This window comes from Quercus suber, unplaced genomic scaffold (assembly GCF_002906115.3).
Source record: "Quercus suber isolate HL8 unplaced genomic scaffold, Cork oak 2.0 scaffold_453, whole genome shotgun sequence".
In the NCBI taxonomy this organism is placed as follows: Eukaryota; Viridiplantae; Streptophyta; class Magnoliopsida; order Fagales; family Fagaceae; genus Quercus; species Quercus suber.
The window spans coordinates 86,782-158,870 of NW_027069904.1; the positions used below are offsets into that span (position 1 = coordinate 86,782).

General features: G+C 35.8%; 3 protein-coding genes, 1 long non-coding RNA gene and 1 pseudogene across 4 annotated transcripts in view; all 5 read left to right on the plus strand.

Annotated features, from left to right (window-relative positions):
• LOC136061265 (probable LRR receptor-like protein kinase At1g51890) overlaps positions 1-10,219 on the plus strand; it is a 10,417-nt pseudogene extending 198 nt beyond the window's left edge.
• Positions 10,220-24,188: 13,969 nt separating this feature from the next.
• Positions 24,189-28,018, plus strand: LOC112021087 (uncharacterized). The gene is made up of 3 exons (XR_002883840.2): positions 24,189-24,321; positions 25,901-25,927; positions 27,916-28,018. It is a non-coding gene; the product is annotated as an uncharacterized LOC112021087 (long non-coding RNA).
• Positions 28,019-28,114: 96 nt separating this feature from the next.
• On the plus strand, positions 28,115-38,504 carry LOC136062787 (exocyst complex component SEC6-like). Its single transcript, XM_065762335.1, has 7 exons — positions 28,115-28,149; positions 28,222-28,360; positions 34,608-34,652; positions 35,489-35,544; positions 37,240-37,348; positions 37,998-38,138; positions 38,292-38,504. The coding sequence occupies exons 1-7, from the start codon at positions 28,115-28,117 to the stop codon at positions 38,502-38,504; spliced, it is 738 nt and encodes a 245-aa protein (XP_065618407.1).
• A 523-nt stretch (positions 38,505-39,027) lies between these two features.
• LOC136062789 (ankyrin repeat-containing protein ITN1-like) lies at positions 39,028-41,808 on the plus strand. Its single transcript, XM_065762336.1, has 3 exons — positions 39,028-39,364; positions 40,214-40,788; positions 41,122-41,808. The coding sequence occupies exons 1-3, from the start codon at positions 39,028-39,030 to the stop codon at positions 41,806-41,808; spliced, it is 1,599 nt and encodes a 532-aa protein (XP_065618408.1).
• Positions 41,809-71,413: 29,605 nt separating this feature from the next.
• LOC112013241 (exocyst complex component SEC6) overlaps positions 71,414-72,089 on the plus strand; it is a 38,348-nt gene continuing 37,672 nt past the window's right edge. The window contains 1 exon segment of the mRNA XM_065762333.1: positions 71,414-71,637. Coding sequence (XP_065618405.1) covers positions 71,509-71,637 — 129 coding nt within the window. The 5' untranslated portion in view covers positions 71,414-71,508.

Here is a 72,089-nt window from a genome sequence, read left to right on the forward strand (position 1 = left end):
CTACATATTCCCACACAAGAGTCAAAATTTATTTAATAGATTTTGCATTTTACAATTGTGAAAATCTTCCTTGCAGTAGATATGGTCACCAAATCCAACATCAAATCAAAGAATCAACACTATAGCTGCTCAGAGGTTGTGAGCATAACTAATAACTTCAAAACCATCATTGGAGAAGGAGGATTTGGGAAAGTGTACCATGGCAAACTGAGAGATGAAACTCAAGTTGCTGTTAAGTTGCTCTCTACTTCATCAAACCAAGGCTATAAGGAATTTCGAGCAGAGGTTAGATTGAACATCGCAGCCAATCTTTTTGACTACTTAAAATGTTAATTTAATTTGAAACTAAGATTGCATGAGGCATGCAGCTAAAGTACTTTCATTTGATTAAATTGGAGCATTGGCTTGAAATAGGCACTACTCTTAATGATAGTCCATCATAGAAACTTGGTTTCTCTTGTTGGATATTGTGATGAGGGTGAAAAGAAGGCACTTATATATGAGTAAATGGCTAATGACAATCTGCACCAGCATTTATCAGGTATTTACCATTTACCATTTGTGTCCGAAGGCTCTTCATCATATGACCCACAATAAGTTACCTTTGTGGCTTGGTCAAATTAAAAGCATGATTTAGTTTAGGGCAAGGCTCCATAACTGCACCTATGTGCTAGCTAAGAATATTAGAATCTGTACAGTCTTTTCCGCTATTAGTTACCTTTGTCAAATCAAAAGAATGTTGGCTTCTAGTGAGAGCAGGGCACCTAACATGTGCTGCTCATACCAGATGCGTATCAAGTTTTTTCTAGTGGGCAGTCTCATTTTGCTTGATTTTATCATGAAACACAATGCATACTGCTTATGAAACTGTAACTATGTCCTGCCCGTAGAGAAGCACCTATGGTACTATCTATAAGCATATTAGAATATGGGCATTACAACTATCCAGAAGCCCAGCTAATATTTCATGATACACCAATGAAAAGCATAAGAACAATTGAAACAAACCAAAAAGAGGAAGTGTGAGGTACCAACAAGCCAATCTAAGCTTAATATATAAAAAAGTACAATTTCTATTTCATATAATTAGCATTACGCATATGTAGTTTGACTAAAAACTCACAAATATTACTAATTTTCTCATGATATTGTGAAATCAGAGCTATCTTTTATAACATCCCAGCTTAAAGAGATAAATTGATAATGTTTTGGCTGCAGTGACAAACAGAAATATCTTAACTTGGAATGAGAGACTTCATATTGCAGTGGATGCAGCACATGGTTTGTAATCAAATCAATTACATGATTATTCATCTTCAAGATTGTTGTATTTCAGTTATAAATATATTAAGAATAAGTTACCAATGGTATATTGGTGGAGTTGCAGGGTTGGAGTATCTACATAATGGTTGCAAGCCACCTATAATCCAAAGAGATTTGAAACCTTCCAACATTTTATTAAATGAACAAATGCAAGCCAAGATAGCTGATTTTGGTCTGTCTAGAGCCTTCACAACGGAAAATGACTCTCATGTGTCAACTCGCCCAGCTGGCACATTGGTATACCTTAATCCTGTGTAAGTGTTTAGACCTATTGATTTGAAATTCATATATATAATTGGAGTTAAGAGTGAATTTAAGTATCATGTATATATGCTCTAGTGGAATTTGCAACACACTAAGCCTGTTATCATAAAATTTTCCACTAAAAATATTTTCTGCCTTTAAAGATCAAACATTGATTTCCAAGTACCCAATGCATCCAAACACTATAAAATTCACAAATTTCAATTAATTGAACAAAATTTCAAAACTTTGCAGTTGTTACAAGTACATACTATTATAATTTTGCTGCACAGCTCACTTTCTTCACCGATAGGAGTTATACAAAGCAACAGGGTACTATTATAATTTTGATGCACAACCCCTTTCTTCACCAATGGGAGTGTTATATAGAGCATCAAGATGCTTATTTAAGGTCCAAGCAATCAATCATTTAATCACCAAGTGCAACTAGGATAGGATATAATGAAAGTAATAGCTAGCGGAATTAAATCAACCAATGAGTTTCTTGTATTTATCTAGCCACATGTGTTTTACATGCAGATTTCAAGCATCTGGAAACTTTAATAAGAAAAGCAATGTCTGTAGCGTTGGGATTATTTTGCTTGAGCTAATCACAGGCCGCACTGCAATAGTAAGAGGCCCTGTGAAAAACAATCACATACTTGACTGGGTTAATCCTTTGATTGAAAGGGGTGATGTTCAAAACATTGTTGATCCAAGATTAGAAGGAGAATTCAACACCACTTCTGCCTAGAAAGCTATAGAGATAGCCATGTCATGCATACCATCATATGCCATCCAAAGGCCAAACATGAGTCATGTGTTGGCAGAATTTAAGGAATGTTTGGCTCTAGAGATGGTTCATGAAAGATCTCAAAGGATGGCAATTGAGAGCAATTTAACAACTTCAAACATTCCATTCAAAATGACCCATTTGGAGTATGAATCAGATATTGTGCCTCATAGTAGGTAGATTTTTTTTTTTTTTTTTTTTTTTTGGAGGGGTGGGGGGGGGGGGGGGTGGTGGGGTTGGGGGGTGATATTTGGTAGTTTGGAGAGGGAGCATTAGAACCTAGACATCTTCACCAAAAAACGTCAATCTATAAGACTTATGGCCCCATCTTAGGTAGTTATCAAACAAAAGATTAGTAGTCAAGTGTTCTTTGTATGCGATATGATAAGTTTGTGAATGTAGAGAGAAATATCATAGAGTGAATGTACATTTGTTTTTGGAACTTTTTATCCTCAACAAGCTTAATTTTAAGTTCTCTATTAATATAAAACTAGCATTATTCAAATCAAGTTCTTGTTCAAGTTTCCTATTGTGGATCATTTAGTTCTTAGGTCATACAAATTAGTTGTGAGGTCAGAAACTTGATTCTTTGAGAGTTATCTTTGAGAATCCATCTTTTTGACGCCCACATTAACTATCAATTTATAATTCTTTTTTATATAAAAAAATAGAGACTTGAACAGCGTCTCATTGATTGATCAAGCAAAAATATGCTTTGAATAATGATTTGGGTGAATTCCATGGCTTCTTCCCTTCAAATTCATTGCCCCTATGGGCCTATGCCTTAAGCTGCCTAACAATCTTTTTGCTAAAGTCATTTCTTATAATAATTTTTCAGTTTTTCAGGATTAAAAAATATGGTATTTACCTTCTCTCTACAAAGAATCTAAATTTATGAGGAAAGCTAGTTTTCTATTAATATTTACAATTAAGAGAATGAACCTTTACAGTCTAGGGTATACATGGGTTAGGTCAAATAGGGTTTGGGTAGTGGTGACTCTAGAAATTTTTCTTAGGGTGGTCATTATAAAAATTAAATTAAACAAAATTTAATAAAATAAAATTTGAATATATTGATATCATAAAAAACGCAAATACATAAATCTTAAAATTTTATTCTACTAGTTTTCATATTTTGAAGTTGACGTATGATAGTTTTGTTATCAATTCTATCAATAGCTTCATTTTCAATGTATATAATCAAACAATCATTAAACTACTGATATCCCATTCAATTACGAACATCTTGCCTAATAAGTAACAATATAAACAAAATACATCATCTTTTTTTATGATCTATAATCTATTCCAACCAATTTTTGTATTCTTTAAACTAATTAGTATTAAATCAACACAATGCTCCAGTAATTTATTTTTTAGGGAAATCGTGGCCAAGAAATTGACAAAAACCTCTTTGTAAATATGCTCTTCTTATTTCAACCTAATCATTAGGATGAAAAGGTGAGACATTTTCTCATAGCCTATGATTTGAAAGAAAATTATTTAAGTCAATACAGTTTTGCTTAGAATATTAATCTTGCAATACAAGTGATTTCTCTATAAGAAATTTATTCATGGCGCAAAATAATAAAGGGTAAACTATAAGTTCATTCAATATATTCAATTTAGGCATTCAACTATTATATTAATCATATTCAATAAAGTATTCAGGCATTACTTAATTTAATGCATATGAGTATGTACAAAATATATCACATAAATCCAACAAATTCAATTAAAGACTAAAATAAACACTAAATTGTATTTGTTTGGGCAATTTTTGAGAAGTGTTACATTCGTAACATTTTCCCGACACTTGTACAATAAATCCTAGATGAGTAGTTTTTACTAGTTCTAATTTGAACCTACCACAGAAATCATTTTTTGACAATCAATAACAGCTAATAACAACTTACATAAGATTTATTTGTGAAATTATTATGAAAATATTGTGAAAATTGCATTTTTTGAAATTCTTTGGTTCAACCTTCAACGGACCAAAATTTTGGAGAGATCAAATTTTATTTTTAATGGACTTAAATTTTTATTTAGGGTGTAAGTTTTTTTTTTCAAGGTGGTCAATATTTTTTTCTAGGTCCGTCAATAACCCATATTAATTTAAAATTCAAAATTTTAAGGTATTAACAAAAAAAAAAAAAAAAAAAAAATGGAGGGCCTCTAGTGGGTTTGGGCTCAATCCAGACCCGACCAAATCCCGTTGGGTGGTAGAATGGAGGGCTTGTCATTGACCTAAGAGCATCACCAGTTCGAATCAAATTGGATTCAAACTAGTCAAGTCAGTTTCGATTGAAATCGAGAGAGGCAAAAATCTTCATCGGAGATCTTGAGATCTCCACCAATAGACAACAATGATTTTTTTCATAGACAATAGAGATCTGAACAGAGTTGATAGGGGTCGTTAGATCAATTCGGCCAATTTTTGGAGAGTGAGACCCACCACTCAACCCGTTGGAATTATTGAAGTTGCACATTCGTTGTTGACCACCACTCTCATCGAATCGAGCGGGTTTTGGATCAAGTCACCACTAGTCAGAAAGTTTTGACCGAGTCGAGCAAGTTTAGGATAACTATGGTCCCGTAACCCGTTTATAATATATTACATAATTAGAGTACAACTACAAAAGGATTTAATCTTTGTAGTTGTAGACTGGGGTTATAAACAGTGGACACTAAACACATACAACCAATGTGAGATAAACAATATGGTGTTTATCCTACAACTAATGTGGGATAAACAGCAGACACTAAACACATGTAGCGATAGAAATATATTGATATAAAAAAAAAAAAAAAAAAAAAAAAAGGAAATACAAAAGAAAGTGGTGGGTCCACCACAAGTACAGCCAAACGCAGTGGCTGTGACATTTTTATATTTTGCTTGAATAGTTTTTAATGGAACAGCATCGTTTTGGACTTCCTCATGCACTTGACGGTTGTCTTCTTCAATCAGATTGGTTTGTGGTTTTACACTCTCCAACAATGATAGCTTCCACAAATTTTTAAACGACGGACTTAAATTTTACAAAACGCTATTTTAAATGATTGATGGAGGATTACTTTTTTTTTTTTTTTTTGGGTCACTTTGATGAGGACTCCCAACTGCCAAGACAGGAGAGGAGCCAACTAGGCCTAAATTCAAGATCACCATCACAATCTTAAAAGTAAAATAAAAAATAAAAAATCACCATCAAATTGTTGAGGATGAATATTTAAAATGCAAGGTGTACGTGATATGGGAACTTTCTCCAAGAGTAGGACAAAGTCTTCTTCTTCTTCTTTCTTTTTTTTTTCTTTTTTTTTTTTCTTTGGTAGTGTATTATACTATTATTTGCTTAATGAATCCAAGAGAAGAATAAGCCATACGAAGTAAACATTGTTTATTGTATTAAATTTAGCCCGAGAGAGGGGTTCCGCTCGAAATGAACGTAGTTGACATTACAATGACTGGGGCCTTTATCTTTAAGCCCAAATACAAGGTCATCAATATCACACCTCTTTTTTTTGTGTGGATATAAAGAAAAACCATCAAAATGTGGAGAATATCCAACAAGAGCAATGCTATTTGCATAATAGATTTCATACTTGTTGATTTGATATATTCTTATTGATTCTTATATAAGCTTATTATTAACAATACTTTATTATCTATCATTAACAACTTACTATTTCATACATGTGTAAAATTTGTTATTAATTTTGATGTGTTTTTAGACTTATTATATTGCGGGCAGATTTGGGAACTTTCTCCATACATCAATTTTTTTTATTAAATTTTTTGGACTTATAAAAAAAAAAAAAAAAAAAAAATGAGAGAAACTTTTAACTGAACAAACATCAATTATTGAATTGTCAGTCTCTCTAGAGTGGGGCTTAGCATGCATGTAATTGAATTTGCCATTGTGTCNGAAGAGTAGTTTTTCTTTTTTATATTAAAAAACGGTTTTTTTTTTTTTATTATTCTATTTTAATCTTCCTATACTATATCCGTATTCACAAATTAATGTAATGTCTTTTTTTTTTTTCCTGATAATTCAGTTGGAGGGGGGGTTCGAATACTAGATATCTTTTGCTTAGAAACACTAAGAGATTTCAATTGAAATAAAAAACTCTTGGTGACCGTATTTCTAAATTGGTATTTTTCTTTTGACTCTTTTCTCTTTGAATCGCCTGAATATGATCGTAATTAAACAAGTTTGTAAGCTATAATTATAAGCCAAAATTGTAGCTATGGAATATATATATATATATATATATATATAAACCACAACGGCAGCTATGGAAGCATTGATCTACAACAATTGTAGCTATATATGATTGGTCCATCTGTGAACATGATTGAAAATCCATCCCAGCAGAAAGAACAACAAACAGACCGTAAATCGGTTGTTGATCAGCATTGACCGGTGGTGTTGAGTTTTTCCCAAGTGATATTTTTATTTTTTCTCAAATTAGTTACTTTCTCTGTCAGAGAAGTTCAGAGAAGCAGAAAGACCGGCTGACTAAGAGCCTTATAGCTCAATTAAGAGAAGAAGAAAAACGAGTTAACTAAAAGTCTTATAGCTCAACAAGCAGTTCTTGACGTTTCCAACAAAAACATCCTGTAATTAAATTCTCATTCCTCATTATAACTATTGATTTGATAAAATTAAATTATTAAAAAATAAATAAATAAAACGTACTGGCTGATTACAGAGCATGTAGCTCATAGCAGCCGAACGTAACATAATTAATTGATTACAAATTCCAGATCGTTGCCTAATTGGACACGTTTTTGGGTTTAACTTGTGTCCAGTTCACAGTTCACACACAAAGCCGGATTCCATTACAGTGGGAGAAGTGCAAGAAATGAGCAATTAATCCATAGAACCAATTATTCGTATTTGGCATCTAACATTCTCAATTGGAGCTCCGCTCTTATGGACCAATTATTTTGGGTTACAATATTTGATTTGAGTTTAGGCTTCACTGACGGCAGTTAAAGACTTTCAGCCTGTATTTGAATTTGGGCTGACTCGGCCACGTACAGAAGTGGTACTCAGCCACAGAAATTGTACTTTTGCCCGTACATTAATCTATAGGTATTATTAATTAGGTAATAAGATATAGCTCCCAAAAAGAAAAGAAAATTAAAAGACCAAGTTAAATTTTACTAATTAAGTACAAGAAGTAAATGATGCAAGTTTGCAACTGAGGGCTCATTTGGTAATGTTATTTTAGTAACTTTGTTTGTATTTTTTTGGAACTACATGGTAAAAAAGTGTATGAAAATACTTGTAATGTTTTTTTTTTTTTTTGAGAAGATGTAATGTTGTTTAAACACTGAAAACTGTTGTTTAAAATACACTACCAAACAGCCCCTGAATTTTACCAATTAACACTTTGTAGCTTTGTGCCATATCTTATGATCTTATTTTGATTTGATGTACAAAATCTTAAAACAATTACACTCTGTTTGTTTTGATAGAAAATCTTATGTAAAAATAGTTTTCCATGTTTTTTAGTGTTTGGTAACATAAATAATAATAAAAAGAAAAGAAAAAAGAGTCAATGAAAATCTATCTTTAGTCAACAGAAAAAGTATGGCTTGTTTTTATAAATTGTTTTCCATTAGTTGTTTTGGAAAACAACTCTATCTCATAGCAAGCTAAATATAGGAAGTTTGGAGCTTGTTTTTCAACTTATTTAAGGTTGCTACTAAACATAGGAAAATAATATTATTTTATAGAAAATACTTTTTGAAAAATGACTCATTTTTTAGAAAACATTATATCTGAAACAAACAAAGTGTTAAATTGACGTCAAGTTGTCCCTTATGTTATAAAGGATTTTGTTAACTCACTAAAAGCAATAGTTAAGATGCATTTAATGATTTATTAAATAATGTTTCGAAAATAAAATCAATAAGTTGCATATATTAAAAAAAAAAAACACTATTAACCACAATCAATTAATACGTGTAATTTAATGAATCATTAACACATATATACATCTTATTTTCGAAAAGTGCACATTATAATTAAACATTTATTAATTTTTATCCGATGCCCTTAGAGCACTTAACCCTTTCATAAATAGAATCAAAATCAACTTATATGAGATAATTTTTTTTTAAGTGATTGTATATTTTTCACTTAAATTCAATAATATAATTGTATTGATAAGTCGTTGAGAATTGAGTTGCAGTTAAAGGAAAATAATATTATTATTTGTGCTGCAAGGCGCAATACAGCTATATATAGTTGATTTGTGTATCTCCTTCTATGAAGAATATCAAAGAGAGGTCATCAGCTAAAGACAAGCAGTGGGATGATGTAATAGTTTCTCATTAAAATAAAAGAGATTCTATTTTAAAAAAAATATAATAACAAATGGTAGTGGATTTTAATCTCCATATTTTATTTAGTTAGTAGATAATATAGTAGTTTCTCATTAAAATGAAAGGAGATTTCAATTAAAAACTGAAGATAAGCCAAACCCTTTTTTAACTGGTTTGTAATGAAATAAAACATCATGTTAGTACTTTTTGCTAAGAGATTGATTTTTTTTTTTTTTTTTTGAGAAGATTGCAAATTTTTTTTTTTTTAAATTTTTTACAAAAGAAAAAAAAATTACAACCTAGTGAGAAACTGCCCACGGGTCACATGTTTTGCATGTGACCGATTGTTCTATCCAAGATAACTCCAATTTAGAAGGCATGTTGAATATTGTAGTAATTCCCTCAAAATTAGAGGGGACATTATAAATTGGGTGAAAAATTAGGTTAGAAAGTGTAATTTATTGACCTTTTAATATTCATTTAATTTGTAGCATATTAGTACAAAACAAAGAATATCAATTGTGAATTGGGATGCTATATAAATTAAGTTAATAAAATACAATAGAAGAATCTCTATCAATTGCTCGTCGATAGTGTCTCGGGTGCATCTTGCTATGATGATGCAATCCTAAAATGGAAGGAGAGCAACAAATAAAAAGAGAAAGAAGGCTGGGGTCTCTTCTTAAAAAGTGTGCTTAAACTCTGGAATTAAGATCTCCTCTAATATCATATGGCCCAACGCCAATAGTGACTTATTGCTATAATTTTTGTTTCATTTCGAATCCTACGGTACATATTTGTTTTTTCTAAGAAAATTTCAGTAGCGCTTTGATTGAAGACCAAATGTCTATTACACACGCCATTTCTGCACAAAGTCACAATAAGATAGGTGTTAAATCAGACAACATTTTGTTTTGTTGCTGAAAAACATGGGGTGTTCCAAAACTCATATTGAAACCTTCTTTGAGGTTGCGAAAACCATATTGATTGCTTATGTCTAATTTCCTCTTTCTTTTTGCAAAATTTCAAGGTTTCATTAGCATTGATTGTGGCAGCGATGAAGATTACATTGACGAGGAAACTGGAATTCCTTACAAGCCAGATAAAGACTTGATAGATACTGGAATAGTTAAGACGGTATCGCCTGATTCACCTGAAGATCTTCCACAGTCACAAAAGAACTTGAGAAGTTTTCCCCAAGGAACAAGGAATTGTTACACCTTGAGACCAGAGCAAGGCAAAAACAATAATTATTTGATCAGGGCAAGATTCGTATATGGGAATTACGATGTGAAAACCAGACACCAATATTTGACCTACATCTTGGAGTCAATGAATGGACAACAGTGAATTTAACAAATTCTGGTGCATATGGTTATTATTCTGACATTATTCATGTTCCCTTGACGGATTACATAGACGTGTGTCTGATAAACACTGGTCGTGGGTACCCTTCATTTCAGCATTGGAACTACGGCATTTGGACAATTCCATTTATCAAGCTCAGGGCAGGGCACTTCTGAAAGTATGGGGATATGACGTTGGCAGTAACAGTTCTGAAAATGCATTCTGAACTTAGAATAATTACTTCTTTCTGACATTGTATATTCCACCTCCGTGGCATGGCTTGCATATGAAGAATATTATTGGTTGCCTTTTATTTTAAGATAACTCTTACACCACTCAGGATTATCATATTTACTGTTATATGCTCTCAAACTTGCTGCATTTCATTAATTTTTCCATAACAACAGTATTTTAACTTTGCAGTTACCTTGTTCATGTTCATCAACTATTAAAGCACTTGAATGCATATGCATATAAATAATATATCACGTTGTTCCAGTATCATCTTATTCTGGCACAGTCTGAATTATTTATTTATTTTATTTGAATTAGGTATCCAAATGATGTCTATGATCGCATCTGGGGCCCTTTACTATTTGACAATTGGATTCCAATTGCCACAAACTCAACCGTTTATTCTTCGAGCAATGATAACCCTTATAAGTTACCAGATTTAGTTTTGAGGACTGCTGTCAAAACACATAACGCTAGCACTCCCCTAAGCTTATACTGGAGTCCACCAGATTCTCTTTTCAAAATATTATGTTTATTTTCACTTTGCTGAGAATGAGATTGAGAAGCTTAAAGCTGGCCAGCAGAGGGAATTGAAAATTAATTTGAATGATGAACGCAATCTGATCAAATCTGTCAAACTTGATTATCTGAACCCAAGAACCATAGTCCAAAATGATCCACCAATTAGTGGAAAGCAGATTAGCTTTTCAATACAGGCAGCTAAGGGAACTAAGCTTCCTCCAATCCTCAATGCTCTTGAGTTTTTTCAGTCAATAGAGCTCCCAAATAAAACAAGTTCCATAGATGATGGTATGCTTCTTCTCTCTTTTTTTCTTTTTATTTTTTATTTTTTATCTTTCTTAAGAGGACAGATTACGCTCAGTTTGTTGCTAACTAATATAAAGAAGAGATACTTCAATTGCTGATACAAACAAAATTTAGAAAATTGGGATGGGTGTTTCAATGGTTAAGAAGTGGGGCCTTTTCTAAACGGAACATTCTAGTTTAAGTTGCCATTAGCATATGGTGATACTTCCTAAGCATAGAAGGCTCAATATAGAGCCTTTGCTCCGTCAAGAAGTGTTTGCCAGATGAATCTTTGTTTTTTTCCAAAATAAAAATGAAAGTTTTTTCAGAGCCACCCGCACTTTTAGGCCATGCCAATAGTTTTGCATCTATCAATGAAAATATGTGTTACTCCCTGCCATTTTATCTGTCCAATCCAAATTAGAATAGGATCACGCAAGTTCATTAATTAACTACAAAAGAAATTTTCAAATTATTTCACTGATTTGATGAAATGGCATGGTATTATGACTTGCATTGTTGGACCACCGTAGAATTTGTAACTATTGGTAGTTCACTTTGAACATCATATATGCTACATTTTGACAATTTATTTTCATAGCAAAGGCATAGATGCTCAACTTCTGCAAACGTTGATCTAACTGTCACTTTTCATCTTTCTGTATGATTTTTGTATTTTGAATTCACCTACCTTTCTCTCCCACTCTCTTTTTGGATTTTTTTAAAAAACCCCCCTCCAACTGAATTATCAGGAAAAAAAAAAAAGACATTACATTAATTTGTGAATACGGATATAGTATAGGAAGATTAAAATAGAATAATAAAAAAAAAAAAACCGTTTTTTAATATAAAAAAGAAAAACTACTCTTCCCAAAATTTTTCTTTTTCAAAGTCCATATACTAATACTTTTTCCATCTCTCATAAAAGTTATGTCAAAAATTTCCTAAAATGAATTGTTAACTATTTCCCTAAGGACACCCATTAGCATGACCCAAAGAAAAATTACTCCTCCCAAAATTATCTTTTATAAAGTCCAAATACCATAACTTCTTCTTTAACTAATTTAGACAAATAAGTGAGTTTCAATTAGCTCAACTGATTAAGTTTTTTATGGTTGAATAAAAGATCTAGAGTTCAATACCTGTCTACACCGAAAATCGATTGACGTGTTGTGTCTTGGTCTAATAATAAATAGCTATTGTATGGCACCATGGTGCCCAAATCCATTTGGGCCTTAAGCTCTGACCCAACAGCGTGGCCTATGGCCCCAATCCCTTTCTATCCAAAACCCCAGTCTAAACCCACACAAACTGCAGGCCCAAGTTTCGTCACTTGATCCTTGCTCGGCAAACCAATACCGAACAATAAAGAAAGAATAACGTCCAAACACACCATCATAAGCATACCCGGCAGTGCCCAGGGAAGCATCGCTGCCAGGCATGCCTGCTGGAGTAGGAACCAAGTTCCAAGGCCACTTTCACCACATTCCACTCCCACCTAACCATCCACTTGTGACTGATGATATTGGACCTCCAATTGCACTAACTATGACAGTAATCATAATCTCTCCACTGATTTAGAGCTATAAATATGAGAAGTTAGAAGAGGAGAAGGGGTCTGGAAAAAGAGAGAAAACAGAGAGGGAGAGAGATAGCTTCATTGAGTCTTTATGCCAAGAACAACCCAAAGTAGGAAATCCAAAACCCACTTTACAAGTAAGTTGTGAGCCTAAGGGAGGTTTGGCCCAATAGCCTCACTATTGGCGCGCATAATTGGTGCCATCTGTGGGATTCCTACCTCTTCCTTTTACTTCAGCTTCTTTCTTCGAGTTTCTTCCTCCAATTTTAGACTTTAAGATGGGCTATACTTTTCTTCTGAACACTGCGACGTCTTTAGCCACATTTAGGCAAAAGTTTGATATTCCTGATGATGCGGAGGTCGCATATTACCACGAGAGCGAATTTGCTCTCCACAGAGGGGGACAAACTACTTTCTTTCCCTTAATGGCGATTCTAGATGTCGGAGTTAGGTTTCCCATGGACCCTCTCTTACTCGATACACTTAGGTACTACGAGCTATGCCCCGACCAACTTCCCCCCAATTTTTACTAGGTAGTTAGTTGTGTCAGTAGGTTGAACCATACATTCGATTTACAATTAAACCATCATGATATAAACCACATGTACAGTCTGTGTGGAAAGGTTAGAGATACGCGGCTATGGCTGATCTCATGCCTACCTGACTCTAATAGGAATTTAGTCTGGGAGTTCATTTGGGTGCGCAGCAATTGGTTTGTCGAAGAAATCCCCTGCCCCCTCTCACGTCGTGAAGTGGGTTCGTATTGACTTCTAACTTGACTGCCTTTCCACTTATGGTTGTTTTATTTACCTGAATACTGAAGTAGTTTTTCATATATATATATATATATATATATTTAGACGGCAAAGTGTTTACCCTGGACATCAGGGTAGTCCATGTCAAGGATCTGAACTTTGTACTCAGGTTCGAGATATTTGTTTACTGGGACAGGCAACTCCGAGCGTCCCATTTGATCCTTGGAGTCGAACCGGTCTACGCTACCTAGCAACCTTTCAGGCAATGCTTTTGGTAGACAGCCCCCTTCTATCCTACATCGACGTTCGGCACGTGAATTTTCTTTCGCCGAGATTGACAGTGGGAGAAGCTTAGGAAAGTGGTCTGCAATATACTTGTTTGGACGAGCTTGCCCCGTTGCGGGATGAATCGGCAGAGCGCGTGTCCTAATGTCTTCGAGAACTTGCTCACGCGCCTGTTGAGGAAGAGGCTCCCGCCTAAGAGGAACCCGCCCAACCTGAAGAGCCCGTTGATCCCGAGGCTCTCGCGCTGGTAACCACGCAAGTAGCCGTTGATAATACTAACCTTTCTGATACTGAATCTGATCGTAGTAGAGACATGGTGACCCGGAAGACCATGACCATTGATCGCTTTGTGCCCAATTCGAGGTAGACTGCGCAACAGCAATCACCACAAGGCCAAGGTCAGACGCCTCCCCCCTACCTCCTCCCCAAACTGGACGAACCTGAAAAAGGCAACGTGTTTTCAAGCAGACTTCTACAAGTTCGGGAGACGTTGTAACCCGAATTCCCCCTCAGCCATCTACGGGTATTGTCATACAAGAGCCACAAACTCAAGTCAGGGCAGGGGCAATATCCTCTTCCCGAGCAGTGCTGGCATGGCAACCTAAGTTTCATTTGGACAGCAAGCCACTTCTCGCGAGCACCAGTGTACGGGTGTGGGAGAAAGGTGAAGGGGGTCGCGTTGCCCAAAGTTTGGCTCACGACCTTTTTCTGCCGAGGACGTGCACGCTTACGAGGAGGGGATGGAGGAGTCTATTGAAAGAAGGTTGCAGTGGTTTACAATCAATCATGTCCTCGAGCAACCCATTTTCTCGGCTGGTTGTTAATCAAGTCCAGGGTAGCTTTGAGGCTCGGGATTCTCGGATGAAAGAATATTTGCAGGCGGTAAAGCAAATCATGAACAAGTTCAGCACGACAAAGGTGGCCCAAGTTGGCCGGGCACAGAATAGGCACGTCGACTCCCTAGCTACGTTGGCATCGTCAATGTCTGAGGGTGTGCCTCGGCTAATCAAAGTGGAGCTTATAAGGGAGCCGAGTATTAATGTGGCAGATAACGCTAGTACAGCCGGGGTCGACATTGCTGTGGTTTCAATAACCGGGCCATGTTGGATGGACCCGATCATTGACTTCTTGACCGAAGATCGAGTCCCGAACGACGAAAAAGAGGCTAACAAGATTCGCCGAATGGCCGCTCGGTATTAGTTATCAACAAAGTGCAAGTTATACCAGAGGTCTTTTGGGGGACTGTACCTTTCATGCTTGCACCCCGAGAAAGTAAATAAGCTTCTGGCCGAGTTACATGACGGAGTGTGTGGCAGTCATGTAGGGAGGCGCTCATTAGCACACCGAGAGATGACTCAGGGATTTTGGTGGCCGCAGATGCAGAAGGATGCTGTCGAGTATGTGCGTAAATGTGAATGATGCCAGAAGCATGCTCCCCTGATCCATCAACCAGCAGGACATCTGAATCCCTTCAACAGCCCATGGCCATTCGCACAATGGGGGCTAGATATTCTCGGTCCGTTTCCCCAGGCAACGGGCAATGGGCAATTGCCAGTTCGTGTTAGTGGCAGTTAATTACTTCACGAAATGGGCAGAAGCCGAGGCTTTAGCTAATATCCAGGATGTAGACGTCAAGAAATTCATGTGGAAAAATATAGTTATAAGATTTGGGGTACCAGACTCGCTGATATCGAATAATGGACTGCAATTCGATAGTAAAGCTTTTCGCACTTTTTGTAGTGATCTTGGCATCAAAAACAAATATTCCACTCCAGCGTATTCGCAGAGCAATGGCCAAGCTGAAGCTACCAACAAGGCAATCGTCAACGAGTTGAAGAAAAGATTGGGTGGTGCAAAGGGAAGGTGAGCAGAAGAGTTACCTAACGTCTTGTGGGCTTACCGAACAACTCCTAGGAGGTCCACGGGGGAGACTTTGTTCTCCTTAACGTACGGGGCAGAGGCCGTGATACCGGCCGAGGTGAAGTTATGCATTGCACGAGTTGTAGGATTTGATCCCTCCCAAAACAAAGAACTCATGGTAGGACGTTTGGACTGGTTGGAAGAGTGCCAAGAAGCGACCGTTATACGACTGGCAGAGTACCAACAAAAACTTGCCCGACGTTACAATCGAGACGTGAAGACGAGGGAATTTAGTGTTGGAGACTTGGTGCTGAGGAAAGCCATGGGAAATATGAGAAATACAAATGTCGGAAAGCTAGCCCAAGCTTGGGAAGGACCGTACAGAGTGACTGCAATCGCTGGTGCGGAAGCGTACTATTTGGAAGACCTAGACGAGAGGCCACTTCCCCGGTCGTGGAATGTCCATAATCTTAAGAAGTTTTATCACTAACTTGCCGTGTGTGGGAATGTATATCCAATATGTACGTTTCGTTAACTAATATGATGATGATGCTTCTCATTGCAGTTGTATTCAAGTTTATTATTATTCATTAGTAATGCCAGCCAACAAATATAGAGGAAACTAAAAAGACTAAGGCTTATCCTTAGGACAGAAATATGCTGCCCGATTCAGTTACTATCACCGAGCAGGTGAAAACCTTATGCAAAAAAAAAAATCCTAAGGACGGAAACCTGCTGCTCGGTTCGATTACTATCACCGAACAGGTGGAAACCTTAATGCAAAAAATATCCTAAGAATGGAAACCTGCTGTCTGGTTTGATTCCTATCACCGAGTAGGAGGAAACCTTAATGCAAAAAATATCCTAAGGATGGAAACCTACTGCCCGGTTCGATTATTATCACCGAATAGGTGGAAACATTATGCCAATAAATATCCAGAGGACAAAAACTTGCTGCCCGGTTCAGTTATTATCACTGAATAGGTGAAAATCTTATGCAAAAATTATCCTAAAGGCGGAAACCTGCTGCCCAGTTCGATTACTATCACCGAGCAGGTGGAAACTTTATGCTAAAAAATATCCTAAGGACGAAAACCTGCGGCCCGGTTCAATTATTGTCACCAAGCAGGTGGAAACCTTATGCAAAAAAAAAAAATATATATATATATATATATATATCCTAAGGACAGAAGCCTACTTATCGGTTCGATTATCATCACCAAGCAAGTAGAAACCTTAAAATGAAAAGTATTTTAAGGACAGAAGCATGATTCTCAGGCTGGCAGAAACATTCCACCAAGGTATCACCTAAGGATGGAAACTCACCTTGAAGTTCAATCGAAATCACCAAGCTAAAAATTGTCTAAGGGTGGGGACGTACATCTCTGTTTTCTATACCGCACATATTGCTGATCATTAGAAAAATATGTATGCGTGGAAAATAGGAGAATACAGCGAGGAAGACAACATGATATTAAGCCTTCATGAAAATGATTAAGGCAAGTGTTTAGCAAATAAACCTTACTCAAGTGAAATCAACGCACAAAAATGAAACCAATGTCTTGCCACCAAAGCTCGGTGACATGTAAAAGTTAAACTTGGCAAGGAAATAATTGTTCAGTCACCACAACCCGGTGACGTAGGCAAATTAACTGAAAGAATGTAATTAAGACATAAATAAAAAGAAAACGGTAGGGATCTTGTTCAGTAATTAAATTTCAGGATCTGCAAGTTGTATCTGGGTGGCGGACTCGGGCGGCTGTTGGTCGGCTGTGGGCTGAATTATGTCCTCACAGCGTTGATCAGCAGGACAGGGGACACTGGTGAGTTCCGTATCATCCAACTCCACATGAGCATCTATTTGCTCCACCAGCTCCCTTAAGCTTGCCGTTTCTTCTTCGTCAATGGGCACCAGGGGGTTCTGCGCAACCAGAGTAGAACTTGGGAAGGGTATTTGGCCAAAATCCCTAAGAGGAGAATCTTCGGGAAGCCCCATGGCCTGCAAGGTAGCTAACCAATCGGCTTCGAAACCTAACCTTCGAGCATGATTCACAACTGGCTCCGCAGAATTCTCTACGTCTGTAAACCCTTCATTATACCATTTTTCTTCACAAGACTCCAAAGCCGCTCTTAGCTTGGTAAGTTCCTCAGGTTGAGCAGTATTTAGAATTTCTGCCTCGGCTAATTTTAGATCCGTTTCGTTCTGCTTCTCCAAAAGTTCCGCGAACCTTTTTTTTGCCAACGTCCCAGCCTTCTCCACGGCAGCAGCTTTCTTCTCGATAGTATCAGTAGCCTTTATCTTCTCATTTGATGTCTTAATGGTCGTCTCCCTAGCAGCCTTCTCCCGGTCAGCATCCTCGGAAAGTTCCTTCAAACGCTCATCAAGGATGTAAGCCAGTTGAGCAGCCTAATGAAAACGCAAGGGTTAGTACGGCAAAAAAAAAATATATATATATATATATATATATATAAATTGTGGGGCCTGGGGGCCTGGTAACCTCGGCCCACTTTACATCCGGCCCAGGGCCCATGCCGAGGAAAAAGGTTCGTCTGAGGACGATGTGTGAAGGCCTAAACTTTGGAAATTCCCGCCGAGGATGACCCTATCCTCGGTGGAGCAAGACTAACTCCAGCTGGGGGAACAGGCCCAGGGCAGGTTGTCACGTCCACACTAAATGCGCTCACCTAACCCTCTGACCACACTAATGGAGATGTGACCGCTAGACAGAGCAACGTTGGTCATTGCAAATCACTTAAGTACTGATAAGGCAATTTATGGGATGGACGGTCAGAGGGAAAATGCATGGATGATCAACAGGTGGAAGAAAGAGATGGGAGGAAGAGGACTATATAAGAGAAACCAACAGAGCAGTTAGAGAGGGGAGAAAGAAAAAGGAAAGAGAAAAAGGGGGTAAACGTGAGGTTCCTCGAATCAATGCCGAGGAACAACCTTAAAGGAAAACTTGGCTCCACCATTGGGCTTCGTTCGTCTGTAAGGGCCAAGTTCTTCGACCCACTCTCTAAAAGTGTATTGTTTGGGGCCTTTCCGGTTTGAGCCCTTATAATTGGCACCATCTGTGGGAAGAACTTGTGCACTAACAGGCATAACGGACCATCGTTCCTAAGTAGCTAGTTTAAGGAAGATTAATAACAACACTTTCAAAAAAAAAAATGGCAGAAAAGTAGAAGATTCAAAGGAAAAGAGGAGAAATATTGCAGTATTTTATTAAATGAAAAGAAAGTACAAGGTACAAACAGAGGCTCAGACAGGCTTGTTTTAAAGTCAATTCTACAAACAGAGGCCCAGATGGGCTTATTTTAAAGCTAACTAAAAGGAAGGGGGCTGAGGCAGGCCTGTTTCAAGGCTACCAACAACTCTCGCGCTGGAGTGGTGGTGTTGGCCCGAAGAGAGGAGCAAATGCAAGGGCGGATGACGGCCCTCCCCCATGATGTTCCCTTGATTCTCTTCCAGCCCCACGGTGATTGACCGTTGGAGACGGCAACACTCAGGCACCAGACATGACGTAATCTTGCACACCTCTACTGACAGGGGTGCATCCCGGAGAAGGGCATTATGTGCTTCAAGGACCTCCCTCTTGGCCACTATGCACGGCACCAACAGGATGACGCTCAAACATTGCCGTGTCGGAGATCTAACGCGGGTTCTAGCCACCATGGCTCTCGGTCGGGGGAGGAGGACCTTTGGTTTGTGTGTCCTCACTCCCATCCAAGGTCGTCCCATTTCTCCAAACTCTTATCACAATTCTGGCAGGGTTATTGAGGGGGCTTTGAAAGTTGATGGGACATGTTTCCTGTTTTGTTAGAGGGTTCGTGGAGTGTAGAAGGACATTTCCCTCCATATAGCTTTATATAGAGGCTGGAGATTGATGGGAACTGATCTACGCAGAATTCGGAAGAAGGATTATCGGTGACATTAATCTGACCATATTTCAAGGTGGCTATCTACCGTTGGATCCGCATCAATCCACGAGGATATTAATGAGAGTACGTCTTGCGTGTTGAAATGTCAAGCGCGGAATGCGAGCAGTCAGGAGACGCCTCGTAACTAAAGAGGGTAGAAACTTGAATTGAAGGCGGGGTTAAGGGTCTGGCCCACAGGATGGCCCACTTTCGACAAAGCAGGTCCGACGCCATCATCACGCCAAAAACAATATTCCCAGCGCCGAGGACAAACTACCCTATCCCTTATACAGAAGAATAAAAGTGTTAGACAGAACCAAGGTCTTGCATGGTCCTCGAACCCAAACTTATGGGGAAACTAGCTACTTACAGAAGAACGGAAGTGTTAGACAAAACCAAGGTCTTGCATGGTCCTCGGACTCAAACCTATGGGGAAACTAACCACTCAAATATACCTGGGTACTAGACAAAACCAAGGTCTTGCATGGTCCTCGGACCCAAACCTATGGGGAAACTAGCTACTTACAGAAGAACGGAAGTGTTAGACAGAACCAAGGTCTTGTATGGTCCTCGGACTCAAACCTATGGGGAAACTAACCACTCAAATATACCTGAGTACTAGACAAAACCAAGGTCTTGTATGGTCCTCGAACCCAAACCTATGGGAAAACTAGCTACTTACAGAAAAACAGAAGTGTTAGACAGAACAAAGGTCTTGCACGGTCCTCGGACTCAAACCTATTGGGAAACTAACCATTCAAATATACCTGGGTACTAGACAGAATCAAGGTCTAGCATGGTTCTCAGACCTAAACCTATGGGGAAACTAGCTACTTACAGAAGAACGGAAGTGTTAGATAGAACCAAGGTCTTGCATGGTCCTCAGACTTAAACCTGTGGGGAAACTAACCACTCAAATATACCTGGGTACTAGACAGAACCAAGGTCTTGCATGGTCCTCGGAGCCAAACCTATGGGGAAACTAGCTACTTACAAAAGAACAGAAGTGTTAGACAGAACCAATGTCTTGCATGGTCCTCGGACTCAAACCTATGGGGAAATTAACCACTCAAATATACCTGGGTACTAGACAGAACCAAGGTCTTGCATGGTCCTCGGACCCAAACCTACGGGGAAACTAGCTACTTACAGAAGAACAGAAGTGTTGGACAAAACCAAGATTTTGCATGGTCCTCGGACTCAAACCTATGAGAAAGGTAGCTATTTGCAGAAGAATAAAAGCGTTAGATGGAACCGAGTTGTGGTACGTCCNCATTATTTTTCTTATATTTAAAATTATAATTTTTTTGTATAAAACATTGAAATTTGGTGTAATTAAAGCATAATTTTTATTATATAATAATATATGGCATGATTAATTCTATTTCTCACATTATATTACGTGTGCACTCTAAGGCTTCATTTAGGAGTTCATAAGGAATGGAATGGAATGGAATGATTATAAGGAAATGGAAAGGAATGGAATGGAATGGAATGTATTTAAGTAAGAGAAAAAAATTGAATGAAACGGAATGGAATTAAGCAAACTTGATTGGATGTTTTAAAATAAAAGAATGAAAATAAATGAAAATAAATGGAATGTAAGTAATCTTGTTTGGGAATAGAATGGAATCATTTTATAAAAATATTACTATTAGACCCCTATTTTAAAATAAAAGATTGAACATATAGGGGTATTTTGAGAGTTTTAGTAAAAAAATATTAAATCTAAATCAATTCTCTCCCTTTCTTCCCAATTTCGGGGGGAATGAAAATTTGAGGTTTTAAGAGAATAGAGATGAATGAATGTTCCCTCTTACCCATTCCATTCCATCTCACTTAAACTCCCAAACAAGGAAATGAAATTTCCATTCCCACCATTAAAACTCCCAAACAAGAAAATGGAAGAATATTCTAAAATTATTCTTTTCATTCATTTTCATTCTATTCCATTCTCTCCTCCCAAACGAGGCCTAAGTGAAAACTCTATTTCAAAGTTTTAAAATGTAAAAAAAAATAAAAAAAAAAAATAAAAATAAAAATAAAAAAAAAAAAAAAACGAAAGAAAAGAAGACGTAAATGCACTTTTGGGCTCAACATTTTGGTCCTAAAATTGATTTTGTTCATATTGTCTCCCTATTTTAAAAAAATTGTTTCTATTTTAATCATTGTCGTTAGCCAAGTAACAGAACCATATTACGTGGCAAACGGAGTGCCTAGTTGCTGACCTGGTATTGACGTGGCGCTAACGTGCATTAAAATATTATTTAAAAAATTATTTAGCATTTTTCAATGCCTCGCCAGCATTTTAATTTTTTACTTTCATATTATTATTTTTTTTTTTTTTTTACTTTCGTTATTTTTTTCGGTAAGAACATAACAACCTGTTCTTCATGTTCTTCCTAAATTCAAGAAATAAATCCAGCAACCAATCCAATCTCTGGCAAACCCAAATCCAAATATAGCAACCAAATCTAATCTCCATCAAATCCAGAAAAACAACAAATAAAACCTAGAATGAAGAGCAAACCTAGAACAAGAGCAAACCTAGAACAAATGCAAACCCAAAACAGTGCAAGTGAACCCAGAACTATTCTCCATGTTCTTCAGAAAAGAAGAAGAAAACTTGCCTAGAAAATTAAAATAATCAATATTTTCTTTTCTTTTATTGATTTTCTTTGCAAATAATCAAACCCATGAACCCAGAAAAATCAACAACCCGAAACCAAAAAAATTAAACTTCATGCTCTCACAGTCAAACCCACCGATCAGTCAACAAACTCACGCCCACAAAGTCACCAAACCCACTACCACTATTGTTGATCAAACAAGAGAGAGGAAGAGGGATTTGGGTTTAGAGAGAGAAAAAAAGTCAGAGATTGAACAAAGAAAGAAGCAAAAGAACCATACAAACACAAACAACACAAACAAGCAAAAGTTAGAGATTGCATGCCGTGCCCATGTTGCTGATCTCCTCTGCCTCTTTTTCTTCTTTTTTCTCAGGCCGATCTCCTCTTCTATTTCTTCTGGGCCGATCTCTTCCCTTTTCTTTTTCTTAGCAGTGGTTTAGGATATTTTTCAACCAACCTAATCTGAGAGCAAGTCATCTCAGATCGAGAGACAAATGCCACACAAACACACAAACTAATTTGGGTTTTTTAACACTGTAAATACGCATCTCTGGCTGATGTCGTTTGGGATATTTATTAATTTATTTTAGTTTTGATTTTACTTTTTTGGTTTATCTTAAAAGAAAGAAGAAAATGAAATAGATACAAACACAATCACAAACACGAAAATGCCAACATAGAGCGTGAATAGTGTTAATTTAGTGTTCGTTTCTTAAAAAATTTCAAGAAAAATTGAAATAATTGCTCTAAATTTTTTTTCTCAATCTTTAAAACTGTAAAGTTTTTTTTTTTGTTTTGTTTTTGTTTTTGAATTTTTTAAGTTTAATTTGAAATTTTGTTATTAGAATTAAAAAAAAAAATTAAAATGCTGACGTGGCATTGAAAAATGTCAAATAATTTTTTTAATAATATTTTAATGTTGTGCCATGTCAACAACTAGGGTACTTCATCTGCCATGTAATAGGATTCTGTTACTTGGATGACAGTAGAGACTAAAATAGAAATGATTTTGTAAAATTATGGACAATAATAGAAGCAAAATCAATTTTGAGACCAAAATGCGAATTGACCCAAAATATTGGGACCAAAAGTGTATTTATGCTAAGGTTTGGGGTGATTCTAATAAGAAAACAGTAACATAAAATCAAAAGTTTTAAACCTTGGTGATTTATTTTCATTTGTATTTCCTTCACATGTTAATATTGATAAATACAATTATACGGGATTATATGTCAAGCCAAAGTTGTTTTAACTTGTAGAAGAATAAGAAAGAAACTGCTCCAGCAATCATCATTCGACATCAGCAGACAAAAAGTAAATTATACTTACTGGATCAATGACATTAAATGAAAAAAAAAAAAAAAAAGGAAATATGCTTTAGTATTAAGAATTAACTACTTTTACAAATTTTCTGACTAAAGAATACTCTCTAGCTTCTTCCCTTGTTGCATTTATAGATCTTGTAGTGAGCCCAAAGCTATTAACAATTATACATCAAAAAAGTATAAAAGAGCTGGATGCTAGTTAGCAGATCAGGGGTTAAAAAAGAGCAAAGAAAGAAAATGTTAAGCTACTTCTAAGCTGTCAGTTCTTGCCAGTTTTCAGCAAATCTTTTGGTGTTTTTCAATCCTAATACTATAGCCAATTTATAAGAGTTGGGAAAATTCTTGTGGCAATTGCTATGTCTCTATATCCAAGCCACAAAATTTTTATGATTTTATCAATGAGCTTGACATTAAAGAGGCAATTGAGTGGCTAGCTTAATTTGGCGTTGCTGATGATTGGTGTTTTCTAATTCTTGGTTCAAAGCAGCATTGATGATTTTATTTTAAGTTAATGCTTGAATTATCTACCCTTGATGCATTCAACATTTAATTACTTTGAAAAGGTGAATCGAGATTTTTTTTTGGCTGCAAGAACAACACAAGTGTGGAAAGTAGAAATTGGCTTTTAAGGATGATGATGATGATGATTATGACAATGATGCCTTTTATATTAAATGTTTCACTGTAAAAATATTATTTCCATGATTTTTTTGATTAATGCTACTCTGAAGCTTGGTGACTTCTCTCTCTCTCTCTCTCTCTCTCTCTCTCATATGGGCCATGAACCAGAGAATATTTTGAAGATGTAGATCAGACTTGGGAGACATTTGAGAAGACATTATGGGGTCATATTTCCAACTTCTATAAACTTTCTAAAGAAAGGTACATTTTTTTTTGTTCTAATGTGGAAAAACTTAAAATTTGTGATTTCACTTTTTCCATATGAAATTCATTTTATCTCTTGCACCCAACTTTAATGAGGTTCTTTCTTAGAAGATTTTGTACTTATTTAAGCTTTATAGATTGTGTATTACTTGCGATTTGATATAATATTTTGTGTTTGGTGGTTTGAACTGGCCTGAGATTTGGCTTTGATTCACTTTTTGGAAATGCTTATTGGTATTTACTTGCCTTCTAATTTATCTTACTTGCAAATGCCACAAAGTAAAAATGTGCTTAGAAATCAGTATGATAAGCATGTTAGCTGCTGAGTCATCTCTATCTTTCTCTCTCTCTTTCTCTTCCATCATTGCCCCCACCTAAAGAAGAAAAAAAGTAAAAATTGCATGTGGGGCCAAAGGTGGAATATATATATATATATATATTTTACATTCTTTTACTGGATGAAGGTGGCATACATGTAATGTACAGGCAACTAATTTTTTTAGGGATACCATTGAGAATGACACTGCATTGATGTACCAAAATTAGGCCCAACGTAGTGAGAGATCTGTTTGATCCTGCAACTTTGTGCAGCAAGTAGCAGAATACTAAAGCTTATGTTTTAAATTTTAAAAACGTGAAAGTTATGGTAGTGATGCAGTTTTGGGCTGATATTCGATGCAGAGACTGATTGCCTTTTTTTAAGGTTATTTATCATTTTGTGATTTCATGTTTTTGTGGGCTAGAATTTCTGAGCGTTAGAATATGCCTTAGATGAATTGCTTACTTGTCAAGAAGATAGAATTTAACTGAAAATTGACTAGCATTTTGTATACTTCATGTACAACTGCTGCAGTCCCTCATGACACTTTTAATCATTGTATTAACTAACTTAATTATCAAAAAAATAATTGTATTAACTAACTTATATAGACAACCACTTAATCATAAATAAAGATCTTGCTTTCCATTTTGGGATGTCCCAAAAGGAGTGTTCACTTCCAAAAAAAGAATTCTATTATTAATAATATTCTTACGTTACTTATCAAAAAAAAAAAATCAACGCATTTTAAAAGTCATGTTACCTTCAGGCATTTTAGTAAGGTTATTATACTCTTTCTTCGTCATCAAACATTGTGTCATTTAAAACTAAACATTTAAATTGGGATGGATTATTAAGCTCGTTAATGTTCTTTTGATCAAATGGCATCTCCTTCATAAAGAAGGGTTGATGGTTATGTCACATGTTAAATATCCTATAGGTTTGTGAATTTTAACTGTTTCATCATCTTTGTTAGATATGTTGCACCAGTATGACCAAAATCTTTTCTCTGAGTAGTGGTCCAAGCGAAATAGGCCTGCCTTCTAATAATTGCCTTCACCCCCGGGGGGGGGGGGGGGGGGGATCTCTCTCTCTTCTCTTGCTGGACTTGGAAGTGTCTCATTTTGTTATGGATTTATTTTCCGTTCTTTTTGGTGCACATGCTTCAAAGTCATTATTGCTTAGGTTATTTATGTAATCTGCTTTATGATTCTTCTGATGGTCATTTAATTGTTTTACATCTGTTCTTTTTTGCAGCCCACAAACTTTGGTTCGTGCTTTAAGGTATTTCTGTGATGAACATCCTTAGTCTTTGTCTTCTTATATATTATTTTTGAATTTTGTTTTAATTTGCTTTATGTCTTTCTTCCTCTCATTCTTCCCAAACTAGTTTCGTGGGGGTAAATTTGATATTTCCAATGTTTTGTTCAAACAAATGATGTGTGTTTTTTAATTAATAGATAATAGATGATTTTATTAAAAAAATAGAATTAATAAAATAAAGTTACATACCAATTGAAATTTTCCGTATCAATCCCCTTCAGAGAATGACGTGCATTTTGTTTTGGTTGGTAATTAAAAATTTATAGAAAAATAATTCAAAGTTATTGACCAATTTAAAATTTATCACGTAGTCCTAGTCATTTATTTTTTTTTGAAAAAAAATGCCAATACGTTCAAGATATGCCCCGTGATATGGTTTGGATATTGTTGAAACCCAGCCCCTGATAGTGAGAGCCCTAACTTGTAAGATTTTTTATTTATATTTTTTCTATAGTGGTTTCAATGTTGAACACTTATCTAGTTATCTTTTATTTACTCTCTTGGATTTTGGTTTGTATTCTAAACATAATTTTATGGTTTATATTCTAAACATTATTTTACAGCCATGGATTTACTTTATTATCTATTATTACTCTTGATTTTTTCTTATAGGTAAAAATAAACTTTTGTTCTTAAATTGATATATGCTTAACAATATATGAATAATAAATGCTAAAAAAAAAATATATATATATATATATTTAATAAGTAATTATTAATTATTACACATATTCCCGACGTATCAAATTGTAGAGGCATGTTTGGTAAACTGGAATAAGCGTTGTAATGTAATAATTATTCCTATGGTTTAGCTATTCTTTAATTTGGTTATGTTTTTATTACAAGAAATAATCATTCCTTATGAATATCTATTCTTCAAAATGAGGAATAACTATTCCTCTTTAAAAGGTTGTATTAGTTATTCCTTAATAAATGCAATAATTTCAAAACTTAATATATTTCCAAATAAACAAACTTTCCATATACATTTACCAGTTATAAAAATAAAAAATCATAAAAAATAACACATATCTCTCTTAAATTTAAAAGTAACAATTTTTAAGGAGATATAATTATATGAGTAAAATATTTCCTAAAATAAATGTTAAGTTTCATTTAAATGTTATAACTCACAACTAAACTAATGAATAGGTTTAGTTATTATATTATAACACACTTTATTACTAGTAATAAAGATTACAATTCCTGTCGTAATCCCCATTCAGTGTACCAAATGTACCCTAGGTTTTTCAAGAAATGTTTTATCCCCGTACCTATACCTGTACCCATGCATCTTAGGATAATCCCAAAACGACAAAAGAAAATATGAAAAATGAAAAAAATAAAACTCCAAAAACCCTACAAATTCCCTATATATTTTGTACCACCAAAAAACCCCCTAAGTCTAATACGGACCATATGGAGAGAGGAATAACCAAACATTCAACAATAGACTTTACTGTTATAGAGCTAAAATCAAACTTATTGAGATCTGACTGGTTTTGAACCATAGGCACAAGTGACAAGTTCTGTTGCATATTTTGTTGATTCCCTCTCTTCTTGGTTTTTGTCCCTAATGTATACTTCCTGTATACTCAGGTGACACCCTTCTTCTTTTTAATATATTTTTATTACTTATAAAAAAAAATCATTTAATATGCACTTTCTTTTTTAAATAAAAGGTACAAATTCACTAAAATAACCTCATTAATTTAAATACTAGTGAAAGAAGGATATTGACTTTTTAAATTAAATAAAATGGTAAGTTAGGAAATTTATTTGTTGATTTTTCAAAGCGGACTACATTTTGGGACATAAGAAAGTGGAATAAAGGACTAAGAACTTGGGGGACAGAGGGAGTTTTTATTTAGGAGGCCATTTTGGTTCATTTTCTTGTGCTAGTCTTGTAGTGTATAATTATATTTCTCTACTGTTTCTATCCCTTCTAGGGTTGTTGAAATGCAAGAAATCCTTGATCAACAAGTTGCTGAGGAAGCAGCTGAGGCTGAGGGAGTTGGTGCAATGGCTTCAGTTTCAAATCCTCGTAGAACTGACAAGTAAATATTTTGAATTAATTTTCAATTTTAGTTACTTTCGTTCACCTTGAAGTTTGGTTATAATTTCAAGTCATTGTTCCTTATATTCATAATGTGTATAATCTTTCTCAGAAGCTTTCTTAAACTGTATATCACAACCTTATTTTTTGAGGTTACATAATGCACCATAGTTTTGTTACTTTTTCTTATTTCCTACAGGAAGTCGACCAATGTAACAACTTCTTCAAAAAATCTATCACAGCAGAAATTGAATGTTCAGGGGAAAGGCTATAAGGATAAATGCTATGAGCAAATAAGGAAGACTGTTGAAGGGCGATTTAACAAACTTCTGTCAGAGGTATTCTTTTAATGGTTACTCTGTTGTTTTTTTTTTTGATAAGTAATGAAAATTTTATTAAAAAACTAAAAACAGCCAACCCGAGTACATTGGGAATGTACTATGGGGGCATAAATCAATAACCAAGATTACAACGATCAAGTAAAACAGGAAGGGAAAAACAAGAAAAATGACAAAAAAAACCACACTCCAATCGAGGAGCGTGTGTAAAAAAAAAAGGACTTAGTCTCTAACATAGAGCGTTCACATCGATCCCTCAAAGCTTCTAGCATTTCTTTCGCGCCAAATACACCATACCAAGCAATGAGGCACAATTCTCCACAACTCAATATTTCTATGTCGACCAAACTTTCCTTGCCAAGACTCAAACAATTCAATAACCTTCTGAGGCATAACCCAATGAATTCCAAACAAACAAAACACCAACAACCACAACTCACAAGCAATGGGGCAATGAAGAAGAAGATGATCCACTAACTCCCCACACTTCTTACACATATAGCACCAATCAAGAACTACCACACGTCGCTTGCGAAGGTTATCTATTGTTAAAATCTTACCTAAGGAAGTAGACCATGAAAAGAAGGTTACCCTTGGAGGAACCTTGGATTTCCAAATCATCTTCCAAGGGAAGGATAATATGGTAGGAGGGTATAAAGATAGATAGAATCCTCAAACCTCAAAACCTCTATTCCTTGCTAGCTTCCAACACACCCTATCCGGACCCAATCCCCGTACCGTCGAAGAATATACCATATCCATAAATAGATCAAAGGATTCTTGTTCCCAATCTTGAGGAGGGCGATGAAATTTAGCATCCCAATGAATCCTCCCACCAGACCAACACATCACCTCCGCTACTGAAGACTCCTTTGTTCTACTAATACAATAAAGTTCTGGAAAAGCCTCTTGGAGAGTACGATCTCCACACCACAAATGCTTCCAAAACTTCACTCTAGTACCATCCCCCACATCAAACAGAAGTAGTTTAGAAAAACTCATCCAACCACTCCTAATATGTCTCCACAAACTAACACCATAAGCACTGGTCACCTTTTTCGTGCACCAACTACCCCAATCATTCTCATATTTCACCTCAATAACCTTCCTCCATAAAGCATCGGTCTCCATGCCATACCTCCATAACCATTTTCCTAACAAGGCAGAATTTAAACTCCTCAATCGTCTAATACCCAACCCTCCAACCTCCAGCGGTTTACAAACCTGAGCCCAATTGACTAAGTGTAATTTAAAATCACCATTAATACCACTCCACAGAAAATCTTGTTGTAACTTCTCCATACAATTTGCCACCTTCCCAGGTAAAGGCAGAAGGGAAAGGAAGTATGTACGTAAGGAGGAAAGAGTACTTTTAATAAGAGTTACCTTACCTCCCTTAGATAGATACAACCTCTTCCACCCTGCTAATCTCTTTTCCATCTTTTCCAAAATGGGGTTCCAAATTGACACCTCCTTAAATTTAGCTCCTAACGGAAGCCCCAAATATCTCAATGGAAGAGAGGATTGCCTACAACCCAACATCCCCACCAGAACATCCATATTGTGCACCACCCCTATAGGAACCAACTAAGATTTCCCCAAGTTAATCCTTAAACCTGAGACCTCCTCAAATCTATCCAGAATTGCTCTCAAACTAGCTATTTGCGAAGGATCAACATCACAAAAAATAAGAGTGTCATTAGCAAATAAAAGATGAGACACCATCACCGAGTTGCCCTGTATTACTTACAGAGAAGCTTGAAAACTGACTAGTAGTATCAGCCACATCTAACATACGACTCAAACCCTCCATAACAATATCAAATAGCAACAGAGACAAGGGGTCCCCCTGCCGAATCCCCCTAGAACTACCAAAAAAATCAGAAGGACTACCATTGATCAGAATGGAGAATCTAACAGTAGAGATGCAACACATTATCCATTTTCTCCATTTCTCTGAAAACCCACAGCGCTGAAGCATATACATTAAAAAACCCCAACTCACATGATCATATGTCTTCTCCACATCCAACTTACACAATACTCTTGGAACACCTGACTTCAATCTACTATCAACACATTCTGAAGCAATTAAAAAAGAGTCTAATATTTGTCTACCTTTCACAAATGTATTCTGAGAATCTGAAATAAGCCCATGTGCCACCCATCTAAGACGATTGGCCAATATCTTAGAAATAATCTTATAAATCCCACCAACTAAGCTAATAGGTCGGAAATCCCTAATCTCCACAACATCCACCTTTTTGGGAATAAGAGCAAGGAAAGAAGCATTAAGGCTCTTCTCAAACACAGCCTGAGTATGAAAATTCTGAAACACTGCCATAATTTCAGCCTTCAAAATACACTAGCAAGACTGAAAGAACGCCATAGAAAATCCATCCGGGCCAGGAGCCTTATCACCCTTAAAATCACTAATCACCCCCAAACACCTCTTCCTCATCAAATGGCCTATCTAGCCAAAGAGCATCTTCCTCCGAGATACAAGAGAACTCTACATCATCTAATAAAGGTCTATGAGTCATAGTTTCAGCATATAGCTGCCTATAAAAATGAGAAATACAACCAGCTATAGCCTTCGAATTTGAAGACAATTCACCATCCACCATAAGCCTATCAATGGAATTAAATCTTCTGTGAAAGTTAGCTATACGATGAAAGAATCTGGTATTCCTGTCTCCCTCTCTAATACAAAGGACTCTAGACTTCTGCCTCCAAGAGATTTCCTCCATCAAAGTAACTTTTTCTAATTCACCTCGAGCTCTCTCCAACTCCAGCCTTTCCTCCTCCAATAAAGCTCGAATATCCTTAATCTTCTCTAAATCACTAAGTTCTTGCCACAATTTTCTCACCCGTTCTTCAACATTCCCAAAAACCTCTACATTCCATTTCTTCAAATCATTTTTCAAGAGCTTCAATTTACTGGCCAAAACAAAACTAGGAGCTCCTTGGACATTATAAGATTCCTACCAAAATCGCACCCTCTCCACAAAACCCTCATCTTTAAGCCACATATTCTCAAATCTAAACGGCCTCCTACCTCTCTGAAAGGAACCACCCTTAAGAACAATCAGGAAGTGATCAGATAACAGCCTAGGCAAGCGTTGTTGAGAGACAGATGGAAACTTATCCTCCCAATCTGTAGAAAACAAGAATCTGTCCAGCCTAGCCTTCGAAGTAACTTCACGAGTGGTAGACCAAGTGAAAGGTCCCCCTTGAAGCGGAATATCAATGAGGCCTTGCTCAGAAATAAAATTGGAAAACTCCCGCATAGCAGCAGTAAAAGAGGTAGAACCAGAACGCTCGGAAGGAAACCTTACCACATTAAAGTCACCACCCACACACCATGGAACATTCCACCAACTGTTCAAACCAAATAATTCCTCCCATAAGAACCTTCTGTCTCTCACAGAATTAGGACCATAAACTCCGGTAAATGCCCAGACAAACTGATCTGACACACTTGTAAATCTACAATAAACTGAAAATCGCCCCACAGCTTCCTCCACTTTATTCACAACCCGTGTATCCCACATCAATAGCACCCCTCCAGAAGCTCCACAAGAGCCTAGATAAGACTAATCAACATGTTGACCCCTCCATAAATTGTGAATCACAGCTCTAGTTATCAGCTCCATTTTAGTTTCTTGAAGACAAACAACATCTGGCCCCCATCTCCTGACCATATTACGAACTCGAAGCCTTTTATCCCTATCATTCAGCCCTCTAACATTCTAAGAAATAATCTTCAAATTCATTGATGAACCACCACAAGTCGCTCCTTGCTTACATTCCTTTATTTCGTTAAACCAACCTCAACATTCATAGAGGTCAATAAATTTTTCAACTCCCACTGACCTTTCTGCCCCGACTTGTCGGGCTTCATATGATCATCAACAGCCTTAAGCTTTTTATTCTTTTTCCCGGCCTCTATAGCTAGCAGCAAACCCGTAATCTACTCCTTAAAACCTTCCAAAGAAGTGCCCACTGATTTTCTAAAAGCCTTAATCCGATTTGTTACCCATTGTGATAAATTATTACCATCAACCGACTCCTTACACCCACCCCCCAGCTCAGAAGTACACTCCAACTCCGAAGGAACTTCTGTGGCCAAAGGTACCACATCTAAAGGCTTGCCACTACACTCCCTAGACATCGACCTCTCATCAAAATCCCACATCTCCTCCTCTGCCTCATTAACAATAGACACGGAATCAACTAACCCATCACAGTCCTCTGCCCAGCTAACCATCTGACCGTCATTGATAAAAAAGTCAATACCTGTTACAGTCTCTACATCAGTGACTGAGCAATCCGACACACTCTCTGGAGATCGATATAGAGATAGCGGAATCACTATTTGCCGACCATCCCGCAATTGTAGCATCCACTCTTTGGAATTACCCCATGATTTGTCTAAATCATTGACCAATTCCCTAATAGTGGGAGAAGAATTAAAAACATCCTTACACTCAAACGCCTCATGCACCGTCACCCTAACCTCTGGACCCAAGAACTCATTATCCTCATCCTTCGTCACCGCTGGAGATGACTTCTCCACCAATTTTTCTATCAGGTCCCCTGAAGACACCTCCTTCGACTCCGCCGGCTCCAACGAAGTACATATCGGAGCTAAGGAAGCTGAACCCAGCTCGCAAGCAGCTTGGGCCACTTCCGCTGCCAATATCGGCAAGGTGGTGGACTGGGTAAGGCATCTCGGACTCACCTGGATGCTAGACCCACTCCCACCAGGAAGTTCCAGTGCCGATATGGAAGAAAATGAGCCCAGTGAGACCATCGGAGCCATCGCCGGCCTCCTTGGTGGTAGAGAATGAAGCACCGAGCTCGCAGGGACCACCTTCGCACTCTCACCATTTGAGACTGAGCTGAAGCCTGAGGTGCTTGACTCTAACACACCATCCTCCATAAATAGACCCGTAATACCTGGGCTGGGCTTATTTTGGGTTTGCTTAGAGCAAGCCCCTGCCTCAAAAATAAAAGGCCTATTCAACAGTGGGCTTGAGCAACTCTTAATACTTCCCAACCCAGGTGCATGGGCTTCAGAAAGCCCAGTGTCCATTTCCTTAATACCAACCTGGGCGAGATTGACCTCACGTGCCACCCACTTCACAGATTGCTTATCACCCCTATAATGTTGCCAAAACACCCGCCTCTTTCCAAATTCATTTACTTCCACAATCAAGCCTTTCCCTAACCAGCTAGATCTCCTAATTTGACGCTCCCTACCAGAACCAACATCTTTCTCCTAATTTGACACTCCCTACCAGAACCAACATCTTTCAAATTCAAATTATGCAATCTGAATTTATTTTGTTCCAGGATTTTCTCCTTAGACTTAACAACTCCATTAGTATCACGGTGACTCCCCTCCACACCACCCACGGCAATCGGTATAGCAGTATTTGCCGGAACTTCAAAAGCCACCACCTGATTCCTAGCTTCGTCTCTCGGAGGCGGCATTGTGTTCTCCACTACTTGAATCTCCTCTGTCTCTCTAATGGAGGGCTAATGCAACTGCTTCCTTACTTGCAGAGGCGCTTTTACCGTATCAACAAAGGACCAAGAAGGGTGAATCACTGAACCCAACTTAGCCTTGTACGGTAAAGCTTTTGGTCCACCCAACGCATAATAAGAAGGTTCCAACATTCTCCTTAATTCAATTCCAAAGACCTTCCAACCTTGTTGTGCCTTGCCTGCCAGAATAATGATTGATCTTCTCATCCCTCCAACTTTTAATTCTGTTACTAACAAATATTAGCCAAACTAGTTAGAACCCCATTGCACTGTGTATGCGGTGTCTCCTTCCCTGAGCGTAGAGAAGTGTTTGGGGTTGACCCCAATCACCATATGTTCCAAACTTTGCATTAACCAACGTGCTGCATTCCTACCCATAAAAACTGATTGCATGAAATACTTCCCCTGTTCAAAAATCTTAAGGAAGAAAAAGTTCCCCCCTTCCTCAACCACCAATTGAAACAACTTTGATTCAATAAAAAAACTATGAAATCCACCCATATCGATCCAAAACAGAAGTAAAAATTAACCAGGAACAATATTTCTGACTAATTTGAGGTAGCCGGGCCTCTCTAATGGATCATACTGAAGAGTTTCCAGACATAAAAGCATAGAATTATTAGAATATGGTTACTCTGTTGTATAACCATTGAGTGTTAAATATCTCTTATTCTAACCGTAATTTGTGCATCAGCTTGTTTTTGAGGACCTTAAAGCAGCGTTGGAAGAAGCTCGAACAGTAAGTACAACTTAAGTTTTCAATTTTTATGTTTTTGTGCTCTACTTCTTAGTGGAGGCTGACGAATAACATTTTTGTGTGTGTGTGTATATATTTTATATTGTTTTTTCCCCTTTAACAAACCAAAGTACTACTATATGTACTATTGAGTGGACACATGACACGCATATATACATTATATGTATGTATGTAAGGTTTTAAGTTAGTAATAAAATAAGTTATCTTACAAAGATATCATAATCTCTTATTGATAAGAACACAACTTTTCATCCCTTAAAATAAATGATCGTGTCCCTTGATTTGGACTAATACAAGTTGTATGTAATAAAAATAAATCAGAAGCAAATATCCTTAATTAACCTAAAGATAAAGTAGGCTGCTATATTACCATGTGAATAGTATAGCTATATATCCTCAAACATTATTCTTTATTTTAGGTTTTCAGATTGTGTCCTACATTATTTCTCTGCATGTTGGAAGACAACTCAAGTTTGTTTTCAATATTCCGCAGTCTATTGGAATTTTGAATAATCCTTTCCGTCCTTTCTTTCTTTGCCACCTTGCCCAATATAGAGTGATCTCCTTAACATCGATAAGTTGATAAGATTTTATGCATAAAAAACATGAGCTTGTGAATTCTTCTTCAAATGAACAGTACACATTAAATAACAAATTAGCATCATTAGGTAGCATACAACACAGGACTTTGCTCATTTCATGCTAGGTGGCATTATGAATAATTATACATTATTCATTTACCATAAGGAGCTTGTAAAAAACCTGATTTAGATTTTTGTTTCGTTGATAATGTTGGTTGTTTCTTTTACAACATTCAGATTGGAGAAGAGCTCGGAGATTTTTATGACTATGTTGCCCCTTGTTTCCCTCCAAGGTTTGCACTGTGGCAAATCTACCTCTTTTTTTCTTCTTTCTTCTTCTTCTTCTTCTTCTTACCTTTTTGTTTCTTTCTCTTTAATTTGAGGTTTGTCCTTAAGATTATATTTTTTCTATATCCTCTTTTTACCCCTTAATTATTCCCTTATGAGGTACTGTTGGATGTCTCAGTCTTTTTACCTAAATATGCTTGATTTTACATAGTATCCTTAGGCTTATTGTTACTTTCTACTAAAGGTTTTGTTTGTTGGTGTGGGTAGTAGTTGGATGCCAAACAATTGGCTGTCCTGTTTGTTAACCTGGTAGTGGATGACTCAGCCCTCCAAATGTAATTCTGTTCTACTAGGAAGGCTTAAGAAAGCATTTTTTTGTTAATTTGAGTCTAAATACCTCTTTTGCTGGTCCAATATCCAAGTCTAAGCAAACTTCAATTTACAAGATTTCACCAATGGAGACCCAAGTCAGATTGTTTTCTATAATTCACCTTCAGTTAAGCACTACAGTTTGTCGCCTTGAACAGTTAAAAGGCAGCAGTCTGAAAATTTCTGGAGGAATATGGGAATAAGTGGTTCTACAGCTTGTTCCATCTTATCATTTCGCTTTCATAAAAAGAAAAAGTGTCTTGACAGTTATATACCTTACATACAATCCAATACAACTGAGTGCAAATTCTAGTGGGTTGCAATGTAATAATTTAAGAGAAAAGATTGATTGTCTATGAAATAGTTTGTTACGGGAGAGCGATTAATGCACTGGTGAGAACAAGTGAGTTGATTCAAGTCGAGAGAACAAAGACAGGTAGAGGAAGGTCTAAAATTGCATTACTAGAAATCGAAAAAAGGTGATTCTAAAAAAAATGTTGTAAGAAAGCACCTGTCAATTAAGGAGATAACAGATTATATGACTTCAAATAGAATAAAATGGTAGAAAATAATGTGGCCAAACCTGACTAGTTTGTTGTTAATCCATAGCTGACCCCAAAATTTTGGGATTAAGGCTTAGTTGCTGAAGTATTGAAACAGTTTGCTAATTTATATTTGGGCTACTTAGGCTTCTGGTAATTATATGGCTTATTTTGGTGCTGTATGTGTGTGCCAATGTTCAAAGCCCAGTGATCACTTTTGTGAGCAAGGTTCTAGTTTATTGGAAGGGTTAATGCAGCTAGCATTATCATTCTATATTTTGTGCGGTGTGTGTGTGTGTCCGAGCCACATGGATGAGTGCGTCATCACATATGCATGTCAATTAAGGAGATAACAGATTATATGACTTCAAATAGAATAAAATGGTAGAAAATAATGTGGCCAAACCTGACTAGTTTGTTGTTAATCCATAGCTGACCCCAAAATTTTGGGATTAAGGCTTAGTTGCTGAAGTATTGAAACAGTTTGCTAATTTATATTTGGGCTACTTAGGCTTCTGGTAATTATATGGCTTATTTTGGTGCTGTATGTGTGTGCCAATGTTCAAAGCCCAGTGATCACTTTTGTGAGCAAGGTTCTAGTTTATTGGAAGGGTTAATGCAGCTAGCATTATCATTCTATATTTTGTGCGGTGTGTGTGTGTGTCCGAGCCACATGGATGAGTGCGTCATCACATATGCCTGTACTTGAATTAAACTTGGGAATTATGTTGAGGGTTATATTCCATGTAAATGTTTTATTTGTACTGATTCAGTCTTCCATGCTGGCAGATATGAAATATTCCAACTCATGGTAAATCTGTATACTGAGAGGTTTATTCAGATGCTTAGATTGCTCAGTGACAGGGCAAATGAATTAACAAATATAGAGATTTTGAAGGTATTTTGCTCAAATCCTTATGAATTTCAAACAGGCATCTTATTTTTCAAATAGCCTTTGCAGAAGTAAACAGACCATGTGCTATTGCACATGTAACAACTTGGCTATTTGCAAGTTAACTGGGACCAAGATTTGTCATTGTAGTTAGACTTGCACTTTGAATTTTGACGGAATCTAGTTTGGATAAATTTAATTTTTGTTGCCATTGTGAAGATATCATCATAGTAAAATAATTAGGCTAATAGAGGTGGATTTTGTTAGCAATTTCTTTGTTTATCAAGTGATGAATGAGCATCTAAATTCATAAAAACTGTTGGTTAGTTGATGATAAGCTCCACCGTGCTGTTGCTGATGCTGCTGACTGATGTAATTATTGGTCTCCAGAGGTCATTCATTGTGCTCTACAACTGGGTAATTACATTACTGGAGAACCGCCCTACTGCCTAATAATTACATCAGACATAGCACTTTTCTAAGAAGCAACTTTAATTAAAGTACTTGGGGGTGGAAAAGTCGCTTAAGTATTTTTCTTATTGAAGGCTTTGAAGTATATTTTATTTCTGAACATTTTAGGTATAATGTGTTTCATATTTCCATTTGAATTTCTTTTTCCTACTTTCTGTTTCTCTTTCTTACTGCCTACAACTAGGTAACTGGTTGGGTAGTTGAATATCAAGATAACCTGATAGGGCTTGGTGTTGACGACTCTTTGGCTCAAGTTTGTTCTGAGAGTGGTGCCATGGATCCCCTCATGAACTCAAATGTAGAGAGAATGCAAGCTACAACAAGGGTAATTATTTATCTGCCTTATCAATCTATTGCAACTTATCATAAAAAAAAAATCAACCTATTGCAAATCATATTTGATAGTTTATGATATTACGCAAATTACCTCTCTACTTCTCCCATGTAACTATTGCTTTTTACTGGTTTTGTTTTCTAGAAATGGTACTCGAATATCTTGGAGGCTGATAAGGTACAGCCACCAAAGAAAACTGAGTATGGAAAGCTGTACACACCAGCTGCAGTTGATTTATTTAGAATCCTAGGAGAGCAGGTGCAGATTGTTCGGGAAAATAGCACCGATGTCATGCTATACAGAATTGCCTTGGCAATTATTCAGGTGATTAAGACAATTTTTCATGAGCATATTTGATATGTATTAATTTCTCAAAAATTAAATTACGACTCATAAAGTAAAAAAGAATTTTAGAATAGGTTCACATAAATTCGTAATATAAAGTGCATGGAAATTTTTTTTCTTCAACTTTCTGCATGTTTATGCTTTTCACATCCAGGACCATGCAGCAGTGATAACATGTTTGGACATACACTCACATTAATAAAGATTGTTTCCTATTAAAAAAAAGGAGGGTGAATACTTCCTCAGGAAGTAATCTTGGCTATAAAAAGTGTTAGCTCTGTATTCTTTGTTGAGGGGATGAAATGAATTGAAACCCTAAAACCCTAAACCCTAAACCCTAAGTGTAATATACACTTCTCCAAAATCTGGGCAAGACTCATACTCCTCTTGCAACTTTTCAAACCCTACTGACTCCACATTCGGTGCGTGCTTTTTCTTATCCATGTTGATTTAACTGTAGCCAAGGCCAAGGCAGCCCCCATGGGCAGGCAGCCAAGGCCAAGGCATGCAGCAGCCATGGCCAAGGCAGCACCCCATGGGCATGCAACTGCCAAGGCCTGGGCATGCATGCAGTAGGCAAGGCACCTTGGCCAAGGCCAAGGCAGCCCCCATGGGCATGCAGCCAAGGTATGGGCATGCAGCAGCCAAGGCCAAAGCAGCCCCCATGGACAGGCAGCCAAGGCCAAGGCAGCCCCCCATGGGCATGCAGCCAAGGTATGGGCATGTACCAGCCAAGGCCAAGGTAGCCCCCATGGGCAAGCAGCCAAGGCCAGGGCATGCAGCAGCCATGGCCAAGGCAGCACCCCATGGGCATGCAGCTGCCAAGGCCTGGGCATGCATGCAGCAGGCAAGGCACCTTGGCCAAGGCCATGGCATGCTTGCGTAGGCACGCTGGCATGCCCCTAGGCGCAGGCAGCAGGGCCCCTGGGAGCACACAGCAGGGCCCCTGGGAGCACGCAGCCAAGGCCCTAGCAGGCACGCTGCCTGAAGGGCAGTGGCAGCACGGCGAGGGCGTGGCATGCCCTTGGGACCCCTAGAAGGCCGTGGCAGCACTTGGGGGGGGGGGGGGCGGCTACAGCCAAGCCCAAAGTGTATGATATTTCTTAGTGTGTGGTGTGGTTTGCCGGCTTCAAATGGAGAGAGAGAGAGAGAGAGAGAGAGAGAGAGAGAGAGAGAGAGAGAGAGAGAGAGAGAGAGTTTATTGTTGCTACAATGTGAGTTTTATAAGGGTAATGATTCTCTCACACAATTTTTTTTTTTTCAAAAATTTTCATACATATCCACTTTTTCACATTTTAATTGTTGACATTGATTATTTGCGATTTAAAATGTGTATAATATTAAGTATAATTGTTAATATTGTGTGTACGAGCATATAAAAATAAATGTTAGAGAATATCCACTTTTTCGCATTTTAATTGTTGACATTGATTAGTGATTTATTGTGGATGCCCAAGGGTGAAATATGTTTTTTTTTTTTAAACCATTTCAAGGTCTAAATTAATATAAAAAACAGTTATTTTCATTTATTTTCCACCTAAAAAGATAAGACGTAACTTTCTGACTAAATAACTAAATTACGAAAGAATTTCCTCTCATCAAAATCATTATGCTATATTCTTAGATGGATTAGAAGAGCTTGGTCTTATTTTCCCTATAATTCTATAATATAATCAATTATATATTCAAAAATTGCTAATTAACTTCCGTTTCATGAACAGTCTACTTATGTTGTAATCCAGTCAAACAGAAAAGTACTGAAAGGCAGGCGGAAAAATATGAATCAGCTTTGCAGCTTGCCGAGTTCCTAATAGAAAGAGACACTTCATGGGAAACTACTTATCCTGGAACAGACCAAAGTAAACCTGTCCTCCACAAGTATGGTAGTGGTCATACAACAGAGAAGAAAGTTGGAGAAGGAACGGCCATGAGTTCTATTGGGCTAGAGGAAGCGGCAGCGAAAACTCAGGAAGGGGCAACAAAAACTCCTTTGTTCTTAGCAACTAGGTCAGGTTGTGTAGAGATTGTTGAAAAAATACTAAAATCATACCCCCAGGCAGTTGAGCATATTGATGAGAGAGGGCGAAACATATTGCATATAGCAATCAAATATCGCCAATTAAAAATTTATGACCTTGTAAAAAATATGGAGTTACCAATGAGGAGGCTAACGCGAAAAATTGACGAAGATGGGAATTCCATACTACATACAGTTGGGATAAAAAGTAAGGATTATGTGCCTGAGAAGATGCAAGGGCCTGCACTTGAATTGCAAGACGAGTTGCGTTGGTTTGAGGTGTCACTCTTTAAGCACCCTTTTTTCTCATATGCTTTAGGTGTACATGCATCCATATATTCAAATACAAACACATCCATACAACTCATGCCATAGTACCGTAGTGTAGTGACTGTAGTCTACATATTATCACAGTAGTTGAGGCTCACTTGATGCACAGTTTTGATGGCTTAGATCTTGCTTCTAGAATTTTGGTAGGGTTTTCAATAGAGCACCATTGTCTCCAAAATGTCATTTCATAATTTTTTTTTTTTTTTTTTTATATTTATGTTTTCACTTACCTCTTAATTAAAACCATTATGTCATATTCGTTTGTTTTGTTATCATATGCAGCGTGTGAAGATTGAAACGCCAACCCATTACCTTCATCACCGCAACAATCAAAATTTGACAGCAGAGGGACTATTTAATGAAACAAATAAAGAACTCCGCGGGAAAGGCATAGAATGGATAAAGCGCACTGCCGAAGGATGTTCAGTCGTGGCAGTTCTTATTGCTACTGTTGCCTTTGCTGCAGCCTATACAATACCTGGAGGCTCGAATGATAAGACCGGTATCCCACTCTTCCTCAATCAACCATTCTTCGTGGTTTTCACTGTGGCGGACGTACTATCAATTTCATTTGCTCTGACATCAGTGGTTGTATTTCTTGCAATCATCACTTCACCATTCCGATTTGCAGACTTTAGACATTCTCTTCCGAATAAGTTGACGTTTGGCTTAACTTTATTGTTCCTTTCCGTCTCCATGATGATGCTATCATTTGCAGCAACAGTTCTTCTCATGATAAAGAACGGGGAAGGGTGGACAAAAGTGCTCCTATATGCCATGTCTTTCATGCCAGTTGGGCTCTTTGCACTTTCATATTTCCCACTCTATTTAGCACTGTCAAAAACCTACAATTACTTGCTCGGTAAGGCATGGCAAGTAATTTCTCAGAGTCGTTCTTTATCTAGGGAGACCAAAACGTTCCATCGAACCTCCAATTCCCCATATCCACAGTACACCATGTCCGTTTGAGAGAGATATTACGTTTGGCTTTTGGATTACTTGTTGCCTACAGGAATTTCCTACAAATGAAAGTGACACAATATGAGCTACCATTAATTTATTTTATTTTATTTAAATGTTGAATACTATTCCAAGAAAGCTATGTAATAAACGTTTGTATTTCAAATATAGTGCATCTCAAAATTATGTGTTGAATAAATGTTTGTACCTCTTTTCCTCGCTAGTTTTTCTCACATCTAAGATGTTTAAACCCCACATAGAGAAAGGGTATAGTTTATATATGAAAGCTCGAAAATGTATTGAAAATACAAGAGCTGTTTAGACCCCTAAATTAAAGTTACAGCTCGATAGATTTTACACTAACTTAATACTAAGTGCGAAATAGTGTAAATGCTAGCAGATAAACAAACAAGCTACTTTAATCTATAATTAAAGCAACACAGCAATAAAATAGAGTGTTAAAAGAGTAGGAAAGAGAGATGCAAACACAAGATAACACGCCGATGTGTTATCGAAGAGGAAACCGAAGAACTAAGCGAAAAACCTCTCTTCCGCCCTTTAACCGATAATCGATTCACTAGACAATCAGTTGGGATACATGGGTTAGTAAGAGACCCTCAAAGCCTAATCTACCCAATGTACCTAAGCCTTCCAAGCTCCTACTCCAACAAACCTTCTTGGAACCGTGTCTTGACTAGCTTTCCGAATCTCGTAATACGCTCAATTGCATCCACCAAGGCTCCCCGGCTTCTTTTGGCAAATCTCCAAAACTTTCTAAGCTCCAAAACACTCTCTAAATTCTAAATAGGTGTGGGTTGTGTTTGAGTACAAATCTCCTCTCAAGGTATGACAATGGGAGAGGGAAGGAGAAGAGATTACAATGATTTCTCACTAAGGATGAGTACCCTCTCTCTAANTGTTTTAGTTTAAACTATTTTAGCCTTTATAACTTTTGTTTATAGTTTTTACTACTTTTGTTTAAAGCTTTAATACTTTGTTTTTAATTTCAGTTTATATTCAATAGTTGTGTTTACCTTACTGCTTTGTAGCATTTTTTTTTTTTGTACTTTCAAGATATTGCTAATATGCCTTAAGTACCTCACTCTTATACCCTAGTAGGATCTTGTATCCTAGATGCAAATATTTTGTGTATTTTGCATTGATTGAGTGTTGGACATTTAATTGGTCCTTGTGATTGTTCTTTATTGCATTGTGTGTTCGGGTGAGCATTTACTTGCTAAATGTTCATTGTAGTCATTCTTTAATGACTATTTTTGTTGATCAAGATATGCTTACATGTTTTATAGTGTTTTCAAACTTGATTACACTTTACTTGCTCATGTACGTACCTGGTGTTTAACTTGTCATAAGCTTAATGAAAGTTTTGTTTGTGTACAAGTGTTTCAGGTTACAGGTATAAACGTGCAAGTGCTTCACAGCTTCTAGATTAGGTGTGAGTGAGTTTTGCCACTGTTTCCAAACTCACATTTAAGTCTACGGTCTGTTTTAGGGCTTTTGTCATGGAATAGCCAAAGGGGGAGATTGTAAAATTGTGATTTACAACTATGTGTTTTGTTGGCTTTTATTTCATGCCAAATTTGATGATAATTTCATTCAATCTTTTGTACCCTGTATTTATTGTGGGATTCGATTATTAGGGTTGTGTGATAGAGAGAAAGTGTGTGAAGACTCAAGAAGTTGAAAACTGAGGAGCTCTCGCGAGTATCTCGCGACTAAGTATCCCACAAAGTGAGCCATGTGTCGTGCACATGACTAGAATGCGAAAAGTCAGGATAGATGGCGACAGCTGTGTTTCGTGATAGATTTTACACTAAATTAATACTAAGTGCGGAATAGTGTAAATGCGAGTGGATAAACAAACAAGCTACTCTAATTCATAATCAAAGTAACACAACAATAAAATGGAATGTAAAAGAGTAGGAAAGAGAGATGCAAATACAAGATAACAAGCTGATGTATTATCGAAGAGGAAACTGAAAAACTCGGCGAAAAACCTCTTCGCAACCCTGCAAGTGGTAATCGATCCACTAGACAATCAATTGGGATATATGGGTTAGCAAGAGATCCTCCAAGCCTAATCTACCTGATGGACCTAAGCCCTCTAAACTCCTACTCCAACAAAACTTCTTGGAACCATGTCTTGTCTAGCTTTCCGAATCCCGCAATACGCCCGATTGCATTCACCAAGCTTCACCGGCTTCTTTTGACAAATTTCCAAAGTTTCCCAAGTTTCAAAACACTTTCTACACTCTGAATAGGTGTGGGTTGTGTTTGGGTACAAATCTCCTCTCAAGGTATGACAATGGAAGAGGGAAGGAGAAGATGCTAGAATGATTTCTCACTAAGGATGAGTATCTCTCTTTCTAAAAGATGGGTGTGTGTGTTGTAGAAAACCTAATTAGGGTTTTTCTCTCTAAATGGCCTCCTGTTCATTTGTAGGTAATGAGGGTATATATATTGTATGGGTGAAGGGTAAGAAAGTCACTCTTGAAAAACCTCCAGGCAGAATGTTTCGCAACTACCTCGCGGAAAGGCCTTACTCGCGAAACACTTGTGAAAACGGCAGCTTGGTACAACTCTTCAGCTTCCAATCATGTGCTTCTCACATGCCCTTTTTGCGAGAACCCTTCTCGCGAACTTCTCGCGAGCTAGTCACGAAATGCACTGATTCTTCAATTAAGCTTGAGTCTTCACCAACTTAATACTAAACTCAATACAATAAAATTCCACAAAATACAAGGAAATAAATTAAAACAATTACAACACATTTTGTCATGGAATAAAGCCAACATAAAACATAGTTATAAATCATAACTTTACAATATAACAAGTTGAGAACCAGTATAATGCACAATGTTCTTAACACGTATGCCAAGTTTCGCGCCAATTTGATTGATCCATAAATCTATTTTTTATGAATAATTTTAAACTACAAAAAAATGAAATTTAAACATTTGATTAACATAGTTATTGATCTATGATTTTTAGAAAATTTTGCAAGTATGACGAATATATGAAGAAAATATAATCCAATAATAAATTTGTCACAATTCACTTTCAATAAAATAAAAAATAAAAAAAAAAAAAAACAGTGAGTGAAATTGTAGCATTAAGCTCTAACCAAATTTGTTGCCAAACTTTATGCTTGGATCAATAAAATAATTTATGATTTTCTTTCACTTTTATGTCATTATTGTTTCTTTTGTTGTCATATGCGGCGTGTGAAGAAACATACGCCATCCCATTTTATTGACCATTGCAACAATCAAAAGTTTATTGCAGAGGGCTTATTTGATACAAGGATCCATATCCCGTGCAATACCTAGGGTATTGCACGGTGTGCAATTCCTCTATTTTGGTTAAGCTTTGTTTTGTCAGAAATATCTTTTTGTGTATTCAAGAGCAAGCCTCAGTTCACCTTTGTTAATTGGGTCTATATCCTACTCTGATATGAGGTAGAGTGAAGGGTCTTTCTTAAATTGGTTTACTTATGTATATTAAGGCTAGGTCTTTTGTCCACTTCAAATGAGAGACGAAATTATGGTTTGTGCCATCAGAAGTAGAGCCAAGAAAGAAGCAGTAAGTGCCTTTGTGTGTGCGCCTATTGCTACAATTCGTTTGTTAAATCCTATTATTTGCTCGATGTGTTTTAATATCTAGAGTCTAGAGTTTTTTTAGGGAATTCTAGTTCTTTAAATCTTCACCTTCCTGCACAATCATAAAAAAAATTCTTTTTAAAGAATAAAAGAAAAATTCAAACTGAATTTTTCTAGGTCAGTTATTAAGAAATCTAAATGGTACAAAATATAATAAAAGAGAACTTGAATATCTTAGTAGCACAAAAAAAAGGGCAAATATATGAAATTTTACAATTTTCTTCCACTAACAAAATAAAAAAGCAAAAAGGGACTGATAAGAGATAAAGTGAGAACTGAGAATGTTAAGATGAGAATAAGGAAGTAAGAAAGTGTAAAAATGATGATAGAGAAGATAAAAATGGAGAGAGAGAGAGAGAGAGAGAGAGAGAGAGAGAGAGAGAGAGAGAGAGAGAGAGAGAGAGAGAGAGAGAGAGAGAGCAGACTATGGAAGTGGAGACACATCAAATTGATGTAGCAATTTAACGGGATTAATCAAGGTGAAAAAAATGGAAGTTTAACGGGATTAATTAAGGTGAAAGAAAAATGCTAAAAACACTACAAGTCATACTAAATAAAATTTATGAATTGATGTAGTAATGAATGTAATTAATGGGTTTCAACTATTTTAGAAATGAATATTTGAATTTGAATTGTCTCTTTACGATTGGTGACACATCAATTTGTAAGTTCAATATAGTAAAACTTGTAGTAACTAGTAACTAACACTACTCAAGGTGATAGGAACATTGGTGGAGTGATGATGACCCATTATTCCTCCTCAACAAATCAATGTTTCCTCGTGCCAGGGCAGATTTTTCCTAAGGGTCTTTAGGGGGAAAGAGTAGGAGGTGTCTGAAGAGTTTACCTGGGCATGGCAGCAACAGCCCCCCCAAGTGCTGCCATGGCCTTCTAGGGGTCCCAATGCCATGCCATGGCCTTGGCATCCCACCCACGGGGCATGCCATGCCCTCGCCACGCTGCCACTGCCCCATCAGGTAGCGTGCCCCCAGGGCCTTGGCTGGTGCCCCAGGGGCCCTGCTGCCTGCGCCTAGGGGCATGCCAGCGTGCCCACGCAAGCATGCCATGGCCTTGGCTGCGTGCCTCGGCCTTGACTGCTTGCCTATGGGGGCTGCCATGGCCTTGGCTGCTGCATGCCCATGGGGGGCTCCCTTGGCCTTGGCTGCTGCTTGCCCACATATTTGGAGTGATTTCCTAAAAATGAGGGTTTTTTGGAAACTGAAGTTATTTTCCCCAATGAGGCAGGTAGTGGGCATCTCAGGGGCACGCCCGCATGCACGCCGTGCCGCATCGCCCTGCATCGTCCTGCACTCCGGCAAAATTGGCTCGTGTCTTTTTTTCATTTTTGTGTCCCTAAATTCATTCCATGATTTTAGAGGAGGATTCTAGTAAGCGGTTCAGCGTTCCGATCGTTTTTGAATTTTTTATGATTTTTCCTATTTTTTGGCTTCCAAAAATCATAAAAAATAAAATATGATGAATCTGGCCTTCAAATTTTGACAGGTTGGAGGTTGGATTTTTCTTAGCATGTGTGCAAAAAATCAGGGCAAGACTCCAAGAATTTCTCCAAAAAAGACCCATTATTCCTCCTAAACAAATCAATGTTTCCTCGTGCTAGGGTAGATTTTTTCCTAAGGGCTCTTTAGGGGGGAAAGAGTAGGAGGTGTCCGAAGAGGTTATACAATTTAAAATCTAGGTAACTAGTACAAAATTATATACAAAAAAAAAAAAAAAAAAAAAAGGGGAAAAAGGATAGGGAGAAATACAATGGAAAATAGTTACCACGAAAATTATTCATCTAGAATTTAGCCAATATATGTGCAGAAACAACTGTCATTCAACTCACCATACTACCAATTGCGACCCTTATCCAACTAGATTATTAATAACTGATTTCTCAACTAAACAAAAAACTACACACATCATATTCTCTAATTTGTCAGCGAAAGTTTATAAAGATACACAATGCAATCCCATAAACACCATTGTTTTGTATGACTTGATGGGGAAAATGTAGTGGGAGGCCACGATCTAAACACATTAAAGTTGGTGTTTGGTTTGCCACAATGTGCCTTTATTATGATACACATTAGTTTAATGTCACATTAAGATGTTTGTCATAAGTAATATAAGATTGCCTCTATTTAAGAAGGTGATGTGATTACATAAAAAGATTCAAAGTTTAAATCCTATTTTAGAGTAGATTTTCAGGCTTTTAAATTTCAAATAAAATTCTAAATTGTTCATCCTGATTATTCATTTTCAAAATTATGAGTAATAATGGAATAGAGAAAATGGGAAAACTATTGATAAAATTTTGTGTTTCATTTAGGATACCAAATTCGAGTTTTATCATAATTGCTTTCTCATTTTAAGTAAAACTTTTTCTTTTTTAAATAAAATAGGTCTTTTCATGAATTTAATGATTAAAACTCATTATTATTTGAGAATAGTGAGTACAGATTTATTGTACTCTAGGAATATTTTATAATTATCCTTTTAAATGGAATCATCTCTCTATTATCCTTGTTCATTAGTTATCAAATTGATTTATGAACAAAAATTGTAGACGAAACATAGATTTTAATAAATGATTTTTCATTTTTCTTTACCTCATAATTATTTAGAATAATAATAATAATAAAACGAAGTTATAGGCATGTAGGTTCAGAACTAAGTTGACTACTTCAAGTACACTCATCTATAACTAGTTAAGATATAAAGGGAATAAACAGAGACATCAAATTGAAATGTTTTCATAATTTAAAGACTTTAATTAATAAAAGTAAATGTTTAGAAGTCTATAAATTAATAAGGATTGATTATACCAACCAAAATCGACAATTTTCTCGAAGAATGTCCTTTCATTGTCATGCTGAAAAGCTCCAGGGTTGCATGATAGAAGCTGAAGGCCAGTCATGCCATCCGCATCTTGTTCAGGAACTAATTGTCCGAACTTGTTTGCAATTTGAAATGCCAACTCTGTTTTCCAATTTTAAATATGGAAGAGAAAACACACGAAAAAGGTACAGAAAATGTAGTCTTTAAATTACATAAAGAGCGGGCAAAGCTTAGGTGCACTGGACCTAATGTGTCATGAGAAAACGGTAATGCTACATACCTTCTTACAATTTTGTTTTACAAATTTTTAAATGTATGAAAGATTATTGATAAGGAAAAAAAATTATATTAAAGATTGACTCAAATAAGAACTAATAAAATTTATTATATCAATAATTTGTAAAAATATTGTAAAGAAATTTGTGTTTATAGCATTATTCTCGTGTCATAATCACATTGGTCTCATACATTGAAAGTATTAACCCAAGCCAAGTCCCATAAAAGAGAAATATATGTCTCCATGGTTGTATGATTTTAATATTTAAGGAGCGGGAGAACTAACCGAAGTGCTCTGAAAGGATGGCCATGTGTAGAATAGTGGTTTTATCTCTCCTCTGCAGGAAGACTCTCTGATTGGCTTCATCGTAACCAGAGATTTTTTTGGCTAGAAAGTCGTACATGTCTTGCTTGCCATAACGAGAGGTCCGGAAAAGAGCTGTCTCTCCAAGGTTGTTACGCATGCATAACAATCCTGGAGCTTTCTCCAACACTTTCCTTGCCACCTCTATTGCGTTATTGGATATGGCGGTCTCGTGGAGGATAGTGTTTCCAACAAGGTTTTGGCGGGTCAGTTTATCAAGATGGCGTTCAGGCAAGTCCTGTAGAAGTCTCAGTACCAAGTCAGGTTTCCTGGCGTAAGTGGCAGCCTGAAGCACTGTGTCATCGTGTATAGTCAAAATATGCAATCCGTGCTCCTCAAAATCTTCACACAGCTTTATCACTTCTTTCTCGTCTTCTTTCTGCAAAGCGTCGTACACTTTCGCATTTAAACGGTACTTTTCTGGCACGCATCGTATTGATTGAGGTGTGTTAACTTGTTGGAGCTGCAAATTTATCGCTGGATCAGAACGTGCGTCATAGCGAGCATGAGGCTAGTTTAAACAGTATTTTCAACGACCATTAAAGTGATTTTGTTGAGAATAAATTATCGTCACATAACGAGTCAGAAATTTTTTTTAGATCGGTTTGAAGGTAAACTTTGTTCCTAATAAAAATAGAAGTCGCCTCATGAAGCATTTAAATCTCCTCAGCCCCTCCCATTAGAGCCAAAGCTCACTTACCATTTAAAAATAAAAAATAAAAACAAAAGTCTTTCTAGGATGCCAATACCGATTTAAAAAGGGAGCAGAATCGCACCAATAATTTGTTTAATATTGGCGTAATTCCTCACATATAGTTTAATTTATTTTATTATAAACCATAGGTTAGGAGATATAGCGTATTTGAGTTGAAGTTTAACATCCTAAATTATATAACAAATATCTATAAATTCTGTTAGAAATACCTGCTCTGATACCATGTTAGAAATACTGAATGTAATTGTATTGTATTTCATTATGAAAGGATATACATAAGTGCCTTTATATAGGAGACATATGTGTGCTATACAAGTAACCTAACTGGGCATAAAGCCCACAATATAATATATACCTTAACAAATTCAATTAATTATGTGTGAGGAAAGACTGGAAAGTGTTAAGTACCATATGACACCAGTTTGATAATAGTTACCATATTTTAATCCATAAAGTTTAGTAATTCAAGTAAAAAATTTCCCCGTGTATATATATATATATATATTTCTTTTTGAGAAGAAATTTCCCCATATAATTTGGGGCAAGGTTCAACAACAATAAATGAAAAGATTATTTTGCTACATTTGTATAACTGTAGCCCATTTAGGTCCCCATAACCACTACATAATAATCAATATAATAGTGAGCAAGAATATAAATTAATAAATTAATAACAATTACAGTAATTAACAAGGTGGAAGCATCAATAACGATTACAAAATGGCTTTGTAACTCAATTAATTAGTATATCTTAATGTTTCCAAATCATTTAGCGTTTAATTCTTTTATCTCCTATTGCAATTATCAAATTATCACCCCAAAAAAAATGACAATGAACAATAGTAGTGGTCATAATAATACTTACAGTAATGATACTCTTTATATATATATATATATATATAAAATCAAACTTCGCACTAGTGATGATAATGATTATAATGCTGATGATGATAAGAAGCAATAACAATTACAAGTTTTCCGAAGGTTTACCATTTTTCAATCTCTCCCTCTCCACCTCTGTGAGCTATGTAGATTGGTTGTGTCGGATACCATCATCTGTGATCGAACTTTCATTTATAGAGTGCCATCAACTACTGGAGAATGAGAAATATCTATTTTTTTTCCCTTTAATTTATCTTCTTCTTTTTTCTTTTTTTTTTTTCAGTACAAGAAAGGTATCTACTTTTTACTTAATCGACTAAAGTTTACAGCCACGAGAAAGCCTCATTATAAGACTAAATTAGTTTAATTAGATGCTCTTTCGTAAGGAAAATGCCTGATTTAACCCTCATTCTAGATTTTTTTTTTTTTTTAATTGTAAATTATGAATCTTATTTTTAAAGTTTCAATACTTCTCCCTTGAATATATAAACGATTAGCTAGCGTGAAAACTTTTTTTTTTCTTTGTTGCGAAACGGCATTATTAACTAAAATAATTACAAGAATAAACAAGAAAAATAAAAAGAAAGTATATGCTGGGAAAGACTAGACTCTCAAAAAAATTATGGCCAATGCCGATCCAAGAAAAAGCATTACAATCTAGAAATAATTCCTATGCTTTCCAAGAAATAGCATTACAGTCTAACCCAGCTCAAAGAGTACACAATGACCACTCAAGGGAAAACCAGATCTAGGAAAGATAGGCCAACCCATCATGATGACATTAGGGGTCAGTAGCCAAGAGAAGGAGATCATCCTTGCTTAAGATCCAACATTTTGGTGCTAGGAGCTCATATCCAGAGTAATCAAAGTCAGATTTGGTTAGGAAACTCTCTCAGTGGCCTTTAGAGCAGTGGGAGTTCCTGGATTTTTTTTCCCAAGTTAGTAGTGGTGTATCTAGGAATTTGTCCCCGGGGGGGTGGGATTTTATTTTGTATATAAAACTTCCATATTATATGTATACAATAATCTAAAATCATATTCTAAACACAGTTTAGTAGACAATACAACTATTTTGTACAATAGTCTAAAAATTTTATTAATATTTTAAAGATCGGTAAGACAACAACCATTAAATGTATGAACAAATAGAATTAAATAACTAATCATACATTTTTATCAAACTAATAATAACTTATTATATTTATATGTAATATCAATTAAATAAAAATATATGATAAAGAAGAATAGTAACACACCTACTAGTGTCACTAGGTGTAAACATGAAACTATGGAAAAGAATAGTAACCTTCATAAAATATGCACTGCACTATGCATAAAAATCTGTACTGTTTTCCCATTAAAAATCTGAACAATTTTATATAACTTTCTAACACGAAATACTTTTCTGCACCTATGATAAAAGCTATTTTCTGTTTAGGTTTCAAGACCATCCTTTTGATCTAAAACCCTCAAACTTGTTTCCGAGAATGAAATATATTTCAAAATCAAAACTTTTTTTTCAAGATTGAATCTCATTGCTAATCTCAAGGTCTTTTTCAAACTAAAATTTGTTTTTAAAACCTATTTGGATCTATGCATTGATCTTAGTCTTTAATTTAATTCTAGACCTAAGAACCCAATAACATGTTAACTTGTTCTAGATTAGGGTTTATCACAAATCACACACACATTCACTACAGTTATCAATACTTGTTTCAATCTCTCTAATCACATGTTTTGGATGATATAAATTGTTTGAATGATGTGATAGGATCATGGGCCACCAAAGTCTATAAGACAGGTTTCATCGGGCAGGTTAGAAGCCCAATGCCTTCCCAATCTTGTAACCTAGCCTCCGAACTTGAATCAAGAGTTAGTTGATTAAGTTTATCCTTGTAATCTTCTATTTTTAGATTGTAACTAGGAGTCAAAGCACTGTACTTTTGTTTTAAATTGTATCTCAAAACAAGTCATGCAATTTTCTAGTTATTATAAATTTAAAAAAAAAAAAAAAAAAAAAAAAATAAATTGTATCTCAAAACAAGTCATGCAATTTTCTAGTTATTATAAATTTAAAAAAAAAAAAAAAAAAAAAAAGATGTATCTATTTCAATTCATCAATAAACGATGTGTTTTTCAATTTGGTTTTCTTATTTTTCTAATTAAATGAGTAGCGACTTTATTGTAAAACCTTTAACCCAGGAGGAAAAATAATAACAATAGGATCCTTTCCACCCTCTCTTGGGAGACAAGTGCCAAAGCCTATAATTTTTAGGTTCAAGCTAAGGCGTAGTCTCTCATTATAATGTCCACTTCATGATGATTTCTCTTTATCATCAAACCAAAACAATAATTAGTTAACCCTATTAATTTGAAGTGTTTGCAACAAGCACTTCGACCCTAGCATTGAAGAATTGTGTTCTTATTCCGAACATTTTTGGTTGAGTTCAACAAGATATAACTTCATTTTTTTTTTTTTTATAAAATATTAGAATCACTAGACATGAGTTCACCAAACACAACTGTTAAATGTAATTTTGTAAACGTGGGTCACAAGACATGACTTCATTAACACAGTTCTTCTAAATAAAAGTCTGTAAACGTGAGTCTCAAGAAATGACTTCATCAACACAGTTCTGTTGAATACAAGTTTTGAATCTTTATCCAAGCAAAGTAGATTTTCGGTGCAAAATAGGATCTAATTCTTTATATAATTTGCTGACTCTAGTTAATTTTTTAAGCAAAGTAGATACCTTCCACCCTATCTTACCTAAGGAAAAGATTCATAACTGTCTTCCATTAGAAAATTTATCGAATAAAGGATTGTGTTGTTACATTTTCCGTGCAAAATAGCATCTAATTTGGTCTTTATAAGAGCATTTGCATCAGCTCTGGTATATAGTGTAAAATACACATTTTGATCACTTTTACACATTTTGAACCAAAAAACACTCCACATCAATCCTTTTAAAATCATGTAAAATTGTGGAAATTTATCAACGAGCTACAGTACCCGTGTATATTTACACGGGCACTGTAGCTCATGTATTTAATTTTTTAATAATTTTTTCTCCCTCCTCAACTGATGCTCATCTCCCACCTCTCTTCCCCAACTTCCAGCACGCCAGAATCAACTGAAAATGAACCCAAACAAACCCACACACAAACACACCCACACACATACAAACCCAAACGGCCAGAATCAACTAAAAATTAACCCAAACAAACCCACACACAAACACACCCACACACAAACAAACCCAAACGGACAGAGATATCGGTGCTTATCGGAGCAATCTGGGTTGCCGGAGCTCGTGGGTCGGCCGGTGAAGCGTGGAGCGGCCGATGAAGAGAGGATCTGGATCGCGGGAGCTCGTGGGTCTTGCTTGAGCTCGTGGATCGCCGATGAAGAGAGGATCTAGATCGCCGGTGAAGCGTAAGGGAGACCGAGAGGGAGACCGGATAGAGCTTGTGATCTGGATCGCCGGATGGATCGCCGGAGCTCGTGGGTCTTGCTTGAGCTCGTGGATCGCCGATGAAGAGACGATCTGGATCGCCGGTGAAGCGTGAGGGAGACTGAGAGGGAGACCGGATAAAGCTTGTGATCTGGATCGCCGGATAGAGCTTGTGATCGAAGATGGCTATAGAGAGATAGACCGAGAGGGAGACCGAGAGAGATATGAGAGGGAGACCGAGAGGGAGATCGTGAGAGATAGAGAGAAATAGAATCAGAAAAAATGGAAAGAGAGACAGAGCACGTATAAAAGGTAAGTGGAAAATAATAAAATAATTGAAAAAATTGATTATTTAAATAGAAGAGGGGATAGAATAGATGAATTGATGTGGGTGTATTGTAAAAGTGAATGTGTAAAATAGAAAAAATAGGTTTTTATGTGTAAAATAGACACAAATTTTACATGAGCTGATGCGAATGCTCTAATATGCTTATATTCTTTGCTTACTGTACTTTGATTTATTAAGCAACATCAATACAATGGTTTTAAAAACCGGACCAGACCGGCCGGTCCGACCGGTTCAACCGGGAACTGGCATTAAATCCGGTCCGGTTATGATAAAAAACCGGAAATAGCTTAAAACCCGGTAAACAGTAATAATCGGCCGGTTTAACCTAAGAACCGAAAAAACCGGAGGTCGAACCAGTTTTGTTGTGGTGGTCTGTCCTCTCGCTCTCAAGTTACAGTTTCGGTCATTACCGGCCGAAATCAAAATTCAGTTGGAATGTATTTCTCACTCTCTCAAAGAAAAACCAGTACTGCTTCTCAAAAAAAAAAAAAAAAAAAAAAAAAAGTTCACCTAAAATACTACTAATATAAAGGAAATGCACGCATAAACCTGTACAGGTACGCCGTACGCCTAAAAAACCAAGTGAATGGAGGCCAAAAATTGTTCAGGAGAAAAAAAACTCATGAATATTGCTCAAAAAATGCTGAAGTTTCAGGCGGAAACTTCCTTATTTCTCATGAGGAAGACAAAATGACAAAGCAAAGAGAGTGGGGAAAACGAAAAGATGAAAAGAAAGATAGGAAAAAAGAAAGGGAGAAGTCAAAAAGACAAAGAGACAGAGAGAGGGAGAGAATATTGAAGAGGGAAATCCGGAAATGAGACTTTAGCTAAAAGTGGAATAGGAAAGAAACTTTTTAAGTCCATAGAGATGTTTGAAAGTTTGAATAAATGTGTGGTGGGTGTGATATAGACGTGTGAGTGTAGGATAGGTGGGAAAAAAGTATCATGTGGGTAAACATATTGTTACCTATTGGTGACTTTCTTTTGGTTATTTGACAAATTAAAAAATAACTAAAAATGTTTGGTAATTGTTACAATTTACCTTTTTATGATTTTTTTTTTTTTTTTTGGTTGAATTTTGTTATGTGGTGTCCAAAAGTTGGTAAGTTAATATTTAATGTTTTACTATTATTAAATTTTTTAGTTAAAATGACTAGTTATAAAATTATTTATTTATTTTTATAATTAATAATTATTTATTTATTATTTATGACATATAATTGTTACAATTTACCTTTTTATGATTTTTTTTTTTTTTTTTTTGGTTGAATTTTGTTATGTGGTGTCCAAAAGTTGGTAAGTTAATATTTAATGTTTTACTATTATTAAATTTTTTAGTTAAAATGACTAGTTATAAAATTATTTATTTATTTTTATAATTAATAATTATTTATTTATTATTTATGACATCATCGGTTCGACCACCGGTCGGACCCCGGTCGGACCATAAAACCGGTAAACACCCTCTATTCCGGTTCTTTCACCGTACCGGTTTTTAAAACCATGGTCAATACCCTTCCTTGTACTTTTTTTTTTATTTTTTTATTTTTTTTATTTTATACCAAATAAATAATACACGCCATTGACGGAAAGAATTCAGTGATTAATATTCCAGAATTAATAAACTTTATTGCTCCTGTGATAATAAATTACTAAATAAAATAAATTTTATAATTGACCAAAGTATACTTTAAATAATAATATTTCAAAAAAATCTTATTTTCAACTCAAAATAAAGGAAAAAAATTTAGAGTTAGTACCTCTTTGATGTTTGGACGTGTTTTATAACATGCATGAAATATTTATTGCTACTGCAAACTTTCTAAGATTGATGATGGCCAAATTGAGGCATAGATTATGTCACTCTATTGAGATTATATACAGCGGGTAGATTCTGGTGATTAATCTTTTGGAATTAATAAACTTTGTTGTTCCTATGGTAATAAATTCCTAAATTGTATGTTCAAATAGCGTGGGAAACACTATGAACGTTTAGACCCCCAATTATAAAATTACCCATTCAAGCTTTATATCAAATAATGTATATGCGAAAAATGATAACAAACTTATAACAGAATTGATAAACAATCTAAACCATAAATAATCACAAACACAACAGTAATTAAATGGTAAATGTTAGGACATATATGTTTTAACTTGTTTAAGAACATATGTCACTTAGTTATGTAAATTGGCTAATCCTTTGACAAAACGCACTCTGCTTGTAATTGGGTAGTTCTAGGTGTTTTTAATACTTCAAGAAACAATGTTTCAAGGTCAAGTGTTGAAGTCATCAAGTCTGTCCAAGAGAAAGCAAGTTGAAGTGCAGAATTTTTAAAGCTCGACACCTCTCGATAGCTACCTCGACACCTGCTATCTGTCGAGAATTAAAAAGTCAGAATTCCAATCTGATTTTCTTGGGATCATGGGTAGTTCTAGGTGTTTTTAATACTTCAAGAAACAATGTTTCAAGGTCAAGTGTTGAAGTCATCAAGTCTGTCCAAGAGAAAGCAAGTTGAAGTGCAGAATTTTTAAAGCTCGACACCTCTCGATAGCTACCTCGACACCTGCTATCTGTCGAGAATTAAAAAGTCAGAATTCCAATCTGATTTTCTTGGGATCCGTGAATATGTTTTTGGGCTTTCTTTTCTTCTAACCCTAAACATATAAAAGGATTATTTTAAGAGCCGTTTTGGGTGACACAAGTTGTATTATCATTGAGCAATCTTTGTTTATGCAAATTGTGCTCAACAGACAAGGTTCTTGACCTAGTTCATCTTCCATCAAGAAGTTGTTGTGTATTTGCACCATAGGATTTTGTAACCAAGCATCTTCCTGCTATTCATCACGTGGATGAACTGAAGAACTTTGCAGCCAACCATTCTTCCTCAAGTTGGTGTTCTGAAGTCGCGTACTTGGATCCGCGCATTGGTTAGTTACGTACTTGGGAGCCGTGCATCAAAGGTGGAGACTGTCACTACAGATCAACTCCAATTGGGTATTGGGGTAAGGGTTCAACTGTAGGTTGGTAAGGTACTTGGGATTCCTTTCTTGTAACCGCTTGATTTGATAATAGTGGAGTTTCGGGAGTGGTGACCTAAAAATCACCCGATGGGGTTTTTGCCGTTAGGGTTTTCCCCATTCGTAAACAAATCACCGTGTCATTTATTTTTTTCCGCTGCATATTTAGTATTTGGTGATTTGTTTGTGCTTCCACGTATTTGCATGTTAAATTGATTAATTAATAACTTGGCTAATTAATTAATTAATTATGGTTAATCACAAGGGGTCATTCAGATTGTGACCAAACAGTAAAGATAAAGGGAAGAAAGATGCAAACACAATAACAACACGCGATGTGTTATTGAAGAGGAAACCGAAACTCTCAGCGTAAAACCTCTCCGCCGCCCTCCAAGCGGTCAATAATCCACTAGAAAATGTAGTTGGGATACATGAACAGCAATAGACCCTCCAAGCCTAATCTACCCAAGTACCTAAGCCCTCCAAACTTCCTGCTCCAACGAGGTTGCGCCGAACCTTTTTCTTTTCTAGCTTACCGGATTCCGCTACTAAACCATAGTATCAACCAATGGATATTGGTTCCTTCCAAGCTGCTTCCCTTAGCACCAAATGAACATTCTCACAGACGTGGGTATGATGAGAAACCAAATGAACATTCTCACAGACGTGGGTATGATGAGAAAAGGATTTGGTCAATGACCTCTCAAGGATGTATCAATGGAGAGGAAGAGAGTAGAGAAATTTGAAGAGTCCCTTAGATGAAAATTGGGGATGAGGCAATCTTATTTTTCTCTAGGGTTTCTCTCCCAAAATTCTCTCTAGAAACTCTCTACATTTCGTGGGAATGAGGGGTATTTATACTAGGATGAGAATAGAATGTGAAACGTCAGTTTTTCCAAAATAGGGCATTTGTGGTTGAGTTCAACAAGATATAACTTCATTTTTTTATTATTATAAAATATTAGAATCACTAGACATGAGTTCACCAAACACAACTGTTAAATGTAATTTTGTAAACGTGGGTCACAAGACATGACTTCATTAACACAGTTCTTCTAAATAAAAGTCTGTAAACGTGAGTCTTAAGAAATGACTTCATCAACACAGTTCTGTTGAATACAAGTTTTGAATCTTTATCCAAGCAAAGTAGATTTTCAGTGCAAAATGGGATCTAATTCTTTATATAATTTGCTGACTCTAGTTAATTTTTTAAGCAAAGTAGATGCCTTCCACCCTATCTTACCTAAGAAAAAAATTCATAACTGTCTTCCATTAGAAAATTTATCGAATAAAGGATTGTGTTGTTACATTTTCCGTGCAAAATAGCATCTAATTTGGTCTTTATAATATGCTTATATTCTTTGCTTACTGTACTTTGATTTATTAAGCAACTTCAATACCCTTCCTCGTACTTTTTTTTTTTTATTTTTTTTTTATTTTATACCAAATAAATAATACACGCCATTGACGGAAAGAATTCAGTGATTAATATTCCAGAATTAATAAACTTTGTTGTTCCTGTGATAATAAATTACTAAATAAAATAAATTTTATAATTGACCAAAGTATACTTTAAATAATAATATTTCAAAAAAATCTTATTTTCAACTCAAAATAAAGGAAAAAAATTTAGAGTTAGTACCCTCTTTGATGTTTGAACGTGTTTTATAACATGCATGAAATATTTATTGCTACTGCAAACTTTCTAAGATTGATGATGGTCAAATTGAGGCAGAGATTATGTCACTCTATTGAGATTATATACAGCGGGGAGATTCTGGTGATTAATCTTTTGGAATTAATAAACTTTGTTGCTCCTATGGTAATAAATTCCTAAATTGTATGTTCAAATAGCGTTGGAAACACTATGAACATTTAGACCCCCAATTATAAAATTACCCATTCAAGCTTTATATCAAACAATGTATATGCGAAAAATGATAACAAACTTATAACAGAATTGATAAACAATCTAAACCATAAATAATCACAAACACAACAGTAATTAAATGGTAAAGATAAAGGGAAAAAAGATGCAAACACAATAACAACACGCGATGTGTTATTGAAGAGAAAACCGAAGCCCTTAGCGTAAAACCTCTCCGCCGCCCTCCAAGCGGTCAATAATCTACTAAAAAATGTAGTTGGGATACATGAACAGCAATAAACCCTCCAAGCCTAATCTACCTAAGTACCTAAGCCCTCTAAGCTTCCTGCTCCAACGAGGTTGAGCCGAACCTTTTTCTTTTCTAGCTTACCGGATTCCGCTACTAAACCATAGTATCAACCAATGGATATTGATTCCTTCCAAACTGCTTCCCTTAGCACTAAATGAACATTCTCACAGACGTGGGTATGATGAGAAAAGGATTTGGTCAATGACCTCTCAAGGATGTATCAATGGAGAGGAAGAGAGTAGAGAAATTTGAAGAGTCCCTTAGATGAAGATTGGGGATGAGGCAATCTTATTTTTCTCTAGGGTTTCTCTCCCAAAATTCTCTCTAGAAACTCTCTACATTTCGTGGGAATGAGGGGTATTTATACTAGGATGAGAATAGAATGTGAAACGTCAGTTTTTCCAAAACAGGGCATTCTGGCGACTTAACCTCGTGACTGGGTTGAGTCGCGAGTTCAAGCCGCGAGCTAACGGCTTGGCCAACATGGGACTTTTGTCCTATAGTGCAACAGCTGGCGCGACTCTTCAGCTTCTTATATGCTTGGCACATGTGCAACTTCTGGCGACTTATAAGCCGCGAGATCCAGTCGCGAGTCTCTGTTTCTTTGCCCAATCTTGAACATTTCTTCACACTCTCTCACTTACTACCCTTACAAGTTTCTCATCTAAATACCCGGGTTACTAAGTGCTAAATTACAAGCAAATTGGTATAGAATAAAGCCAACAAGATGGTTAATAAAATTCACCCTTACAATCTCCCTCTTTGGCTATTCCGTGACAAAACCCTAAAACAAACTCTAGACTTAACGCGTGAGTTGGGAACAGTTGAAAAACTCACTCACACCTAACTCTAGAATCTGTGAAGCTTTTGAACCATAAGAACAAGTACTCCTGAAACACAACAATACAATAAGTTCATTGTATGCAGAAAACTTGAAATACAAATGAAGCAAGCACAATGCGATCAAGCACAATGGAATAAACCAATAAACTATGGCAAGACCAAAACAGATAATCACTATAACTAAGTGATCACAATGCTCATTCACACTTGGAATGAACATCCGGACATTCAAGTTAACAAACACAAGGCAAGTTACTTGAATGACCAACACTTAACCAATGCACAGTACATAAAGTATGTGCATCTAGGAAAAATCCTACAAGGGCACAAGAGTGACAGTACTCAAAAGAAAATGCATCACATTTAGTTATAAGTACTGATTTAGCAAAGCAAACAGGCTGCATAAAGCAAGGTACAAACCATAAAGCCTACAAAGTGCATAGACACAAACCCTAAAAGTTTACAAAAGCAATATGGGTACAAAGCGTAAACATAAACCTTAAAAACCTACAAAGGTACCAGGTGCAAACCAAACATAAAGTAAGATATGCTGAATAACATCATAACATATACTGAAAAACTACAGAAATAAATAACTGTACCAGTGAACCACAAGTTTTCCAAAAGTATAGAAACCAAATTAACACAGGATAAAAACTATAATAAACACAACAAAGTATGTAGCAACTATAAAAACTCCCCCTTTCAGTATGCACACTCCTTTAAGCTTCTCTCCCCCTTACTGTGCTGCTCTCCCCCTTTTTGGCACAAATAACTAAAGGCTGTCTTCCAACTTTTGTTGTATGTTATCTAATTGTAACTCAATGGTTCCGAGACGCATTTGAGTTTGACTGTGAAAGGAGTTGAGAAGCCGTTCTAAATCAGAAATTCGATGAAGCACATTTTCGATGAAGTAACTTTGCTTAGGAATTTGAAATCCAGGAGGAACAGACGGGGTGCCGGTTGATTGTACAGGAGTAACTGTAACATGAGCAAATGGAGATGCATGTGTGGATGGCTCATTCTTAGATTTCTTGGAGGAGTGACTCTTGCTTGCTTAGAGAGTGTGTATGGATATTGGTCGAGAATGAGGTAGAATTTTCTCATCTGCTGAAGGACTAACACCTTCACGAAGGATAATCTTCATGATTAGACTACAGAATGGAAGAATTGTTCGCGTTGCTAATCGAGCTGCTATTTTCCTAATGATTTGGAATATGTGAGCGCAAATGTCAATTGGAACACCGAAAATGAGGTCACATAGAAATTTATCCCTTCCAAAACTGATGAAGGCAGTGTTTGACAATGGGTAGAGATTGGAAAACATGATCAGCTTTAGAGCTGTCAGTTCAGGCGAAAACAATGCAGTGCTTATAGATGATCCTGTGCTTCCCACTTCATGTTCATTCCCAAGAACTTGAAGGATGTCTTGTGCCTAAAGTTCTCTGTCATCGTATGGAGTTCGATCCACATTTTTTGGTCTGGTAATGCGAAGAACCTTAGCAATGTAGTCTGCATTCATGGAAAATTCTGTTCCTCGTACCCAGCATTTCAACTCGACCCCTGTGTATCTGGCATTTGAGAAGAATTCCTTGACCAATTCTTTAATTGGATCCTTAAAATTTCCAAATAGGTCAGCCCAATCTCTTTCTTCAAAAATCTTAGGGATAAATGTTGTCCCTAGGGTATCAAACTTGACAACTCTTTCCACAATGGCAAAAGCCTCTTTGAAAGTGTCTGTGTATGTCTTTGAGTCAAGAGGTGTCCTGAATCTTTCAATGGAAGAGCCCCTAGATGACTTAGATTACCGTTGTGTTCGTTTAGCAATCGAGGTTGACAGGTCATCGGTTACAATATCTTTGCCTTTGAAGGAACAACGAGTCAACTGAAAAACATCAAACACACAGCCGAGAACCAAATACAATGCCACAGGATACACACATTAGTATGATTAGATTCAGATATAAGAGTGTGAAAAAAAAAGAATTCACAAAATCACAGAAACATGAACTAGCTTAACACCAAGAAGACATAAGCAACATAGACAAAAGACATAGGCACACAGATATGATGAATAACAGTAAAAACTCAGAGTCAAATGGGCAATGTGTATCACAAAGTCACAAATGACAAAATGCGAAGAACATGATATGAATGGAGCAACACATTCATGAACCACAACATATAGTACAGTCTCTCAATAGACAGAAACATGAAAACACACGTGTATAAAGAGAAACAAAGTAAAGGCAAGACAAGAACATCAAAACTCAAAACTCACAAACCCCCAACCAAAGTTCGAACCCACTAAATCTCAACAAAACATAAACACTTCACACAACAAAAAAAATACTTGAACCAAGTACAGTGAAGTAAGATAGAAATAACCCATACCTTTTTCTTGGTGTTTGATGAAGACATGATGCAAAAATGGGAACTTTTTCAAAGAGACACGGAGTGTTTGAGAGAGAGAAATGGGGAAGACAATGAACAGTCATTGAAATTCGAGGGAAAAACTGAAAAACAATTTTAAAAACTGTCTTTAAAATGCAAAACACGCGTTTTTCGTGACTGGATTAAGTCGCTAGTTAGTCGCCATGGTAAGCCGCAAAACACTGTGAAACCAAGATTTTCAAAAAATCTTCTAAGTGTTTTTCGCAACTGGAAGGTTTACTCGCGAGATAGTCACGAGATGAGCTGCAAAAATCTCTGAGTACCCCTCGCGACTGGACCTTCCACTCGCGAACAAGTCGCCACACTGAGTCGTGAAAATCATAAAAACTCAAATTTTGAAATAAAGGTAATACAAGAAATACTAGACAAAATAAATAAAAAGGAGCAGCAGGAAGTACCCCGATACACAAAAAGTAACAGAAATAAATGGGAAATAATAATAATGGGTTTCTTGAATTAAGAAAAGGAAAAAATTAGTCTGCCACATTGGGTAACACTATGGAGCTTGAAACCGAAAGGAAAACCACTTCCTCAATGCAAATAATCTCCTCAGAAGAAGAAATTAACTGCTTTGAGGGAATGGGCCTAAATGGTTTATGTTCAGTGAAGATTCTTTTTCTTTGATAGAGAGCAGGGCTTTGAGAGGGAGAGAGAGAATCAACCTATTGGTGCATACCTGTTGATCTAACTCTCTATTTTTCTTTCCTTCTTTTCTAATTTTCCATTTATCTTTCCTTTTTCCTTTCTTTTCTCAATACGTGTTTTCTATTCAGTGGTTTTCCTTAAGGGTTCCTATTACCATGATTGTGATCCCCTCTGTGCACGGCAAGGGCCCTTTTTTATAGTGCTTGCCGTGACCGAGTTTTACTATTTTAGCATTTAACCACCTTTGCTTGGTCTGGGTGTACTTGCCTACCACCACTAATCCGTCTATGTTGGCTGTGCTGCTCTCCATCACTAAATAAAGGAGACTATTTTGTTTGTTTATCTGTTGTGGCACTCTTACCTGCTACGGTGTGGGTGCCTTCTCTCTATCCCTTATGGCATGCACCTAGATGTTCCAACTCATCCTTACTTCTTTTGGGTAGTATGTCATCCTAGCAGGATATTTCCTCTAAAAGAGCTTGAGTAGGAATCTGAGAATAGGTTTTCCCCTCTCCTCACCGCCAAACCATACCCTCTTACCTCTGACCCATGACCTCACCGTGTCCTATATTGGCTGGGTACAGGCTGGTGATGTATGGGCCTTGCGCGTGCCTCTCTTCTATGTATGTCCTAAATTTGCTTGTTACTCATGTGTTTGCAGTAGTCTGGAGACTTGCCTGCACAATTTACCGTCCGTTCTTGACTTCTTATCTGAGTTGTTTTCTGATTTTCCTCTCTTTTATGGCTCGCTCCCCTTAAGAGCTGGGCTTTATTTGATGGTGGGCTTTACCTTCTTTCAGCCTACTCTTTTACTGCTATCATTTCTTGTCATACCACTCTGTCATTCCTGCTGCGGCATTTTTTGACCCAATCTTGCTGGGCCTTTTTGGGCTTACCGTTTATTCTTCTCCCAATGGCTCAGTATGGCCATTGGTTCTTTTATTACATTACTTGCGGGCTCCTATATCCCATATTTTTTCTCTTGGGCATTTTTGACCTATTTGCTTTCCTTGGGCTTTCTTGGCCATTTTTCTAACTCTGTATTCTCATAGGCTTTTTTTAACTTCTTTGGGTTTCCCCAGTCCAATTACCTTATCCCTCATCCTTGGGGCTCATGAGCTTGCTATCAACCTCTTACTTTCTTTACTTGCATTACTTTGGGTCTGTTGTGGCCCATTCTCACTTTTCTACATCATATACTGCCTATAGATTTGCTACTTCTCTCTTTCCAGGCTCTTTTAAGCTCATTTGCTTCCTCAAGACTCATTTGTTTATTTCATGGACTTGTGATCCATTATTCCTGCCGCTTGGGCTTAATGGTTTTTCTATCAATTTACCAACTCTTTTCTGCCTGTGTTGCTGGGCTTCTTCTTTCTATTTGGATTCCCAAAATGATCATCAACAAGTGGTAAGTGGTAACTGACTGTAACTAATTGTGCTGACTATGTTATTCTCTGTTGACTATACTTTTGTAACTGTTGTCCAACTTATACACTTCTTTTTCTTATTTTTTTATTATGGGAAAGTAGTTTCATTCAAATGAAATTGGATAACAAGAGCGAGATACAGAGGCAGATAGCTAAACTAGGCACAATCACTCTGTAGAAGATGTTGCATTATAGCCAAGGATAGACTTAGGATTTCAAGGTAGGGGAGCTGAAGCATAAGAAAAAAAAAATCCAAATAGGTTTCCATATAGTACTAACAAAATATCAACCAAGATAAATATACAGAATCATTGTTTCTTTTTTGGTTGATTCAATGATTGGGTTTTGTTTTAGTATGGAGAAATCGCTAATATTTGCTTGGGTTTACCAAGTAGAATTTTGGGCAAGAAAGTTTATGGATCTATGGGTTTGGTTTAGAGAGAATTGAGGTTGAAGCAATTATGGAGGCTAGATGAATGACTGGAATTAATAAGCATAGAGGAGCATATTTATGTAGAGCATGCTATGCTGAAGGAGTTGGTAAATGAGTTGCACGAGAACTTTGATTTTGAGACAGAGTTCAAGCTTATGATCAAGTGTTTTAGTTATGGACCTTTGGTGCAAGTGGCAATGGTAGGTATACACTTTGTTTGGTTAATTCAAGGCATTGAGGGATCATTAGTTCCACTTATGCATATGTAATTTTCTAGTTCCACTTGCTAGATTTTGGTTTAATTTGTGGTAGTGGAGTTGCGGTTGTTGGGTTCACTGTGGGGCCGATTTTGATTTGGAGTGATAGTGTGTGATGGGTGATTGCTAGATTTGATTTTTGTGTTTGTGGGTTGTGTTTGGTTGCTAAGAAAATGCAAGGAAAACTGGAGAAATTTTTTAATTCACCCTTCATTTTATTATTTTTCAAAATTGTTAACAAGGCTTTTTAAAAGTAATTAAACATTTTTTTTATTGCTTTATTAGCCATGTGTGCAAACCGTTTGCCACGTAGGCGTTTTTCGTTAATGAATTTCCCCAAAATTTTTAAAATACTTTATAAGGTATATATATTTTGCAACTTTTTTAGATACTAGACCTTAAAATTGATAGTTGGCCCCTCCAAAAAATAAGAGTTGACTCCTACAAAAAAGTATTGAATAACTAATTAAACGCTGGGTTCTAAAAAATAATTGTTAAGAACAAAAAACTATCCTCATTGTAACAAAAAAAATAATTTTTTTAAAAAGATTTTTCCTCTCTTAATTGGTAAGTTTTGGTTGTTGAGTTCAAATAGTAAGTTTTTAATAAAACAAAATTCTTGGTAGAGTTATTTTCTTTTATTTTATTTGGCACTAAGTCTTTCGTTGTTGTTAACTTTCGAATTTTTTGCCAATACTTGATTTAGTCACAAAATGTTAAATGAAAAAAAACTATGGTGAGGATATATAAGTGACAATACTTAAAAAGACATTTTCTCTTGGACATAAATATATAATTTTTATTTCCTTTTCAATTTGGGACCAAGTCTTTTGTTGTTATTGCTATTGTTGTTAAGTTTCCAATTGTTTGTCAGTGCTTGATTTAGACTAAAAATGTTTTTTTTTTTTTTTTTGAGAAATAATTTCAACATGCTGCTAACCCCGCAGCTCGAATCCTTTCCCCCCTAGATCCCCAAACACTTTGTACATGGGGAGATGCCAATTCAGCTACAAGGCCTTTGGCTAAACTGAAAATGTTGAATGAAAAAAATAGAGGATATTTAATGTTGGGTTTGATAACACTCCAAAAATAAAAGATTTAAAAAATTATAATTAAATAATGGTAAATCGTTTTGTACATGTTGGTGGTAAGTAGACAATTTGTGTATTCACATTAAAGTTTATGTAAAATGTATTTATGTATCAATATATTTAGTTGTGTAAATATATGTATTTATGAATATGTAACTCAACTCCCCCAAACCAAAAATCCCAACTCCGTCCCTCTATGCATATATGTATTTTCCTTCTTGTTTTTTGGTTGTTGTTAGTGCACAAGTTGGTTATGAAAAACAAATTTATTTTTCACAGTAGAACCGAACCCAACTCCACCCATAACTTTATTATGGCCTTGAAGAGGCTAAGGGTAGCAACTAGAGCATGAGCATGACAAATGATTGAATTGTTGTAACGAATGAAGAGTTGCCTGCAATCGATTGAGAACTAAGTAAGCAATATAAGTATTGCTCATTACTATTGTTTTTGAATGCTTTTGGTTTACTTTTGGAAGCAATGTAACAATAAAATTTTGTTGAGTAAGCATATAAATTATTAATTCTTAGACCATAAGCATACAAATTATACCAAAGTTAAGAAAAATTACTTAAACAAAATGTAACCTAAGCACAAAACCTAATCAATTTGATGGAAAAAGAAAAGTAAAAGTAAAAACGAAAAAGACATAACAACATGGTGCATAGCAAGGGTAGGTGTAAAAATGATACAATACCTCCAAAACAGAAACCATATAATACCTACCTTTATATAGAGAATTTTAAAACTATGAAGAAGTTGGTATGAAAAAAGAAGAAGTTGATGGTCATTCTACAAATATAAGTGTTTGTGGGATGTGGGGGGCAAAAGTCAAGGTTCAAATCTCTAGGAGAGAGCTTCACATACATATACACTTAGATTAAATTAGAGTAGAATTTCTATCTTGTATATATATATATATATAAAGGACCCCCAATTTGCAAGATTATTTGGAACCACACAAGTCTAGAAGCTGTCACACCCTCGGAGCTTCAACACCTACTCTACCAAGGCCCCCTTAATCATTGTAACATTTGGTTTTTTCTTGTGCTTTCCCTTTTTTGTATTTCATTTTCTTCTACTAAATGAATTAAAGTTTCTTTTTAAAAAAAGAAGCAAAACAAAAAGAAGAAAAAAAAAATGCATACCTGTGTTGTCTTGGAATTTAGGTATTCACATATTCTCTAAAAATAGAAAATGATATTTATATGAAAAGAGTTCCATTTGATATAAAATTTAAATTGTAGTGAAATTAACATTTGTAATGATCATGGATGTTGCCATTCCATGAAAAAATGGTAAAAAAAAAAAAATCAAAAGAAGAACGGTTTTACTATAATAGAAGGAAGAGTTGCATTTAACATGTAATTTTAAATTGTAATAAAATTAGGTTTTTAAAATTAATTTAAGTTTACATAGAGGGTATGGAAATAGAGAGTTTGAGAGTAAAGAGAAATCTCGGAGCATAGGTATTGGAAAAATTCTTATCTATTTTAGCATAAAAATCTTCTTTTTCTATTTTACATATATTTTTTTAAAAACACCCAACATCAGATTATCTATTTTATATTATATTTTATTAATATATTAATTTTTCTTAATTTTTTATTTTTCTTTATACACAACAACACTATTTACTCTCTTCTTTTATTTTGGAATGTGTGAAGAAATAATAAAAAAGTAATACAAAATGAATAATGCTAGTGTAAATTTAGATTTTTATTATAACAACCATATATTTTTATATAACTTTGTATAGATGGATGAGAGTGAATTTTGAAATTTTTTTTGAGATAGTTATAACATATTACTAACTCATATTCAACACCTAAAATTTCTTAAAAGTTGTTCTTATTATCCATAATTCTAACTTAGTTTTTTTAGTAATGAGTTATGAAAATTAAGGAAAAAAAAAAAAAACCAAACCAAACAACCTTAGTAGGTGTAGGACTATGAAAAATTTGAGTGATAAATGATGAATTCATCAAACCAAACATGGCCTAAACAAGTATTAGCAATGAAGAAGCAATAAAGCAATAGTTTTTTTTTTTTTTGGTTTTCTTCTGATGAAGCAATAAAGCAATAGTTGATACTTTGAAGAAAAAACTAGCTCTTTGTTCTTTTTATTTTTATTTTATAGGAATTATCTCATTTTTCTTATATTTAAAAAATTATAATTTTTTTTTGTATAAAAAATTGAAATTTGGTGTAATTAAAGCATAATTTTTATTATATAATAATATATGGCATGATTAATTCCATTTATTTCTCACATTATATTACGTGTGCACTCTAAGGCTTCGTTTAGGGGTTCATAAGGAAATGGAATGAAATGGAATGATTATAAGGAAATGGAAAGGAATGGAATGAAATGGAATGAAATGTATTTAAGTAAGGGAAAACAATTGAATGAAATTAAGCAAACTTGATTGGATGTTTTAAAATAAAAGAATGAAAAAGAATGAAAATAAATGGAATGTGAGTAATCTTGTTTGGGAATAGAATGGAATCATTTTATAAAAATATTACTATTAGACCCCTATTTTAAAATAAAAGATTGAACATATAGGGGTATTTTGAGAGTTTTAGTAAAAAAATATTAAATCTAATTTTATTCTCTCCCATTCCTCCCAATTTCGGGGGGAATGAAAATTTGAGGTTTTAAGAGAATAGAGAGGAATAAATGTTCCCTCTTACCCATTCCATTCCATCTTACTTAAACTCTCAAACAAGGGAATGAACTTTTCATTCCCACCATTAAAACTCCCAAATAAGAGAAGGGAAGAATATTCTAAAATTATTCTTTTTATTTATTTTCATTCTATTCCATTCTCTCCTCCCAAACGAGGCCTAAGTGAAAACTCTATTTCAAAGTTTCAAAATGTTAAAAAAAAGAAAAAGAAAAAAAGAAAAAAAAGAAGACGTAAATGCACTTTTAGGCTCAACATTTTGGTCCTAAAATTGATTTTGTTCATATTGTCATCCCTATTTTAAAAAAAATTGTTTCTATTTTAATCATTGTTGTTAGCCAAGTAACAGAACCATATTACGTGGCAAACGGAGTGCCTAGTTGCTGTCATGGTACTGATGTGGCGCTGACGTGGCATTAAAATATTATTAAAAAAATTATTTAGCATTTTTCAATGCCTCGCTAGCATTTTAATTTTTTTTACTTTCATATTATTATTATTATTATTATTATTATTATTATTATTATTATTATTATTATTTTTACTTCATTATTTTTTTCGGTAAGAACATAACAACCTGTTCTTCATGTTCTTCCCAAATTCAAGAAATAAATCCAGCAACCAATCCAATTTCTGGCAAACCCAAATCCAAATCTAGCAACCAAATCTAATCTCCATCAAATCCAGAAAAACAAGAAATAAAACCCAGAATCAAGAGCAAACCTAGAACAAGAGCAAACCCATAACAAATGCAAACCCAAAACAGTGCGAGTGAACCTAGAACTATTCTCCATGTTCTTCGGAAAAGAAGATGAAAACTTGCCTAGAAAATTAAAATAATCAATATTTTCTTTTCTTTTATTGATTTTCTTTGCAAATAATCAAACCCATGAACCTAGAAAAATCAACAACCCGAAACGTCAAACCCATCGATCAGTCAACAAACTCACGCCCACAAAGTCACCAAACCCACTACTACTATCGTTGATCAAACAAGAGAGAGGAAGAGGGATTCGGGTTTAGAGAGAGAAAAAAGTCGGAGATTGAACAAAGAAAGAAGCAAAAGAACCATACAAACACAAACAACACAAACAAGCAAAAGTTAGAGATTGCATGCTGTGCCCATGTTGCTGATCTCCTCTGCCTCTTTTTCTTCTTTTTTCTCAGGCCGATCTCCTCTTCTATTTCTTCTGAGCCGATCTCTTCCCTTTTCTTTTTCTTAGTAGTGGTTTAGGATATTTTTCAACCAACCTAATCTGAGAGCAAGTCGTCTCAGATCGAGAGACAAATGCCACGCAAACACACAAACTAATTTGGGTTTTTTAACACTGTAAATACGCATCTCTGGCTGATGTCGTTTGAGATATTTATTAATTTATTTTAGTTTTGATTTTACTTTTTTGGTTTATCTTAAAAGAAAGAAGAAAAATGAAATAGATACAAACACAATCACAAACACAAAAACGCCAACATGGAGCGTGAATAATGTTAATTTAGTGTTCGTTTCTTAAAAAATTTCAAGAAAAATTGAAATAATTGCTCTAAATTTTTTTTCTCAATCTTTAAAACTGTAATTTTTTTGTTTTGTTTTGTTTTTGTTTTTGAAATTTTTAAGTTTAATTTGAAATTTTGTTATTAGAATTAAAAAAAATTAAAATGCTGACATGACATTGAAAAATGTTAAATAATTTTTTTAATAATATTTTAATGTTGTGCCATGTCAACAACTAGGGTACTTCGTCTGCCACGTAATAGGATTCTGTTACTTGGATGACAGTAGAGATTAAAATAGAAATGATTTTTTAAAATTAGGGATAATAATAGAAGCGAAATCAATTTTGAGACCAAAATGCGAATTGATCCAAAATATTGGGACAAAAGTGTATTTATGCAAAAAAAAAAAAAAAAAAACCATATTGAAATTCTGCTGCCAAGATTAAAAAAGTAGAAGAAGTTTTATGATGTATTTAATATAGAATTTATATTTTTTCATTTTTACTATAAATTTTATTAAAATTGAAAACTTTGAAAATTTAGGTAGACATAAAAATCCTTCATTTCCAACCTGATCGTGAACCGTGTTACAGTTACTGTGTTGGTATAGGAAGAAAAATGATGGTGGAGGACCTGGGAGTGGAAGCGAAGGAATCGGCGGTGCGCGAGGTCGCGAAGCTTCTGCCGCTGCCGGAGCTTCTTCAGTCCATCGCATCCATAAAGGCCGATTACATTACTCGCCAACAGGTCCTATTTCCATTCTTAAAATAAATTTCAAATTTTTTTGCCTAATTTCTAGTTTTGATTCATCAAATTTTGGCTAATTCTAGGGTTTCCTAGTTTTTTTTTTTGAAAAGCGTTGAAAATCTGATTTGGCATGATGAATTGAATAGGTAAGAGTAAATTCTCTAGTGATTTGATGAGTTCTGTATTTGATTGATATGTAGTGTTCTTTGCGTTGGTTAGTAAATTCTCTCATTGGAGAAGAGAAATCCATTTTCATTTGGACTTCTTTTTTTATCTGTTGATGATATATATCTTTGATCAAATTATTGGTCCGGGTGCAGTTCAGTGGTTCACCTGGACTACTGTATACAAGGTTCTTGCTAGTGTGGTTGTGAATTCGGGGTTTAATCCCCTAGGGGTGGGTTCAAAGGGCCCTGCCTTAGTGTCACAGGGTCAAAATTTTCATTCAATTT

Bases quoted from the DNA above. Each gene is read 5' to 3' on its own strand.
- LOC136062787 (XM_065762335.1), top strand. From the start codon at position 28,115: ATGTGTATAATCTTTCTCAGAAGCTTTCTTAAACT. The intron at 34,653-35,488 runs GTAAGTACAACT...TACAACATTCAG, and splicing joins CGTTGGAAGAAGCTCGAACA to ATTGGAGAAGAGCTCGGAGA. The intron at 35,545-37,239 runs GTTTGCACTGTG...CCATGCTGGCAG, and splicing joins GCCCCTTGTTTCCCTCCAAG to ATATGAAATATTCCAACTCA.
- LOC136062789 (XM_065762336.1), top strand. From the start codon at position 39,028: ATGGGCATGCAACTGCCAAGGCCTGGGCATGCATGCAGTAGGCAAGGC. The intron at 39,365-40,213 runs GCATGCTTGCGT...TTTCATGAACAG, and splicing joins GCACCTTGGCCAAGGCCATG to TCTACTTATGTTGTAATCCA. The intron at 40,789-41,121 runs GTGTCACTCTTT...TATCATATGCAG, and splicing joins ACGAGTTGCGTTGGTTTGAG to CGTGTGAAGATTGAAACGCC.